This window comes from Zootoca vivipara, chromosome 3 (assembly GCF_965207765.1).
Source record: "Zootoca vivipara chromosome 3, rZooViv2.hap1.1, whole genome shotgun sequence".
Taxonomy (NCBI): domain Eukaryota; kingdom Metazoa; phylum Chordata; class Lepidosauria; order Squamata; family Lacertidae; genus Zootoca; species Zootoca vivipara.
In genome coordinates this window covers 112,147,676-112,211,650 of record NC_142586.1, presented here as the reverse complement: position 1 = coordinate 112,211,650, position 63,975 = coordinate 112,147,676, and the positions used below count along the sequence as shown (strand labels likewise).

The 63,975-nt window shown below is 44.8% G+C and overlaps 2 protein-coding genes and 2 long non-coding RNA genes across 4 annotated transcripts; 1 reads left to right on the top strand and 3 right to left on the bottom strand.

Moving 5' to 3' along the window:
• Positions 1 to 4,482: 4,482 nt before the first annotated feature.
• LOC148686414 (uncharacterized) lies at positions 4,483 to 10,641 on the bottom strand. Its single transcript, XR_015949397.1, has 4 exons — positions 10,507 to 10,641; positions 8,053 to 8,187; positions 5,824 to 5,952; positions 4,483 to 4,684 (listed from the first exon to the last, which is right to left on the bottom strand). It is a non-coding gene; the product is annotated as an uncharacterized LOC148686414 (long non-coding RNA).
• A 4,032-nt stretch (positions 10,642 to 14,673) lies between these two features.
• Positions 14,674 to 35,239, bottom strand: LOC118081484 (uncharacterized). The gene is made up of 10 exons (XM_060272251.2): positions 35,026 to 35,239; positions 34,030 to 34,155; positions 29,783 to 29,923; positions 28,793 to 28,918; positions 27,327 to 27,453; positions 26,242 to 26,269; positions 24,106 to 24,310; positions 23,767 to 23,898; positions 21,627 to 21,752; positions 14,674 to 14,684 (listed from the first exon to the last, which is right to left on the bottom strand). Exons 1-10 carry the CDS (start codon positions 35,237 to 35,239, stop codon positions 14,674 to 14,676), a joined length of 1,236 nt encoding a protein of 411 aa, XP_060128234.2.
• A 4,092-nt stretch (positions 35,240 to 39,331) lies between these two features.
• On the bottom strand, positions 39,332 to 52,345 carry LOC148686413 (uncharacterized). Its single transcript, XR_015949198.1, has 4 exons — positions 52,197 to 52,345; positions 48,612 to 48,737; positions 42,330 to 42,455; positions 39,332 to 39,472 (listed from the first exon to the last, which is right to left on the bottom strand). It is a non-coding gene; the product is annotated as an uncharacterized LOC148686413 (long non-coding RNA).
• Positions 52,346 to 54,504: 2,159 nt separating this feature from the next.
• LOC148686412 (uncharacterized) lies at positions 54,505 to 60,819 on the top strand. Its single transcript, XM_088665453.1, has 3 exons — positions 54,505 to 55,085; positions 59,059 to 59,665; positions 60,781 to 60,819. Exons 1-3 carry the CDS (start codon positions 54,505 to 54,507, stop codon positions 60,817 to 60,819), a joined length of 1,227 nt encoding a protein of 408 aa, XP_088521579.1.
• The last annotated feature ends 3,156 nt before the right edge of the window (positions 60,820 to 63,975 follow it).

Genomic DNA, 63,975 nt, shown 5'->3' with positions numbered 1-63,975 from the left:
GCATTTGAGACTTCTTTAGTTTAGAGAAAAGGTGAGTATAAAAAAGTAGATGGAGAAAATTATTCAGCCAACAAATGCCAACATAAACATGTTCAAACTATTGCAATTGTCTGTGCTGCTTATCAATCTGGTACAACTGTTGGATCTTGAACTTGCTGGGAGATGAAGCTTCTTGGGGTCATCTAATGAAGCTGAATGTTGGAAGATTCAGGACAGATAAAAGAAAATGCTTCTCTACATAGAACATAGTTAAACTATGGAACCTCCTCCCCCAGGAGGCAGTGATGGTGACCAACGTGGATGGCTTTAAAAGAGGATTGGACAAATTAATGGAAAGCCATGATGGCTATGTTGTACCTACACAGTTGGAGGCAGCAATGCTTTCAAATGCCACTTGCTGGAAACCACAAGATGGGAGAGTGCTCTTGTACTTGGGTCCAGGCTTCTGGTTGGCCACTGTGAGAACAGGATGCCAAACCAAATGGGCCATTGGCCTGAATCAGCAGGCTCTTCTCATGTTCTCATGTCCATTGATCCCATTCCAGTAAGAATTTTGTCCCCTTCAGTGAAGAAAATGCATGAACACGTCATTTTTAAGTAATTCATTATCTCGTCCTACATCACAATTCATGAATATGCCCACCCTCACCTTGAGAACCTTACTCAGAAATCCATCAATAATTCATGATTATCTGGTATCTATAACAAATACAAAATAATGTTACCCGGCGGTTTGCAACAAAGGCTATGGGGGGAAAAGAAACCATCTTCCAACTGGAGAGACGTACATATTCATTGTAGGCACACCTTTGCTTGCAAGTACCGCAGCATTTCTTAAATACATCCTGTGTGGATCCTGAGAACATTTTATAAAAGAAAGAATATGGCTGCATCAACAGATTTAAGCTTTTTCCATGCAGTTAAAAACAGTCCATTATATTTCCTGCTGAGAAAGCAAATTAATGATGGATACATGACACGGCACAAATGAATAAAATATTTCCAACATGCTAAAGTGAAGTTTGTTCAGATAACCAGACTGGGGAGGATGCTAGAATCAAGATGGTGTGTCCTTTTTGTGGAGCTGGCCAACTGTAGCAACACCATTTTATCTTGTGGATTAGTTGCTCACTTTAATTTGAAAGTGAGGCAATTCTTTAGGGGACAGAGGGTTGGGGTTTTGCTGCATTGCACATTCCAAGTATTGTTGTAAGAAGTCAGAGGTTTTGCTTGAAGAAGGCCTTTTGGCAGCTGGAAGGATTTTTCTAGAACCAAGGTGGGAATGTGCAACCCCTCCAGATGTTTCTGGACTACACCTCTCATCAGCCCCAGGCTGCCTGCCCCATGGACCGGGATGGCGGAAGTTGTAACCCATTAACATCTGGATGGCTGCAGCTTCCCCTTCACTTCTCCAAATGATTAACCTGAGCATCTGGTGAATCAGCACTTACAGACTTGCTGATTAAATTCTCTTTATTGCCCTGCCGTTGCATCTGACCTGTTTAATTCTGAAGACATCAATGACAAATTCTCCTAGTAAACCTTCAAGAATGGATAAAGCCTTCCAAACTGCAGTTATATATAAATCCAGAGTCTTTTGAGGTGAGCACATTGAAACTTCTAGGCTTGTGACAGAGCAGAAATGGGGCATATTCCCAGCATGTCACCCTGAGCTCCTTGAAGGAAAGGAAATAAACACTTCTCACTCGGTAAAGGCAACCTTTCCCTCTAGCTATTTCTTTAAGGACTCTTTTTTTTAAAGGACTCTGAGTGCAGGCATCTGACATAGCACAACTGGGGAGTCTTCCCAGCATGCCCAGAGATATTTAGGCAAGATACCCAAACTGGTTGATGGGAGTGGCCAAGATTGCTTAATCCAGTGGGTGCAGGGCCCTGCATATCTCACCTGGGAAACTCAACAATGCGAAAAAGAGAAGAAGGAAGAAGATCTTCATGGCTGAACACCAGAGTCATGTTCCCACTCAAAGATACGGTAGAAAGAGAACAAACAAAACTAAAAAACACCTTTATTTATACTTAATAGGGAAATGAAGGTGGACAAGGAACAAATAGGTCTCTGCAAGGGGACCTGTTGGCAATAGAAAGACTGAATGTTCCACCTCCAACAGCACAAACACTAACTGCTACTAACACCCCCTCTAAACAATGTGTTCGACACAGTGGGGGCATTGCTCTTAAATTTAGAGCTCAAAGGGCAAAGAAGGAAGCGCAGCGTCTGTAGATAAGAACTTAGAACTAAAGACCTATCAGCCCAGTTCTAGTCTTGAAATAGCATCCTCCCATCCTGCCCTTTCCAATGCAGTAAGTAAAGGTAAAGGGACCCCTGACCATTAGGGCCAGTCGCAGATGACTCTGGGGTTGCGGCGCTCATCTTTCATTATTGGCCGAGGGAGCCGGCGTACAGCTTCCAAGTCATGTGGCCAGCATGACTAAGCTGCTTCTGGCGAACCAGAGTAGCGCACGGAAACGCCATTTACCTTCCCGCTGTAGCAGTACCTATTTATCTACTTGCACTTTGACGTGCTTTCAAACTGCCTAGGTTGTCAGGAGCAGGGACTGAGCAATGGGAGCTCACCCCGTCACGGGGATTCGAACCGCCAGCCATCTGATCGGCAGGCCCTAGGCTCTGTGGTTTAACCCACGGCGCCACCTGCGTCCCTTCCAATGCAGTATCACTCTCAATAAATGCTAAACAATCTGCAAGGCAATAGAAGCAACTGAAGGAGGAGATTGTGAAAAGCACTTGACCTCCCACACCATTAGTGGGAATGCATTCTCTTTTTGCACAAAGGACTCGAGGGATGCAGGCTACGAAGCACAAAAACAGGTAGGAGAATGGTCACCAGAGAACTGCAATAAATTAAATGTGCATAGGCTTTGGGACTGGTGACTTCAGGGGCAGCCTTTTGTAGAGCCAAGCATAGACTGTGCCTCAGGTTGCGAACCTGGGAGAGAATTATGTCACTTCATTGGAGGCTGATTGGAAACTGCCGTGGGTGCAGCAGCAAACCCTGAAGGGATACATTGGGTGGTTATTTTGAGCTCATGGGAATGTTTAATGCTTTGACTGACTAAGCTGTTCTGGCACAGCAGCCACTGTTGCAGAGCACACTTATAATAATAATAATAATAATTTATTATTTATACCCCGCCCATCTGGCCGGGTTCCCCCAGCCACTCTGGGCGGCTTCCAACAAAACAGAAATTCTAAAATACAGAGATCCATCAAACATTAAAATTCAGAAATCCATCAAACATTAAAAGCTTCCCTAAACAGGGCTGCCTTGAGATGCCTTCTAAAGGTCTGGTAATTGTTGTTCTCTTTGACCTCTAGTGGGAGGGCACTTTGGGTGCTTATCCACACAGACCATTGGCTCCACTCTTTCTACAGGTCCATGTCCAAGCGCTCCACTTTTTGCTCCAGAGTTTCCCCTGCAAAAACCCACTCTTTAAAGCTGAAGCTCAGCAAACTGCAACTTGGGTTTTCCGTGGATTAACATCTGCTCTGATTCAGCTTTACAGAGTAGGTTTTCACTGGGAAAGCTCTGGAGCAAAGGAAGGAAGGAAGGAAGGAAGGAAGGAAGGAAGGAAGGAAGGAAGGAAGGAAGGAGGGAGGGAGGGAGGGAGGGCCTTTCTCAGTCCATAGAGGGGCTTTTCGGAAGGAGGGATGTTCATGAATCGTGTGTATGAGAGAGAGAGAGAGAGAGAGAGAGAGACAGAGAGAGAGAGAGAGAGAGAGAGAGAGAGAGAGAGAGAGAGAGAGCGCTCTGGCACACTGAGCAGGCCAGAGAGGAGCAGACAGCAGTGGCCCTCATTTTCCCAGATGGTGATGAGCAATACAGTGGTGCCTCGCAAGACTAATTTAATTCATTCCGCGAGTCAATTCGTTTTGCGAAAAATTCGTCTTGCAGGGCATTAGTCTTGCGAGGTACCACTGTATACCCATCAGAGCAGAAGACGAGGAGACAAGTCTCAGCAGACAGCTCAGTGGACAGCTGTCGTGGCTCCTTCATCTATTGTCCCTGCCAGCTGTCCCCAGCCTGCTGCCTGAGGGCTTTTCCTTGTGACCACAGTCATGGGTATGGAAAACTAGCACCTATTTTCTTGCAGCCCGTGGCAGCCATTTTGTGCCACAGGAATTTATCAATGTATGGCTACCGGCAGCTCAGGTTCCCTCCCCCCCCAAAAAAAGGACGAAGAAGCGCTGATTACACTCATGGCCAGCTCGTTCCTTCTGCAATAGGGATGAAGTGTTCCCCTTAGCGAAAGCTCCCTTGGAATAAGGAATCCCTCTTTGTGGAATCAAAAGCATGGTAGAAGCAGAAAGACCACCAAGCTGTGTTTCTATTCCATGCAGGTAAGGTTGGATTCCTTTCAGCTGCAGTCATAGAGCAAAATGGTAAGTGAGATGCACAATCCCCTCCCACTCGGAAGACATTAACATGAGATAGTAGGTATCTGTGCTATAGGTTTGTTTTATTAGGAGCAGAAAGACAAACCACAGCTATAGGCAAGAGAAAGGCTTTTCAGTAGATCAAAACCTTCTTCCAGGTGACAAAGTCGCATAGTAGGTGAATCAAGCTTAGCAACGAGGAAGGAATCCATGTTTTAAGGAGGGATTGGTGGCCATTAATGCCCTTGCAGGTTTTACCAGAGGCCATTCCTAAACAGAGAAGAAAAAAGGATGAATTCAATAGCATACCTTCCAACATTTCTCTGATGAAAACAGGGGTGTCCTATTCCCTAACAATACTAATTTTATTATTTATACCCCATCCATCTGACTGGGTTGCCCCAGCCACTCTGGGCAGCTTCCAACATATATAAAAACCGTAATAATACTTTAAACATTTAAAAACTTCTCTACACAGGGCTGCCTTTGCCTCTTCTAAAGATTGTATCTCCTTGATTCGGGGTTCCCATAACTCCATACCCTCCAATGAAAATAAGGACATCCTACCATACCCTCCAACATTTCTTCAATGAATATAGGGATGCCCTAAGGAAAAGCAGGACATTTCACGATTAAATCTGAAACTGAGACAGCTTCTGTAAATCTGGGACTAGAGGGTCTGCAATAGCATCAAATGAAAACTACCTATGCTTTGTGATGCAGTATTATGAGATATGAATCTTCACAATGATTGCTGAAAGTCCAAACATCCAGCAGGCTTCTGCTGCGTAGCTGAGTCTGCCCTCCCCTTCAGGGCTCCTCTCGGCGTAAATTGCAGAGTTTCCTTGCACAGCGGCGGCTGTGTCGACCACAGAGGGCAACACACAAATAAATCACAGAGGACAGCTTCTGTCTTCTAAGCTAAGTCCTTTTTTTACACAGCAATAAATCAGCAGCTCCCGGCCGGTGGAAAACGAAACCAAACACAACAATAATACAGAGAAGAAAGACAGATCCCTGTATGTACTCCTCCCCCAGTGGCCAGATGTCACAGCAGACTGCCTAACCCTTTAGCAGCTCTGATGCTCCTCACATGCTTTGTCTAAAAACTTTCTGAAATTTACCACAAATATTTTAAATATATTTAAAGAGAATCTTGTGAACTGATTACAAAAGCCAAAATAATGTAGACCTGGGAGGGGGTTTCTGACTAGAGCATTTGTAAAATAAATAAATAAAATGGCAGGATAATAGTTTGGTAAAATAAGTAAAGATGAGGAGAACATTCATTTTTAGAAATTATTGTTTGGTATTGATCAGCTTTTCATTAAAAACCTGTTTAGGTATTAACAACTATCACCATGCATCCCACACCGTTTAGCCATAATTTCTCTGCCACATAGCATTACCTCAAAGTCTGCAGCAATAGTGATAGCTAGCAGGACGACAGGAAAATTTTGAAGCCGAAACTTCGGTTCTTCGGCAAGATGCTCTACACTGACCACGACACCCAACGTCGTTAGGACTGACGTAGCCTCCTAGAAACATATTATATATTTTAAAACTAACTACTGTATAACAGATCCCATTTTAATAATGGGGTGGGACGAAACGAGTCCAGTCTCTCAAGACTATTGGTTCAATTCAAAAAGTTACAAAAGGCTGCCATTTACAAATGTAATAATAAATTATTTGGTGAAGGAAACTCAAGAATGAGTTGAAATGTAAAAATCCAAGAGCTTTTAAAAGCTGTTAATACATTCTCCCCTCCTGCTCTACAATACACAACTCTCCCCACCTCCCAGAATATCTTTCACAAAAATCCCAAATAAATCATCAGTGTTCTGGTGTGGAATGTATACAAAGGAATGTCCCCAAGCATCTTAGAACAGTCTGCAGCAAAGCCATGACTACAGGAGTTCCTACAGGGAACATGCCCCCTTAAGAACCACATTGCTTTGCATTTACTCTAACGTCTGCAAGGGAGTGGCAATTAAATCTGTAAAGACCACAGCTCCATTTTCAGTAAGTTGCCCAGGGAGCCCTGTTCATCCATTTTTTGATGAAACAAATCCTTGCATTTGTTCATCTCTGATATTCAGATGCTTTTAGAAGCCACTTATTCAGTGAGTCGTGCTGTTCAGTGAGTAGGATTCAACCAACATCAATGGAAGACTTCTGCTTGCGCAATGGGGTGTCCCTCCCATTACTAACCAAGCATGCCCTCATTCCCCCGAAATTGGTTCTGAGGGGTCAGGAGAAACCTCACAGGGCGGAGAGCAATTGTTCCACCTGGCAGGCCAAAATGCTTGTAATGGTGGAACAAACAGAAGTGAAAACAGCTCCAGGATCTTTTCCCTCTCCTTGTGCGCCTTACTTAGAGACACCACCAGTAAATTACAGAAGTTGTGGCTCATACAGAAATGGAAGAAATGTCACCTGGTACTAGGTTTGCCATGTGTCCAGGAAAAAACGGACATGTCCTCTTTTTCAGGCTTAAAATTAATGTCCAGGCACAATTTTTAAATGTCTGGGAGGTTTTGGCGAGCACTCGCCTGCCTGTTGTCACCTGCCCACCAGCATCCTCCAAGTTCCTTCCCCACCATCTTCCAAGTCCTTGGTCCATGAGTGCCCCCCACGCCCATCCCATCCCCGCCATCTTCCAAACCCCATTTGCACTCAGCGTTACGTGGCGGGGTATCGCCGCCGCCACCACCCCCGCGCCTCCAAAGCCGCACGCCTCCAGCTACAAACTCCAGGTAGAAAGCTTTTTACCTGGAGTTTGTAGCTGGAGGTGCACGGCTTTGGACGGGCGGGCGGGCGGCGATACCCCCGCCATGTAACGGCGCATGCGTCGTTACGTAACACGCATGTGCCGGGTACATGGCAATTTGCCACCCTGGGTGTCACGCCGCCTCGCTATGTCCCTGTTGCCTGGCACCTCCATTGTACACCTTTAGGCCCCAGGCAAAAACATTCCTTTTTAACCAGGCCTTTGGTTGATTTGGTTGACATCCTATGCCGTTTTAAAATGGGGGGGGTTGGGGGGTTATTGGGTTGTTGTTCTTTTTATTTTGATTATGTATTTTATGTGTTTATATCAGGCACCCCCAAACTTCGACCCTCCAGATGTTTTGGACTACAATCCCCATCATCCCTGACCACTGGTCCTCTTAGCTAGGGATCATGGGAGTTGTAGGCCAAAACATCTGGAGGGCCACAGTTTGGGGATGCCTGGTTTATATTTTGATTTTATTCTGTGAACTGCCCTGAGACCTGGGGGTATAGCGCAGTATAAAAATTCAATCAATCAATAAGCAAGCAAGCATCTTGGAAAAATTTGGGGTCCACGTCTGGATTTACATAGTCTGTTTTCTGTAAAGTGCTTTAAGCACAAGTGTATCTGTGGGAGATTGCAGGATGTAAATAGGCTGAGAGCAACTGCAGACTGCCAGTGTTTTGCAAAAAGGGTTTCAGGGATAAAGTTAAGAATATTGCTACTAGCAATATATCACAGCGTCTATAGCCTACATATAGTAGGGTTATTTAAAAGGAGAGTCATCATAGTGATTCACAGTTAAAAGAAAAAGATGGAAAATGTGTCCTCTTTTTTGCTCTTTAAAATATGACAACCCTACCTGTTACTTTGCAACACTGCACGGACTTCCCAGTACCACATCTTCTGCTAGAAGCTATATATTCATTACTGAGACAACGTGGCCTGCACTTCGCAGGGCATTTGGCATCACTAGTAGTCTCCTCTGCATCGTGTGCTGCAAGCATAGGACCAGAAAAAGAAATATGATCAGTAGAATCATGGAATTGTAGAGTTGGAAGTGACTCCAAGGGTCATCTAGTCCAACCCCAACTAAACCACAACTAAAGCCTTCCTAACAGATGGCCATCCAGCTTCTGCTTAAGAACTTCCAACAAAGTCCACCATCTCCCAACACAGTACATTCTAGTGTCAAACAGCTCTTACAATCAGAAAGTTCTTCCTAATGTTTAGCCAGAGTCTCCTTTCTTGTAACATGAATTCATTGGTTTGGATCCTAACCAGTGCTTTTTTTTTCCAGCCAGAGCACAGTTTTAGCACCTCTCAGGCGCAAGAGGACACCCCTATTTTCATTGGAGATGTGATGGAGGGCATGGTAGGATGTCCCTCTTTTCATTGTACGTTTCCGAGCACAATTCAAAGTGTTGGTGCTGACCTTTAAAGCCTTAAACGGCCTTGGTCCAGTATACCTGAAGGAGCGTCTCCACCCCCATCGTTCTGCCTGGACACTGAGATCCAGCGCCGAGGGTCTTCTGGTGGTTCCCTTGCTACGAGAAGCCAAGTTACAGGGAACCAGGCAGAGGGCCTTCTCGGTAGTGGCACCCACCCTGTGGAACGCCCTCCCACCAGAGGTCAAAGAGAACAACAATTACCAGACCTTTAGAAGGCATCTCAAGGCAGCCCTGTTTAGGGAAGCTTTTAATGTTTGGTGGATTTCTGTATTTCAATATTTTGTTGGAAGCCGCCCAGAGTGGCTGGGGGAACCCGGCCAGATGGACGGGGTATAAATAATAAATTATTTTTATTATTATATAGACTCCACCTAGCTCCTAGCAACTCCTAGCTGTGATTCGTCAAGCTACGGAACGGGGCCAATTCATATTTCCTTTTCTTCAATCCGTCTCCCATGCAGAGAAGGTGGGCTTTATGCTTTCCAGCCAGGCCTCCACCACTGCACATGTGCATGTTTGCGTGAGCGCCCTTCCGAGCCACCCTAGCCATTCGCCTGCATCTAAGAGAACAAGGGAGGTGGGGTGCATTTATTTGACTTGCACCAGAACCAGGGGCAAACCCCAAACCAGCTAGGGAGACAGCTTGCCATAGTTTTAGCACCTCCACAGGTGATGAATATGGCTGTTGTCAAGCCAGCATCTATTCAGGGCTTCCCAGAGTCACCTGGAGACCTACTGTAACTTCATGGTATCTGAAGAAGTGTGCATGCACACGAAAGCTCATACCAAAATAAAAAAAAACTTAGTTGGTCTTTAAGGTGCTGATGGAAGGAATTTTTTTTATTTTGTTTCAACTTCATGGTGAGTTCTAGCACCTATTTTTCATGAAAAATAAAGCACTGATCCTAACCTCTTGAACCGGAGAAAACAAGCTTGCTCCAGCCCTTCAGATATTTGAAGATGGCTATAATATCTCCTCTCAGTCTCCTCTCTTCCAGGCTAAACACACCCAACTCCCTCATAAGACTTGGTTTCCAGACCCTTTATTATCTTGGTCACCCTCCTCTGTTCACATTCCAGCATGTCAATAAATTGTGATGTCCAAAATGGGACACAGTACTGCAGGTGTGGTCTGACCAAGGCAAAATAGACGGGTACTTTACTTCCCTTAATGTGGACTCTAGACACCTGTTGATGCAGCTTAGAATTATATTAGCTTTTTAATTCTGCATCACACTGTTGACTCATGTTAAGCACGTATAGGTCTCTATTGAGACCTATACGTGCTTCTCACATGTATTGCTGTCAAACTATATGTCCCCCATCTTATATTTGTGCATCTGGTTATTCCTGCCTAAATGTAGAGCCTTACATTGACATTCCTTATGTTAGATTTGGCCCAATCCTCCAATCTGTTAAGCTCATCTGGAATCCTGATTCTATCTCCTGTGGCTTTAGCTACCCTTCAACTGCAGATTTGATCAACATCCCCTCGATTCCTTTGATCAACATCCCCTCGATTCTTTCATCCAAGTCATTTGTAGAGATTAGGAACGGCATTGGGCCCAAGACAGAAGCCTATGGCGCCTGACTTGTCGCTTTTTCTCCAAGATAATGAGTAAGATGAGAAGAGGCTAGTAATCGCTACATAATTCTCATTCAAAGAAGACAACACAGTACATTAATTCTGGGCCTCTGACATAGCACAACTGGGGAATATTTCCTGTATACCCCTGACAATGACCCAAACTGGTCAATGTGAGTTGCCAGAATTGTTCCACCCCACCCTCCATATGCACCTTGCCTAGAAACACCAGCAGTAAATCACAGAAGTTGTGGCCCATAATAAAATTTAGAGGTATTACCTTTCCCTTTACAACAGTAGACATGGCCTTGCTGAAAGCAGTTTTGGGTTACATCCTCATATTCATCAGTGGAACAAGATGCCTTGCATCCACCAGAACATTCATCTTCAGTCTCATCATAGACGAATCCTGCAACTATGTTGTCAGAAAAGAAATATTGCCAGTCCAAGAAGAAGAGATATTTCCATATGTGTGGTGTCGTGGTTCGAGTGTTGGACTAGATCCTGGAAGACCCAGGTTCAAGTCACCGCTCAGCCATGAAGCTCACTGGGTGACCTTGTGTCAATTACTGTCACTCAGCCTAACCCACATCACAGGTTTGTGGTGGGGATAACAGAGGGAAGGGGGGAAACTGTGCATGCCACCTTGAGATCATTGAAGGAACAGCCAGGTATAAATGTAATAATAATCAATAAACACACATTCCTCATTCTGTAAAGGCAACCTTTTCCTCTTAACATTTTTTTAAAGCGACTTTAAGTCTGGGCAACTGACATAGCACAACTGGGGGATCTTCCCAGCATGCATGCACATATCTAGGTATGATACCCAAGCTGGCAGATAGGAGTGGCCAAAATTGTTTGACAATTCAATCCTGTGGTTGCTGGGCCCTGTATATCTCACCTGGGAAACTCAACAGGTAGAATAAGAAGAGACAGAAGAAGATCTTCATGGCTGAATGTTGGCTCCACCAGAGTCTTGTTTCTACTCAAGGATATGTCAGAAAGCAAGCTAAGAGAACTCTTTATTTATACTTCATAAGGAAATTATGCAAAAAATGTTCTTGCATGGAGCCTATGGGCATTTGAAAGACTCTTCGTTCCATTAACGCTAGTACTAATGCAAACAGCTGTTAACATCTCCAACTAAACAATGTGTTCTTTACAGCAAGGGCAGTACTCTTGAAATTAGTTCTGCTTGGAACTAAATGACCTTATTATTGTTGTTGCTATAGATTTGGGAAAGAACCCTTCCTGAACCATAAAAATCAATAAGCAGTAAAATTTTGATTATCTGGAGCATTGAAGGAAAGACTGGAGACCAGTGGAAAAGTACAGGCTGAACTTCCTCCGAAGTCAGGGCCTCGCCTGGGATAGAAGCATTAACAAGACAAAAGGGGTTGGTGACTCATCTAGGAGAAATCTTGGGGCTGAGCGGACAGGGGTTGTGGTGGTTATTGGGTTGGTGTTTGAGTTTACAGGGAAATAGTCCTTTTTAGCAAGGTGTGCTGGGGGAAAGGGTGGGAGCAAAGACTGGGATCCATCTTGGCAGGCTGGCTGGAGGCAGGCTAGGGGAGGTGCCTTTGACTCCAGGGCTGCACTGCTGCTGTGAAGGGCAAGCCCCTCTTGAAATGACCATGTTGTAAGATCTAGACTCCCTCCATGCAGGTGTAAATAGGTGAATAAACCATATTTCTTGCAGCTACGACAATCTCTGCTGTGTCTCAATTCTCCAAAGGAACACAGACCCAAAATCTGATGACAGATTGAGCATGAGCAGCAGGATTGCAACACACACACACCGTGTCTATCCCCCCAAAATGGTCATTCATCAAGGTGACCAAGGTCAATTCAGTCCCAAACCTGGGCCTCAATCACCATGCAGTAGGATCGTGTGCTTTGACACTTGCTCAGTCATCTTGACAGTGTGACTTTCACCATTTGTATTCTAACTATTGTGTGGCCCATGGACTGCAAGAATATCAAACCTATCCATTCTAAAGGAAATCAGCCCTGAGTGCTCACTGGAAGGACAGATCCTGAAGCTTAGGCTCCAATACTTTGGCCATCTCATGAGAAGAGAAGACTCCCTGGAAAAGACCCTGATGTTGGGAAAGATTGAGGGCACTAGGAGAAGGAGATGACAGAGGACGAGATGGTTGGACAGTGTTCTCGAAGCTACGAACATGAGTTTGACCAAACTGCGGGAGGCAGTGCAAGACAGGAGTGCCTGGCGTGCTATGGTCCTTGGGGGTCATGAAGAGTCGGACACGACTAAACGACTAAACAACAACAACAAAAAATTGTGTGGCCCATTTCATAACACGGGGGTCTCTAACTAACATTCCAAGAAGCTGAACACGCTCTACAGCACAGTTTCCCAAACTTCGGTCACCGGCTGTTGTTGGGCTACAAATCCCATCATCCCTAGCTAGCAGGACTAGTGGTCAGGGATGATGGGAATTGTAGTCCAACAACAGATGGAGACCCATGTCTAGGAAACCCTGCGCTGCAGCATCAGGAGTGACTGTATGGATTGTTGTTGTTGTTTAGTCGTTTAGTCGTGTCCGACTCTTCGTGACCCCATGGACCATAGCACGCCAGGCACTCCTGTCTTGCACTGCCTCCCGCAGTTTGGTCAAACTCATGTTCATAGCTTCAAGAACACTGTCCAACCATCTTGTCCTCTGTCGTCCCCTTCTCCTAGTGCCCTCAATCTTTCCCAACATCAGGGTCTTTTCCAAGGATTCTTCTCTTCTCATGAGGTGGCCAAAGTATTGGAGCCTCAGCTTCACGATCTGTCCTTCCAGGGAGCACTCAGGGCTGATTTCCTTAAGAATGGATAGGTTTGATCTTCTAGCAGTCCATGGGACTCTCAAGAGTCTCCTCCAGCACCATATGGATAGCCCTCCACATCTCACTCCCACCCATCTTACAACAAGGTGAGGGCTTCAACAGGATCACCCGTTCTATCAAGTGGAGAATCCCCCAGAGCATGTGTAGTGCAAGAGGGATTCTGGAAATAGCTTAACTTTTGGTCCCTGTTCTGTTCAGCTTGGGGAGAGAAGCCAAAGTTGGTATTTTGGGAAGGTGCCTGGCTTTCGTGTCCGTCACTCCTTTAAGATAAGCTTTTCTCCTCTTCCCTTAATTGCCTTGGATCTGGGAAGGTAGGGAGTGACCCAAACTCCTCGGACTGTTGTTAATCAGCTGTTGCCCAGCTGCAGTGAATAGTTGACAAGTGATTTATGGTTTTGGTCTTTAATCATTGGTCCCCTGGGAGGGTTAAGGGAATCCTGATCAGATCATTAGCAGAATCCCACGAGGGGGGATTAGTTGGCATCTAAGATGCTGATTAGAGTCTGTTGGTGGACCAGAGGAACACTTTGCTGTCGTTGGGAAATCCATTGGTGTTCTGCTAAGGACTCAGTTATGCCTTGCAGGAGAGCAAGGATTTGAGATGAAGTGCTTTGATTTATATGGAGTCAAATTCTTTCTGTTGTGAGTATTAGAATCATAGAATCATAGAGTTGGAAGAGACCACAAGGGCCATCCAGTCCAACCCCCTGCCAAGCAGGAAACACCATCAAAGCATTCTTGACATATGCCTGTCAAGCCTCTGCTTAAAGACCTCCAAACAAGGAGACTCCACCACACTCCTTAGATATATTAAACCATGTTTTTATTTCCTTGTTTGCGACTATTTAAAGAATCGTGCACCTCTTTTAAGTGGTACTTTTATCCAATAAAATTTTGGTTTATTTTTCTGTGTGGTTAATTGCTCTTGGAAAGTGAAGCTGAGTTCACACACATTCCTTCTCTCCACAGCCCGCTTCTGCAGATTAGCTGCCACTATTTTCTCGTCCTCCTTGCTCATCATATTATCATAGCTGCCAAGTTATCCCTTTTTAAAAGGGATTTTCCCTTATGCTGAATAGGCTTCCTCGCGAGAAAAGGGAAAACTTGGCAGCTATGCATATTATCCATCCAATAACCAAGGAATGGTTTAAACCTGGTGTGCAGGCCCAATTTGAAGTGGAAGAGACCAAAGAAGAGTCAGAGGAGATTCTTAAAGCTCCCACACCTCAAAAAGAAGAAGAGGAGGAGGAGGAAGAAGCAGCCATAAAACCAGGTCTTCTCTGAATTTCTTGCAGCAGGCTGGGTTCCCTTCCATTGCAGCCAAGGAAACCAGGGAATGTTTTGATTCTGCCACACAGCAATGAAATAAACAAGTTTGCATGGGACTCCATCTGCACGACATGTCTGATTTTATTAGGAGCAGAAAGCAATAAGATCGTTACTCTCTGGAAGGCTTTTCAGTCAGCAAAAAGGAGCTTCTGAAAGGTTACTTGTATGTCAGATGTTTAAGAATGGCAAGAAGAAGGACTTCATCCTTTGTATAGGTTCTGATGCAATTTAGGAGTTTCTTGCTGCACCATTTTATGACCTGCTACTTTGCCCCTATGGAAAAGAAGAGAACAAGCTGTGTTAAATCCTATGCAATAAAGTCCCACTTGTGCATTCCTTTGCTGAACAATATCCACGAGAATGTGTCTGACACAATATCCCATCCCTTACTATAAGCACGTTGAAAATTTGGCCCTTCAGATCTTGATGATCCTTAACCTTTGGGCATGCTGGCTGAGGCTGATGGAAACCAGGAATCTAACAACATCTGGAGCACCACCCGTTTTCCATCTCTTCCTAACTATAATAATCTGCACACAATATTGGTAGGCCTCAAGTCGCTTCATCATGGCAAAAAAACAAACAAACACCTTCACCAGTTTTTGAACTACTTTATCTGTGCAGTCATTTTACGAAAGGTCTCATTTGTATACTTATTTCGATGATGACTTCTTGGGGAAATAGTTCCTGCCTGCTCTATATATTGACTCTAAAAACAGGATCACCTGGATCACCTGGAAGGGCTCCTATTTATATTCTGTTGTCCTTGGAAATCATGAAAAGATAATACAAAAGGTGATACAACTTTGCAATGTTGTGTATTATACTTTGAATTAAGTAATTTAATCTCTAGGACCTCTGAAAATGGAACATGCAAGTGAAAACTGGGGGTTATGTGTGACCAAAAATGGAGTGTTAGTTACAGGTAGGTAGCCGTGTTACAGGTAGGTAGCCGTGTTGGTCTGACGTAGTCGAAACAAAATAAAAAAATTCCTTCAGTAGCACCTTAAAGACCAACTAAGTTTTTATTTTGGTATGAGCTTTCGTGTATCTGAAGAAGTGTGCATGCACACGAAAGCTCATATCAATATAAAAACTTAGTTGGTAATTAAAGTAAAATGCATCTAAATACAAGTTTATTTTCAAACACTTTATTGAGTGCGAACATGCATTACACATTCTCCACATTTTCAGCAGGTCTATGAATACAAATCTACAAATGTAGTAACCTAGCATGGGCCATGCTATTATATGTTGTCTCACAACCATCGTAAACGACAAAAAATATCAAGAACAAAAACTAAACATCAAAATGGAACCATACCCTGGAGATGATCCAAGACTGGGATAGATGGAGCCAACTTCCTCAATCCTGTACCTCTAATTGTAATTCTTTAATAGAAGTGCAAGATATCAATCTGTATATACAGATCAATTTAAATTCACCTGCTTTTAATTAGCGCAAATTTTTCAACAACGGAATTGAAATCTACATTAAAGTCTATCTCAATGGACAGTATTGCTAGATTACTCAGTCTTTCTTGGCTCATTGTAGATCTCTGTTTTTTTTAAAAAAATAATATTTTTATTAATTTTCCAATTAAAGCCAATTATATCACATTCAATATTTCAAATTATACATATATATATATCAATCAAACCGAATGTTATGCCAAATCATCTAAAGAATTTTTTATTTGGGTTCCCATGCTTCAAGAAATTGGGAATTCCTCGCAACTGTCCACTGCCGTCTTTTTTCTAAAGTTCAAATCGTCCTCCAAGTTCATAATAATCCAGATCTTCCCCTTACAGTCACATAGATGTTTTCCACTTTCATCCGATTGTTTCCCAGCTGCTGAGATAAATATCAAACAAAGTTTCACAGATGTTCTTTCTCCTGTGTGAGTTAATCAGTCCAGCCTCCCCATAAATCTTCTTAATGGAGCTCCCTGTTGCGTCGAAGCAGTTCGAAGCAGCGCCATTTTAAAAAGCTCAAATCACTTTCGTTTTCTCTCATAGCCATGAAGATTTACGATCATTATAGAATTTACAGCTTTTCCAGGCAGGAGACCCAAACATCAAACCATAGACTCTTGGTAAATTAATGGATCTCCTTGCCCTATAGCTGAACTTAGCTTCAGGTCACTGCTCCAATTTAAAGTGCGTCACAGCTCATAAATCCTCCGAACGCGTCCAGAACTCCTTCCGTCCGACTAGGGGGGGGGCTTTTCTCATCGGCAACTCCACATCTTTAAAAAATATGCTCAGTAACAACAGTTATAAAGTTCAACTCACACAGTCTTTTGCTTCTCTTTCACTCCAAACAAGCCAGGACATCGCGTCCGGGAAGGTACGAGGCAACAATATGAAGAAAAAAAAATAAAAACTCACTTCCCTTATCGCTCCGTCCCCATCAATCCTTCTTCCAGATGCAGTACAATCTTTGACTCCTCTCCCTCAGCAGCATAAATTTCTCAGCAGTAAACAGCGCTTCTTCCCCTCCTTCTGAAGTATGTCCATAGATTTAAGCCTAATTATCTTCTTTAACCATGGAAATCCCCGCCATGCAGATTAGCGTCCGGGAGTCCTGGCCCTTGTAAGTGCTCAGCCCAAGCTCCCCCCACTCCAAAAACAGTCGGAGTGGGTCTGGGGGCATCGCGGGCCAGCGGCCCCTCTCCGTAACCCCCGGAGAGGGTAGGGGGTTGCCATTTACTCCCCTAGCAACCGCCAAATTCCTTACGAAGGTCAGAGAGATGGAAAACAGGTCCGCCATTCCTGCAGGCGGAAACCGGAACCCCGGCTCATTGTAGATCTCTGATATGTTTTAATTAGTTTAAGTTTTGAGAAACTTCTTTCACAACTCACTGTAGAAACAGTGATAGTAAGAAAGATTCTTAATGTGACAACAAAGTTAGTTAAACTTTCTAGCAGCTTCCACTTATATACCCAGCGAAGCAAAACTAAAGCTGACCAGTTTGCAACCTGTTCATCAGGATTGATCTCCTTATGCAAGATAATGTGGTGCCGAAGTCGAGGTATTTCGGTGAGCATAGATGCAGCATTCAATTCTGTGTACTGAGCACACGTGTGCTGAATTTGTTTCTTAATAAAATCATCTTTTCCAGTATCCAACAATGTTGAAGTTTCAGGGCCCCTAACCCCAGAAGGGGCCCAGTCACAAGCAACTTTATCCCACATTGCTTTTTTAAAAAATTGCTTTAAAAAGTGCATTATGCATGTATATGACATTTCTCTAATTTTCATTACAGAATAGTCTGAAGGGACCACAAGGATAATCAAATATTTCACCCCACATGGCACTTGAACCCATGACCCTGAGATTAAGAGTCTCTTGCGCTGCCAACCAAGCTATAACTCAAAAACTATAGGGCATTGGAAATGTTCATTCACGCCAGTGACTTTCCAGTACTGTACAGAAATTTTAAGTAAAATCTAAGATGTAGTAGCTATTTTTAAATAAATAAATAAATAAATAAATGTGATCTTTCTTGGAGCAAACCCGCTTAAGAAGGTAACAGTGGTTTACAGGTCTTTGGTAGAGAGGGAGGCAGGGAAGGCAGCAGAAATGAAAGGAGAAATTGGGCACACACTCTTTCTTAGGGGCCAAACCCAAAGCGCCCGCCTCGCGGGCGCACTTACTCCTGAAAGGCCCACGCTTGGTCCTGCGCCTCCAAGGCCGGTTCCTCAGCAGGCAGCGACAGTTCAAGCGCGGAGGGAGCTCCATGGCCATGAGAGGCTGCAGCTCGAAATGACGCGGGCCCAGCAGGAAGCGAGGACACCCAATTTCCTCTCTGGCCGGTGGTGTGTGTGGCCACCAGCAGCAGCAACGGCGGTGGAAGTCCGGCGGAAGCCCGGCGATGCGTGGCAAGTGGCTCTGCTGGGTGCCCGCCGCCTCCCCCTCCTCCCACGCCATGTTTTATGCATAAGGGCATGTGGGCGCTACTGAGGGGAAGGAAGGCGCGCACCTCGCTTTGCGCATCTGGCTTGTGTGAGCAGCTGCAGCGAAGCAGCCCCTCAAATTGGCGCAGAGGCTCTCAGGCGCGTTGGCAGTGGCCGGCTGGCTTGCTAGAGAGCACTGAAGCCTTGCCCCCACTGGGCTCATGGCGCTCGGCTGGCCGGTGCCGTTGCTGATGCGCTGAGCGCACACGCACTCAAGTTCCCCCGCCTCCCCGTCGTGCGGCGCGGCCCTGTGCCCCCTGCAGGGCATTGCAGGGAAGCGCCTCAGCAGCAAGGGAAACAGGAGGGAAAGCGGCGGGCGGCGGCCAGGCTGGCAGCGCCCCCTCCATGACAGCGCTCTAGGCGGTTGCCTAGCTCGCCTTTGTGGACGCTCCGGCCCTGCAGGCAGGGGCAGAGAGCTGCGAGTGCAAGCGCCCCCCCCCCCCAGATGTTGCAGCCGGTGCGGACGGCCCCCCCTGCACCCCCCATGCTACGCCACTGTACTGAAGGAATTTTTTTATTTTGTTTCAAAAATGGAGTGCTAAGTGTTGCAATTTTTCAATTCAAAATGATTCAAATAAAATTGCTTTTCAAAAGCCACTTCCTCGTTCTTTTATTCTGCTACCCAGTGATGGTATCTTCTCACCCTCTGAGCACCTAACCCAGATATCACTCCAGTCATAGAGCTGTAGAATTGGGATCCCAACCCTCTGCAATGCAGGAATTCCAGCTAAAGAATCGCTGATAGGAGGCTATCCAACCTCTGTTTAAAAACCTCCAATGAAGCAAAATCTGAGGTAGTCCATTCCACTGTGGAACAGCTCTTAGCATCAGAAAGTTCTTCCTTGCATTAGGTCAGAATCTCCTTTATTGTAATAGGAATCCATTGGTTCGTGTCCTGACCACTGGAGCAGCAGAAAAGCTTGTCCCATCTTCCTTTCAGATATTGAAGATGACCTCTCAGTCTTCTCTTCTCTGGGCTAAACATACCCAACTCACTCAACTGTTCCTCCCAAGGTGTGTTTTCCATACTCTTGAGCATCTTGGTCACTCTCCTTAGCTGACGTTTGAACTTTGTCAATATCATTCCTGAACTGTGGTACCCAGAGCTGCACATAGTACTAAAGGTGGGGTCTGACCAAGGGAGAATAGAGTGGTACTGTTATTTCCCTTGCTGTGGGGACTGAACATCTAGCATTGCATTAACTCTTTTTGCTGCTGCATCACAGTGTTGATTCAAATTAAATTTGTGGTCTACTAAAAAGAAAGAAAAAAAAGACCCCCTAGATCCTTTGTCCTCCATTCTATATTTATGCATCTGGCAATTCCTGCTTTAGTGCAGAACCTGACATTTGTCCCTATTGAAATTCATTTTGTTAGTTTTGTCCCAGGTCTCCAATCTATAAAGGTCATCTAAAATCCCAATTCTATTTCTGAGATATTAGCTACCCCTCCTGATTTGGTGTCATCTGCAGATTTGTTGAGGAACCCCTCTGTTCCCTTCAACTAAGTCATTTATAAAGATGTTGAACAACACTGGGCCCAGGACAGAACCTTGTGGTAACCCACTTGTCACTTTTTTCCAGGATGACAAGAGAACCATGAAGGAGTTTGACAAAAGCCTTACAGCAATCAAGATAAGCTACAGTCACAGCATTCCCCTTATCCTTGCCATACTGTTGAAAAGGGGGGGGGGGTGGAGTTTCATCTGCTATGCATAGCTGCCAAGTTTTCCCTTTTCTCGCGAGGAAGCCTATTCAGCATAAGGGAAAATCCCTTTAAAAAAGGGATAACTTGGCAGCTATGCTGCTATGGCTTGTCTTTGAGAAACCCATACTGGCTCTTAGTAGCCACAGAACACTTTAATAAGTGTTCACAGACCCACACTATAAATATCTTTCCTAGAACCTTTCCTAGTATTGAAGTCAAGCTGACCAACCAGTAGATGCATGGGTCTTCTTTTGTCCCTTTTTGAAGATGGTGACAATGTTTGCCCATCTGCAGGGATTTTCAAGGATTCCCAAATATTATAAAACAGCCTCTGAGATTATATCTGCAAATTCATATATATATATAGTTCCTTTGAATCATAGAATCATAGAGTTGGAAGAGACCACAAGGGCCATCCAGTCCAACCCCCTGCCAAGCAGGAAACACCATCAAAGCATTCCTGACAGATGGCTGTCAAGCCTCTGCTTAAAGACCTCCAAAGAAGGAGACTCCACCACACTCCTTGGCAGCAAATTCCACTGCCGAACAGCTCTTACTGTCAGGAAGTTCTTCCTAATGTTTAGGTGGAATTTTCTTTCTTGTAGTTTGAATCCGTTGCTCCGTGTCCGCTTCTCTGGAGCAGCAGAAAACAACCTTTCTCCCTCCTCTATATGACATCCTTTTATATATTTGAACATGGTTATCATATCACCCCTTAACCTTCTCTTCTCCAGGCTAGACATACCCAGCTCCCTAAGCCGTTCCTCATAAGGCATCGTTTCCAGGCCTTTGACCATTTTGGTTGCCCTCTTCTGGACACGTTCCAGCTTGTCACTATCCTTCTTGAACTGTGGTGCCCAGAACTGGACACAGTACTCCAGGTGAGGTCTGACCAGAGCAGAATACAGTGGTACTATTACTTCCCTTGATCTAGATGCTATACTCCTATTGATGCAGCCCAGAATTGCATTGGCTTTTTTAGCTGCTGCATCACACTGCTGACTCATGTCAAGTTTGTGGTCTACCAAGACTCCTAGATCCTTTTCACATGTACTGCTCTCAAGCCAGGTGTCTCCCATCCTGTATTTGTGCCTTTCATTTTTTTTGCCCAAGTGTAGTACTTTACATTTCTCCTTGTTAAAATTCATCTTGTTTGCTTTGGCCCAGTTGTCTAATCTGTTAAGGTCATTCTGAAGTGTGATCCTGTCCTTTGGGTGCAGTTCATTAGACCCTGAAGATTCGAATTCATTCAGAGTAGCTAGGTATTCCCTTTCTATCTCTTTTCCTCTCTTGAGCCACAGCTCCCTCTCTCCATCTTTTATTCTAGTATCATCAAACTGTACACTGTTTTCCTTTGGGAAGAAGACAGAGGCAGAGTTGGTGATGAGCAGTTCACTATTTTCTCTGTCACCCAGTAGCATTTTTCCACCTTCTCCATGCTTGTTCTTCCTCTTCTTTCAAGCATAGCTAAACAACCCTGTTTATCTTCTTTACCTACTTTTCCAAATCATAATAGTTGTGGCCCATAACAAAAATTTAGCATGTTACCTGTCTTTGAGCAGCAGTAGACATGATCAGCGCGGTGACAGGAGCTTGTTGAAGCGACATACTCTCCACCTGAACAACGTGCTTTGCAGCGACCTATACATTTTTTATTTCGGGTGAGAGTGGGTCCTGGAAAAATTTAAGTCTGTTTTAAATGCAGTATACAACGTGACACTAGATGGCAATGGTGAGCCTTATGGAAAATGCAATGTATTTTTTAATGCTTTTTAAAAAGCATTTTCAGAAGGGTTTTTATATGTGTGTAGATTCCACCCTTATTTGCAAAGACACTCTGTTCTGAGAATTGGAAGGCGTCCTTTTGATACAGTTCTTTATATTTTAAATAAGAATCTCATTTTTATAATGAGAATCTCAACAGCTGCAGCCAAAAGAGAACCAGAGGAGCAATGGTATTTGCTGCTGAATGTTGCAGCCACCGGGGTTGCCTCCTGCCTCAGATTTATTACACAAAGAGAATGAAAACTATCCTCTATTTGTGCTTCCTAAGGGAATGACTGTATGTCCAGGGGCAGGAAAAAGAAACACTTTCAGGGGGAAGGAAAGGACTGTGTGTTCCAGACATTCTATTAAGGATATTCATTCAGGCTTTTAGTAATCACAGCATACCACAGAGACAGACCCACATTTTCATTATATTTTCTACAACCTTTTCTAGTTTCAATGTTATGCTGCCCAGCTGGTAATTGCCAGGGTGGTCTGCTTCCCTCTTTCTTACGTTGACAACAATGTTTCCCACCTCCAGTCTGTGGGGACCTCACCTGTTCTCCAACAGTTCCCAAATATTATAAACAAAGACTCTGAGATAACATCTGCAAACTCCTTTTGTACCCTTGGATGCAGCTCATCAGACCCTGGAGGTTTGAATTCCTTTAAGGGCCTCACTGCGAGAAGCCAAGTTGCAGGGAACCAGGCAGAGGGCCTTCTCGATAGTGGCACCCGCCCTGTGGAATGCCCTCCCACCAGATGTCAAAAAGATGAATAACTACCAGACTTTTAGAGGGCATCTGAAGGCAGCCCTGTTTAGGGAAGCTTTTAATCTTTAAGAAATTAGTGTATTTAAATATTTCTGTTGGAAGCCACCCAGAGTGGCTGGGGAATAAATAATAAATTATTATTGTTTTATTATTATTATTATTATTATTATTATTATTATTATTATTATTATTTAAAGTAAAGGTAAAGGGACCCCCTGACTTTTAGGTCCAGTCGCGAACGACTCTGGGGTTGCGGCACTCATCTCGCTTTACTGGCCGAGGGAGCTGGCATACAGCTTCCAGGTCATGTGGCCAGCATGACAAAGCTGCTTCTGGCGAACCAGAGTAGCACACAGAAATGCCATTTACCTTCCCATTGTAGTGGTACCTATTTATCTACTTGCACTTTGACGTGCTTTCGAACTGCTAGGTTGGCAGGAGCTGGGACCAAGCAATGGGAGCTCACCCCGTCGTGGGGATTCGAACCGTCGACCTAGGCTCTGTGGTTTAGTAACTAGGTGTTAGTTTCTGCCTGTACACTGAGGTCCAGCGCCAAGGGCCTTCTGGCAGTTCCTTCAATGCGAGGTTACAGGGAACCAGGCAGAGGGCCTTCTCAGTAGTGGCGCCCACCCTGTGGAACGCCCTCCTATCAGATGTCAAAGAAATAAACAACTATCAGACTTTTAGAAGACATCTGAAGGCAGCCCTGTTTAGAGAAGCTTTTAATATTTGAAGAATCATTGTATTTTAATATTCTGCTGGAAGCTGCCCAGAGTGGCTGGGGAAACCTAGCCAGATGGGTGGGGTATAAATAATATGTTGTTGTTGTTGTTGTTGTTACCACTACCTCTTTTCTTTTTTTGGGCTGCAGCTCCCTCCCTGCATTCTTAATTGTAATATCATCACATTGCAGACTATTTTCCTTTTTAAAAAGTCATAGACAAAGTAGGTGTTGATTAGCTTCATTTCCACCCCCACCCCCCCGTCACCTAATAGCACCTCTCCATTATCTCCACGCAGAACACCTGCTCCTTGTTTATTCTTTGTCTTGCTTCAAACATAGCAAAAAACAACAACCTCAAACCTGATTATTTTATTTTCCGAATCATATAATAGTTGCAGTCCTTAGGAAAAGATTGACATGTTACCTGTCTTTTCACAGCAGTAGACATGATCGGGATAATGGCAGGAGGTTGATGAAGTCAAATATTCTCTACCTGAGCAACTTGGTTTGCAGAGACCTCTACCGGTACAAATTTTATTCAGTGTGGGGATGGGTCCTGGAGAAATATTAACAAGATAGAAATCAGTCCCCCAGAAGAGAAGAAATCACCAACATCTTTAAGCATCTCCTATTCAGTGAAAGCAGTCTAACAAGAAGAAGAAGAAGAAGAAGAAGAAGAAGAAGAAGAAGAAGAAGAAGAAGAAGAAGAAGAAGAAGAACAACAACAACAACAACAACAACAACAACAACAACAACAACTTACTATTTATACCCCTAAACAGGGCTGCCTTCAGATGTCTTCTAAAAGTCAGTTGGTTGTTTATTTCCTTGACATCTGAAGGGAGGGCGTTCCACAGGGCTGGCGCCACAACCGAGAAGGCCCTCTGCCCGGTTCCCTGTAACCTCACTTCTCGCAGGGAGGGAACCGCCAGAAGGCCCTCAGAGCTGGACCTGAGTGTCCAGGCAGAACGATGGGGGTTCTCCCTTTTTTAAAAGGAAATTCCTTTATGCTGAATAGGCTTCCTCGCGAGAAAAGGGAAAACTTGGCAGCTATGGGTGGAGATGCTCCTTCAGGTATACTTTCATCTTGAGCAAATGACATAGAATCAAAGGAGCTAATACTTCAAGCATGACCCAGCAGCAAAGCTAGTTAGACAAGTCTTCTTTTACCACAGTCCAGTGGTTGAATGGTTCTTTATATTTTACCTGGGAAGCTAAGCAGCATAAAAAAGATAACCAGTGGGGCAGAGGTCTTCATGGCTGAATGCTAGTGCCACCAGAGTCATCTTCTGGCTCAAAGATATTGCAGAGAGAGAATGGATAGCATCTTCTATTTGTACTTTCTAAGGGAATGAAGTCATGCACAGAGGCAGGAGGAAGAGAAACTTTCAGGGTGAAGGAAGGACTGTATGTTCTTCCTAACCTCCTTCTAAGGTTATTCATGGCTATTAATTTTGGATAATTACTTCCTGCTCTTTCTATTGAAAAATGTCATGAAGGTCAACGTGGACAAAAACAATGTGCACAAACTGGGAGGGGTGGCTAATACCTCAGAAGGTAGAATCAGGATTCCAGATGACCTTAACAGATTGGAGACCAGGGCCAAAAAAAACCACAACAACACACAAAACGATTTTCAGTAAGGACAAATGTCACATTCTGCATTTAAGCAGGAACAACCTCATGCAAGGAAATAATCAGATCAGGACAAATGAATGGAAGTTCCTGCTGGACGAGTGTCTCGGGTTCCAAGACCTGTTTAGGATGGGATTGTACACCCCTCTGAAAAGTCAAGTTTGCAGTTTTGTTACTGACTGTACTGATGGACATCACAGAAGGGGACGGAGAACTGTGAGTCAATCTGTAACCTGCTACCTGCATGTGAAGTGCCTTTGACAGCCGAAGGAGAGTCGGAGGAAGTGACTTGGGTCCCATCACCAAGAAGGTACCACCATCTGTGCTAGCACAAAAAGAGCTGTGCTACCCAGAGAAGCTCACATTTGCAAGTTGCCCTCATCCAATGCAAAATTGACCCCTAGACGTTGGCTTAGAACTTCCATTGGCTCTCTGAGATTATTTTATTGATTCAATTTATATCCCACCCTTCCTCACATAGGAACCTGAGGCATGAAACAAGTGATAAAACAATAAAAACAGAGCTTTGGACTTCTTTGTTTAGAGAAAAGGTGAGTAAGAAGTGACATGATAGAAGTTTATATAGTGTTATAGATTTGGGGGGGTACGACCCCTAAATCCTAGATGTTTGGGCAAAACAGCATATTTTTTGCAGGGCAATATTCCCTAATAGGATGCATTTCTGTATGTCATATTTTTGCACATTTCCCCCAGCTATATGTCTTTCCTTTCTATATGATCTATAGTTGGAGACTATGCTAATTTTGAAGGCTAGATGTGTTTCAGTTGACATCTCTTTTCAGAAAGCAATAGTAAGGTTGTTTTACTTTTAAATGTGAACTGAATAAAATTTCTTCTCCTTCCCATTTTTGCTCGTTCTTTCTTCTCATTGCAACTCAGTCCTTTCACAGGACTGTGTTTTTTGGGGGGGATCTTCTCCCTTTTAGTCTTTTTTTAAAAAAAAAAACCACCACTTTCTGTTCTTCTACACAACCATGCCTGCTGACACCTCCTTCTCGTGAGTGTAATGTAGCATTTTAGCTTCCTAAGCAGTGGCGCCCATGCTTGAACATCAGAAACAGAGTAAATTGCTTTTTAAAATTCACTTTTATTGCAATGGAGAAGCTCATATAATCATGGAGTATGTTGCAAGCACTTCTTCTTTTGATCTGAATGCTTTGGTGAAGAAGCTGAAGGAGACTCTAGCTAGGGTTGAAGCAGGATCCAGTGGCTCTCCAAGTGATGGAACAGCCCCCAATATTCAATCTTCGTATTCATCTTCGTAGTGTTTACTTAAAAACAAAAGAAAATTATATGAAAGTTTTCCTTATGTTTCACCCAGAATAAATAGTCAAGCTAATGTGTGTAAATGAAAGGTGGAGCACTCAGTAGTGCTTGTTTTTCCTTAATAGACTGTCCTCCCCATTTTGTAACTTTTCTTTCCTGTGGGATTGGGGGCGCCTAGAGCTGGCTGCCTCAGCAGCAGCTGGCAGCTCGTCGCATAGCCGCCCAGGCTCACTCGCAGCTTTACCAAACAGGAGCAAGTAGCAGCAGCGTATGTCTATGCCGGAGCATAGACATCAGCTGTTCTGTGCCCCTGCTGCGACAGCACCGTGGCGCAATGCGCCACTGAGCTAAGCCATAAAGACGGGCCTGAACCTATCCATTCTTAAGGAATTCAGCCCTGAGTGCTCACTGGAAGGACAGATCCTGAAGCTTAGGCTCCAATACTTTGGCCACCTAATGAGAAGAGAAGACTCCCTGGAAAAGACCCTGATGTTGGGAAAGATGGAGGGCACAAGGAGAAGGGGATGACAGAGGACGAGATGGCTGGACAGTGTTCTCGAAGCTACCAACATGAGTCTGACCAAACTGCGGGAGGCAGTGGAAGACAGGAGTACCTGGCGTGCTCTGGTCCATGGGGTCACGAAGAGTCGGAAATGACGAAACGACTAAACGACAACAACAAGCGAAGACCTGCAGACCAGCTAATTTGTTTGCAGGAACAGTCTGCCCCTGGCCCCGAACACAATGACCCAATATACCATAGCGAAATCCTTCGGGCAGGACACATATAGACTGGGTTGGGGGTGAATCCCATGATGGTCTCCAAAGCGGGGACATCCTGGGTGTGGCCTTCAATTCATAGCACTGCAGCTCCGCCCCCGCCACCCCCTGATTGGCCCACATGGCCATAAGAGAAGGCACTGAGCGCCCTACCCCATTCCACATGGGAAGGAACAACGGCCCCTCGAACTGGGCAGTGGCCATGCAATGGTAAGTGTGAGAGAGCTGCTGCATGTCCCTGGTGGCTTGTTTGATCTCTCTTCTTTGGGGAGCTGCGCTTACCTTATGCAACATTTCATAATTCTGGAACATTTTCCAATCTTGATGTGCTCCTCGGGACAATAATCCTTAACACAAACACCATCCATTTTATAGCATTCGTTCTTATTCTTTGGTCTGATCTTAAATTCTGTGCAAAGGGAGAAATATATATATATATATATATATATATATATATATATATATATATATATATATATTAGGGTCCATTGGGGAGAGCAAAGTAAATTCCGAATAGGAAGGAAGGGAAGCTCCAAGTTCAAAGACTTTCAAAGAAGGGAATAGAGGGAATAGAACAATAGAACAATTCCTTGCTGATATATTCAACAAAGTCCCACCAGACTTGAGTGTGGCTTTGCTTTCCCATTCAAAAGTTTGACGCGCCAGGTAAGCTTTTCCTGAAGAGCTAAATTCCACACCTGTGGATTGGATGAGCAGCCCCTCGGTTTCCTTCATCTAAGCCATCTATAAAAATGTTGAACAACGCTGGGCACAAGACAGAATCCTGTGGTAACCCACTTGTGATTTCTTTTTCCAGAATAACAAGCAACCATGGGGGAGTTTGTCAAAAGCCTTACTGCAATCAATACATTCACAGCATTCCCCTTATCCACCAAGCTTGCCACTCTGGGTTGTTGTTGGTTTTTTTAACTTAGATTCATCAGCTATGCCTTGTTTTTGAGAAAACAATGCCATGACGAGGTGGGGTGGGGCATGTGCTCCAGTGCCGTGACAGCAACTGGACCAGGGCCTGCACCTCTGCTGCGCTGGGCTGCGGAGGAAGTGGGAGGCTGCAGCCGCAGCAGGAGGCCACAGCAGGAGGCAGTACCAGGCACCCATGGGACACCCAAAATGAAAATTTGTTGGTGCTCGGGCCCCCAGGGTCCTCTGGAGGTGGCATGCCTGCTAACTGCTCATTGACTTATTGTCATTTTGAGGACCCTTCCTAGTATCCTAGCCAAGCTGACCAACCAGTTATGTTCCCAGGTCCTCTTTCTTTTGCTTTTTGAAGATGGCAACGAAGTTCGCCCACTTCCAGTGTGCAGGGACACCACCTTTTCTCCAAGGATTCCCAAATATTCTATACAGAGGCTGTGAGATTACACCTGCAAGTTCCTTTAGTACATTTAGGTGCCGTTCTAAGGCCCTGAAGATTAGAATTCATTCAGAGTAGCTTGCTGTTCCCCTACCAACTCTCTTCCTCTCTTGCGCTGAAGCCCCCTCTCTGTATCGTTTATTCTATTATCATCAAATTGTACACTTTTTGGACAGAGGCAAAGTAGGTGTCGAGGAGTCCACCTTCTCTCTGTCACCCAAAAGCATTTCTCCATCCACTCCGCGCAAAAAAAAAACCTACTCCTTGTTTGTTCTTTGTCTTCCTTCAAGCATAGCCAAACAACCCTGTTCATTATCTTCACCTTCTTTTCCAACTCATGAGTGCTGCCCATAACAAAAAAATAGCATGTTACCTTTTTTTGTGCAGCAGTAGACATGATCAGGATTATGGCATACGGTTTTTGAAGCCACATACTCTTTAGGTGAACAACATGATTTGCAGCGACCGATACACTTTATATTCTTGAAGGGAATCAAGTCTGGAGAAATATTATGAAGATAGAAATCCATCCTTCAGATGAGAAGAAATCACCAACATCTCTAAGCATCTCAGTGAAAGCGGTCCATTACATTTTCCACTAAATAAAACTATGCACAATTGGCATAGTTTCAAATGAGCTAATGTTTTGAGCAAGGTAGAGTAGCAAAAGACACCAAAATGGGCTAGTTAGACTTCTTCTTTTCTTTTTTTACTACAGTCCTGTGGTAGAACAGACCTTTATTTTTTACCCAGGAAACTATAGCAAAATCGAATGTAGGAGTCACAAAATTCGCCTTCTGGCTCAAAGAAATTGCAGGAAGAGAGCCACTCTTTCTTTAACTTTCAGTATCAAAGTCAGGCAGTCAGGATATCCAGCTCACCAGCTTGTAGTTACCTGGGTTGGCTTTTTAACCCATTTTGAAGATGGGGACAACAATTGCCCACCTCCAGTTCTCCAGGAATTCTCACAGATTATAGACAAAGGCTCTGAAATTACATCTGCAAACTCCTTTTGTACCTTTGGATGCAGCTCATCAGGCCTTGGAGATTTGAATTTCTTTAAAGTAACTACGGGTTCTCTTACAACCTCTTTTCCTTTCCTGGGCTGCAGCTCCCTCCCTGCATTATTAATTGTAATATCAACACATTGCACACTGTTTTCCTTTTGAAAAAGACAGAGGCAAAGTAGGTGTTGATCAGCTCCATTTCCCCCCCAGTCACCTAATAGCACCTCTCCATCCGATTCCTTTTTTGTTCTTTCTCTTGCTTCAAACATAGAAAGAAAGAAAAAACACCACTGCTCACCCCCCTCCCCCCGAATCAAATAATAGTTGCAGTCCTTAGGAAAAGATTGATATGTTACCTGGAAGATCACAGCAGTAGACATAACCAGGATCTTGGCAGTGAGTTCTTGAATCCAAATATTCTCTCTCTGAACACCTTCGTTTACAACCTTCACAAATTTCCTTCGGTGGGTTGGTGGGTGGTGGAGAAATATAATTCCCTGTGTGGAGAAATATTAACAAGATAGAAATCAATCCCTCAGAAGAGAAATTGCTCCTCTTTATCCTCGGCATCATTTATTCTATAATCACCACATTGCAGTGTTTCCTTTTACGAGAAGACAGAGGTATAGTAGTTGTTGAGCAGTCCCACCTTCTGTCTACCTCCCAAACTTCTCAATGCATGGGACTTTCTTGTCATTGACAGGATGGATGCAAAGGAGTGGTGAGAGGTCCCAGCTGGGCAATCCCCAGGAAATCCTCAAAGAAAGAAGGGTCAGAGTCAGGGGTTTGGTGGTGGGGCAAGGATGAGTGGTCTGGGGGGAAAGGGGGAGCAGACTGAGAGAAGGAGGTCTTGGAAGCTGAAGAGGGAACAGGATTTAGTGAGCAGGAAGAGGAGGTGACAGAGAGCAGTCCAGAATCAGATAGAAGTGGAGGGTGGAGAAGAGGAGGGAGGCAGGAGGCAGAGATGAGGCAGGTTGCTGAAGTATCCAGGGAGTCTCCCCCTCCTGCTGCAACCAGTATCCTCTCCCCTGGTCTCCCAGAACACACAAAGAGGAATGAAAAGAGCAGAGCACAGCAGAGATTAGCAATGAGAGACTAGATCACTGATGGCGAACCTATGACACGCGTGTCACCACTGACACGCATACCCATTTTAGGTGACACGCAGCCGCGTGCCGAGGTGAAACAGGTATAGGGCAAGTGAGGGCAACTTAAATGCAGCGCAGCTTCAGCCACTGCCAGCAAGCATGCTCGGCAGCTCTGTGCCGCTCCTCTCTTTCCTCCCAGCACTGAGAAGGGCGGCGCGTGCATTGGGCGCGTCAGCAACCTCGCCTAGCCAATCCCCCTCTGCGTTTCTCAAGGCGGCGGCTGGATTGGTTGATCCGACCACTTCGCATGGGCGCTGGGGATTGGCCGCCCAAGAGCAGGCTGCAGAAGGTGGCACCGCCAAGCGCTTCGCGGAGGGAGAGATCGGACTTTGGCGCACATGCCCCTGCTGCTGCTGGCCACGCTGTGGGGCAGGGAAGCGCTCCCAGCTCCGGGGGTCCTGAGGCCGCTGCCGCTGCCATCCTCGCCGGCAGCGGCGCTGATGCCGTCCTCTGCCTCCGCTGTGCCCGGCAAAGTAAATTCCGAATAGGAAGGAAGGGACGCTCCAAGTTCACAGACTTTCAAAGAAGGGAATCTAAACTTTTGTGACTTAAGCCAACTAGATCTCACTTGTCCTCTGGCCTGGAAAACTCCTTTTATTTGTATTTTATTACAGTGGAACCTTGGATCTCAAACGGCTGAACGCCGCAAACTCTGAAGTGTTCCGGTTTGTGAACTTTTTTCAGGAGCCAAACATCTGGCTATTGCTTCCTGGGCGCCTGTGCAAATCACGCCCAGGTTTTCGAACATTTTGGAAGTTGAACAGACTTCCGGAACGTTTGAGAACCAAGGTACCACTATACTAGTGTTCTTATTATTTTTTAATAATACGAATAATTCTTATTGCTCTTCAGTGCTACAACTAATATAACATGAAATCAGAATATATATATATAAATAAAAAAATAGTCCAGTAGCAACTTAGTAGCACCTTTTTCTTGGTATAAGCTTTCGTGTGCCAACCTAGCAGTTCGAAAGCATGTCAAAGTGCAAGTAGATAAATAGGTACTGCTCCAGCAGGAAGGTAAATGGCGTTTCTGTGTGCTGTTCTGGTTCGCCAAAGGCGGCTTAGTCATCCTGGCCACATGACCCGGAAGCTGTACACCGGCTCCCTCGGCCAGTAAAGCGAGATGAGCGCCACAACCCCAGAGTCGTCCGTGACTGGACCTAACGGTCAGGGGTCCCTTTACCTTTACCTAAGGTGCTACTGGACTTGTTTTTATATTTATATATATTTCGACTGCGTCGGACCAACACGGCTACCTACCTGAATCATGAAATCAGAAAAGAAGGAAACTAGACTAAGAACGGTAAATAAGATAAAGCACAATATCAAGCAGGAGAGAGCAAGAGCATTACTATGTAGAGTTACATAATGAGCACTCACATTTACACTGTGGGTACCCTTTGCGGGATCATATGCGGTGCCTTGGACCCCAGGGGAGTTACTGTTTTGTATGGGCTGGCCTGCCTCTCAGTGTTATTCTTTGGGGGCTCACGGCCAGCCTCAGTTAGTTAATTTACACTGCTGGGAGGTGGAGCCAGTCGCCTAAATAGGGGGTGGAGCCGGCAGCAGCCAGGCCGTCGGCTCAGGAGCTTCACCCACCCAACCTTCCCTTTGTTTAATGTTTCTTGTTTGCAGGTTAACCTTTTTTCTTCCTGTTTAGCGGGTGCTGCTACGGTCTTTTGACTGGTTGCTGTTGAAGAGCCGGGAAGAAATTTTCCAGCATTGGCAGGTTTTGTCTTCCCTGTAGCAATTCATCACAACTTTGGCAGTTTAAGGCCTTGGGCGTAATCCTTTAGTCTTTTCTTACCTGAAATAGGGGGGGGCGGCAATTCCAGGGTCCCCTCTTAAAGGGGTTGCAATATGGGTGCCACTGGCCATACACTGAAAGGTCGTCAGTGAAGTACCCTGCTTGCGGGGATATGGGGTGGGCTGCCTGTGTACACATGTGTCTTGCAGAGCACCCCCATATCCCATTGACCCTGAGATGCCCCACTACCCCAGGCTGGGGGGCTGGGAGGGATATACGCCCAATGCCTAAGCCAAGGTCTTCCTACATTTGAAAGTTTAATAAAGTTGTGGACAAATTTTAATTCCATAACACGTTGTCAGAGCCATTATTCCTTTCTGGTGCTTCCTCGGGGCTGGAGACTGCCGCCTGGTCATGCAATGGGTGGCACTGCAATATACAGTAAAGTATAACTTATAATAAACAGAAGGCGTTGGATTTAATTTTTCCCTAATGTATTGGGATACCAGGGTAGGGTTGGGGGAGAGAACAATAGAACAATTCCTTGCTGATATATTCAACAAAGTCCCACCAGACTTGGGTGTGGCTTTGCTTTCCCATTCAAAAGTTTGACGCGCCAGGTAAGCTTTTCCTGAAGAGCTAAATTCCACACCTGTAGATTGGATGAGCAGCCCCTCGGTTTCCTTCATCTAAGCCGTCTATAAAAATGTTGAACAACGCTGGGCACAAGACAGAATCCTGTGGTAACCCACTTGTGATTTCTTTTTCCAGAATAACAAGCAACCATGGGGGAGTTTGTCAAAAGCCTTACTGCAATCAATACATTCACAGCATTCCCCTTATCCACCAAGCTTGCCACTCTGGGTTGTTGTTGGTTTTTTTAACTTAGATTCATCAGCTATGCCTTGTTTTTGAGAAAACAATGCCATGACGAGGTGGGGTGGGGCATGTGCTCCAGTGCCGTGACAGCAACTGGACCAGGGCCTGCACCTCTGCTGCGCTGGGCTGCGGAGGAAGTGGGAGGCTGCAGCCGCAGCAGGAGGCCACAGCAGGAGGCAGTACCAGGCACCCATGGGACACCCAAAATGAAAATTTGTTGGTGCTCGGGCCCCCAGGGTCCTCTGGAGGTGGCATGCCTGCTAACTGCTCATTGACTTATTGTCATTTTGAGGACCCTTCCTAGTATCCTAGCCAAGCTGACCAACCAGTTATGTTCCCAGGTCCTCTTTCTTTTGCTTTTTGAAGATGGCAACGAAGTTCGCTCACTTCCAGTGTGCAGGGACACCACCTTTTCTCCAAGGATTCCCAAATATTCTATACAGAGGCTGTGAGATTACACCTGCAAGTTCCTTTAGTACATTTAGGTGCCGTTCTAAGGCCCTGAAGATTAGAATTCATTCAGAGTAGCTTGCTGTTCCCCTACGAACTCTCTTCCTCTCTTGCGCTGAAGCACCCTCTCTGTATCGTTTATTTTATTATCATCAAATTGTACACTTTTTGGACAGAGGCAAAGTAGGTGTCAAGGAGTCCACCTTCTCTCTGTCACCCAAAAGCATTTCTCCATCCACTCCGCGCAAAAAAAAAACCCTACTCCTTGTTTGTTCTTTGTCTTCCTTCAAGCATAGCCAAACAACCCTGTTCATTATCTTCACCTTCTTTTCCAACTCATGAGTGCTGCCCATAACAAAAAAATAGCATGTTACCTTTTTTTGTGCAGCAGTAGACAAGATCAGGATTAAGGCATACGATTTTTGAAGCCACATACTCTTTAGGTGAACAAGATGATTTGCAGCGACCTTTACACTTTAATTTCTTGAAGGGAAGCAAGTCTGGAGAAATATTATGAAGATAGAAATCCATCCTTCAGATGAGAAGAAATCACCAACATCGCTAAGCATCTCAGTGAAAGCGGTCCATTACATTTTCCACTAAATAAAACTATGCACAATTGGCATAGTTTCAAATGAGCTAATGTTTTGAGCAAGGTAGAGTAGCAAAAGACACCAAAATGGGCTAGTTAGACTTCTTCTTTTTTTTTTTACTACACTCCTGTGGTAGAACAGACCTTTATTTTTTATCCAGGAAACTATAGCAAAATCGAATGTAGGAGTCACAAAATTCACCTTCTGGCTCAAAGAAATTGCAGGAAGAGAGCCACTCTTTCTTTAACTTTCAGTATCAAAGTCAGGCAGTCAGGATATCCAGCTCACCAGCTTGAAGTTACCTGTGTTGGCTTTTTAACCCATTTTGAAGATGGGGACAACAATTGCCCACCTCCAGTTCTCCAGGAATTCTCACAGATTATAGACAAAGGCTCTGAAATTACACCTGCAAACTCCTTTTGTACCTTTGGATGCAGCTCATCAGGCCTTGGAGATTTGAATTTCTTTAAAGTAACTACGGGTAGGTGTTCTCTTACAACCTCTTTTTCTTTCCTGGGCTGCAGCTCCCTCCCTGCATTATTAATTGTAATATCAACACATTGCACACTGTTTTCCTTTTGAAAAAGACAGAGGCAAAGTAGGTGTTGATCAGCTCCATTTTCCCCCCAGTCACCTAATAGCACCTCTCCATCCGATTCCTTTTTTGTTCTTTCTCTTGCTTCAAACATAGAAAGAAAGAAAAAACACCACTGCTCACCCCCCTCCCCCCCGAATCAAATAATAGTTGCAGTCCTTAGGAAAAGATTGATATGTTACCTGGATGATTACAGCAGTAGAAATAATCAGGATCTTGGCAGTGAGTTCTTAAATCCACAAATTCTGTCTTTGAACACCTTCGTTTACAACCTTCACAAATTTCCTTCGGTGGGTTGTTGGGTGGTGGAGAAATATTATTCCCTGTGTGGAGAAATATTAACAAGATAGAAATCAATCCCTCAGAAGAGAATTTGCTCCTCTTTATCCTCGGCATCATTTATTCTATAATCACCACATTGCAGTGTTTCCTTTTACGAGAAGACAGAGGTATAGTAGTTGTTGACCAGTTCCACCTTCTGTCTAGCTCCCAAACTTCTCCATGCATGGGACTTTCTTGTCATTGACAGGATGGATGCAAAGGAGTGGTGAGAGGTCCCAGCTGGGCAATCCCCAGGAAATCCTCAAAGAAAGAAGGGTCAGAGTCAGGGGTTTGGTGGTGGGGCAAGGATGAGTGGTCTGGGGGGAAAGAGGGAGCAGACTGAGAGAAGGAGGTCTTGGAAGCTGAAGAGGGAACAGGATTTAGTGAGCAGGAAGAGGGGGTGACAGAGAGCAGTCCAGAATCAGATAGAAGTGGAGGGTGGAGAAGAGGAGGGAGGCAGGAGACAGAGATGAGGCAGGTTGCTGAAGTATCCAGGGAGTCTCCCCCTCCTGCTGCAACCAGTATCCTCTCCCCTGGTCTCCCAGAACACACAAAGAGGAATGAAAAGAGCAGAGCACAGCAGAGATTAGCAATGAGAGACTAGATCACTGATGGCGAACCTATGACACCTATGACACCACTGACACGCATACCCATTTTAGGTGAGAAGCAGCCGCGTGCCGAGGTGAAACAGGTATAGGGCAAGTGAGGGCAACTTAAATGCAGCGCAGCTTCAGCCACTGCCAGCAAGCATGCTCGGCAGCTCCGTGCCGCTCCTCTCTTTCCTCCCAGCACTGAGAAGGGCGGCGCGTGCGTTGGGCGCGTCAGCAACCTCGCCTAGCCAATCCCCCTCTGCGTTTCTCAAGGCGGCGGCTGGATTGGTTGATCCGACCGCTTCGCATGGGCGCTGGGGATTGGCCGCCCAAGAGCAGGCTGCAGAAGGCGGCACCGCCAAGCGCTTCGCGGAGGGAGAGATCGGACTTTGGCGCACATGCCCCTGCTGCTGCTGGCCGCGCTGTGGGGCAGGGAAGCGCTCCCAGCTCAGGGGGTCCTGAGGCCGCTGCCATCCTCGCCGGCAGCGGCGCTGATGCCGTCCTCTGCCTCCGCTGTGCCCGGCAAAGTAAATTCCGAATAGGAAGGAAGGGACGCTCCAAGTTCACAGACTTTCAAAGAAGGGAATCTAAACTTTTGTGACTTAAGCCAACTAGATCTCACTTGTCCTCTGGCCTGGAAAACTCCTTTTATTTGTATTTTATTACAGTGGAACCTTAGAACTCAAACGGCTGAACGCCGCAAACTCTGAAGTGTTCCGGTTTGTGAACTTTTTTCAGAAGCCAAACATCTGGCTATTGCTTCCTTGGAGCCTGTGCAAATCACGCCCAGGTTTTCGAACATTTTGGAAGTTGAACAGACTTCCGGAACGTTTGAGAACCAAGGTACCACTATACTAGTGTTCTTATTATTTTTTAATAATACGAATAATTCTTATTGCTCTTCAATGCTACAACTAATCTAACATGAAATCAGAATTGTTGTTGTTTAGTCGTTTAGTCGTGTTCGACTCTTCGTGACCCCATGGACCATAGCACGCCAGGCACTCCTGTCTTGCACTGCCTCCCGCAGTTTGGTCAAACTCATGTTCGTAGCTTCGAGAACACTGTCCAACCATCTTGTCCTCTGTCGTCCCCTTCTCCTAGTGCCCTCAATCTTTCCCAACATCAGGCTCTTTTCCAAGGATTCTTCTCTTCTCATGAGGTGGCCAAAGTATTGGAGCCTCAGCTTCACGATCTGTCCTTCCAGGGAGCACTCAGGGCTGATTTCCCTAAGAATGGATAGGTTTGATCTTCTTGCAGTCCATGGGACTCTCAAGAGTCTCCTCCAGCACCATAATTCAAAAGCATCAATTCTTCGGCGATCAGCCTTCTTTATGGTCCAGCTCTCACTTCCATACATCACTACTGGAAAAACCATAGCTTTAACTATACGGACCTTTGTCGGCAAGGTGATGTCTCTGCTTTTTAAGATGCTGTCTAGGTTTGTCATTGCTTTTCTCCCAAGAAGCAGGCGTCTTTTAATTTCGTGACTGCTGTCACCATCTGCAGTGATCAAGGAGCCCAAGAAAGTAAAATCTCTCACTGCCTCCATTTCTTCCCCTTCTATTTGCCAGGAGGTGATGGGACCACTGGCCATGATCTTGGTTTTTTTGATGTTGCGCTTCAGACCATATTTTGCGCTCTCCTCTTTCACCCTCATTAAAAGGTTCTTTAATTCCTCCTCGCTTTCTGCCATCAAGGTTGTGTCATCTGCATATCTGAGGTTGTTGATATTTCTTCCGGCAATCTTAATTCCAGCTTGGGATTCATCTAGTCCAGCCTTTCGCATGATGAATTCTGCATATAAGTTAAATAAGCAGGGAGACAATATACAACCTTGTCGTACTCCTTTCCCAATTTTGAACCAATCAGTTGTTCCATATCCAGTTCCAACTGTAGCTTCTTGTCCCACATAGAGATTTCTCAGGAGACAGATGAGGTGATCAGGCACTCCCATTTCTTTAAGAACTTGCCATAGTTTGCTGTGGTCGACACAGTCAAAGGCTTTTGCATAGTCAATGAAGCAGAAGTAGACGTTTTTCTGGAACTCTCTAGCTTTCTCCATAATCCAGCGCATGTTTGCTATTTGGTCTCTGGTTCCTCTGCCCTTTCTATATCCAGCTTGCACTTCTGGGAGTTCTCGGTCCACATACTGCCTAAGCCTGCCACATACTGCCTAAGGATTCCCAAATATTCTATACAGAGGCTGTGAGATTACACCTGCAAGTTCCTTTAGTACATTTAGGTGCCGTTCTAAGGCCCTGAAGATTAGAATTCATTCAAAGTAGCTTGGTGTTCCCCTACCAACTCTCTTCCTCTCTTGCGCTGAAGCCCCCTCTCTGTATCGTTTATTCTATTATCATCAAATTGTACACTTTTTGGACAGAGGCAAAGTAGGTGTCGAGGAGTCCACCTTCTCTCTGTCACCCAAAAGCATTTCTCCATCCACTCCGCGCAAAAAAAAACCTACTCCTTGTTTGTTCTTTGTCTTCCTTCAAGCATAGCCAAACAACCCTGTTCATTATCTTCACCTTCTTTTCCAACTCATGAGTGCTGCCCATAACAAAAAAATAGCATGTTACCTTTTTTTGTGCAGCAGTAGACATGATCAGGATTATGGCATAAGGTTATTGAAGCCACATACTCTTTAGGTGAACAAGATGATTTGCAGCGACCGTTACACTTTATTTTCTCGGTGGGAGTGAAGTCTGGAGAAATATTATGAAGATAGAAATCCATCCTTCAGATGAGAAGAAATCACCAACATCTCTAAGCATCTCAGTGAAAGCGGTCCATTACATTTTCCACTAAATAAAACTATGCACAATTGGCATAGTTTCAAATGAGCTAATGTTTTGAGCAAGGTAGAGTAGCATAAGACACCAAAATGGGCTAGTTAGACTTCTTCTTTTCTTTTTTTTACTACAGTCCTGTGGTAGAACAGACCTTTATTTTTTACCCAGGAAACTATAGCAAAATCGAATGTAGGAGTCACAAAATTCACCTTCTGGCTCAAAGAAATTGCAGGAAGAGAGCCACTCTTTCTTTAACTTTCAGTATCAAAGTCAGGCAGTCAGGATATCCAGCTCACCAGCTTGTAGTTACCTGGGTTGGCTTTTTAACCCATTTTGAAGATGGGGACAACAATTGCCCACCTCCAGTTCTCCAGGAATTCTCACAGATTATAGACAAAGGCTCTGAAATTACATCTGCAAACTCCTTTTGTACCTTTGGATGCAGCTCAACAGGCCTTGGAGATTTGAATTTCTTTAAAGTAACTAGGTGTTCTCTTACAACCTCTTTTCCTTTCCTGGGCTGCAGCTCCCTCCCTGCATTATTAATTGTAATATCAACACATTGCACACTGTTTTCCTTTTGAAAAAGACAGAGGCAAAGTGGGTGTTGATCAGCTCTATTTCCCCCCAGTCACCTAATAGCACCTCTCCACCCGATTGCTTCTTTGCTCTTTCTCTTGCTTCAAACATAGAAAGAAAGAAAAAACACCACTGCTCACCCCCCTCCCCCCCCGAATCAAATAATAGTTGCAGTCCTTAGGAAAAGATTGATATGTTACCTGGAATATCACAGCAGTAGACATAATCAGGATCTTGGCAGTGAGTTCTTGAATCCACAAATTCTCTATCTGAACAACTTCGTTTACAACCTTTACAAATTTCCTTCGGTGGGTTGGTGGGTGGTGGAGAAATATTATTCCCTGTGTGGAGAAATATTAACAAGATAGAAATCAATCCCTCAGAAGAGAATTTGCTCCTCTTTATCCTCGGCATCATTTATTCTATAATCACCACATTGCAGTGTTTCCTTTTACGAGAAGACAGAGGTATAGTAGTTGTTGAGCAGTTCCACCTTCTGTCTAGCTCCCAAACTTCTCAATGCATGGGACTTTCTTGTCATTGACAGGATGGATGCAGAGGAGTGGTGAGAGGTCCCAGCTGGGCAATCCCCAGGAAATCCTCAAAGAAAGAAGGGTCAGAGTCAGGGGTTTGGTGGTGGGGCAAGGATGAGTGGTCTGGGGGGAAAGGGGGAGCAGACTGAGAGAAGGAGGTCTTGGAAGATGAAGAGGGAACAGGATTTAGTGAGCAGGAAGAGGAGGTGACAGAGAGCAGTCCAGAATCAGAGGCAGAAGTGGAGGGTTTGAGAAGAGGAGGGAGGCAGGAGGCAGAGATGAGGCAGGTTGCTGAAGTATCCAGGGAGTCTCCCCCTCCTGCTGCAACCAGTATCCTCTCCCCTGGTCTTCCAGAACACACAATGAGGAATGAAAAGAGCAGAGCACAGCAGAGATTAGCAATGAGAGACTAGAGATGAAGGAGCCAGAGATTCATGGAAAGGGCCCTGAGGGGTTCTAAAAGCCTTGGAAAGGTGGGAACTTTTAGCCCTCGCAACTGCCTCTTTGGGGCAACACCTACTGAGAAGAGGTGCTGCAACCACTAGGCATGCACTCTTTTGGTTCCTTTGAAAAAAAAGAGACTGTTTAGTTGCTGACCTACGTCTGACTCCAGCTCCAATGGATTTGTTACTGGCTGGCTAACCCAACCCAAAGGGTGCTCATCAACGGCTCCTCCTCATCCTGGAGAGTAGTGATTAGTGGGGTGCCACAGGGTTCTGTCTTGGGCCCAGTCTTATTCAACATCTTTATCAATGACTTGGATGATGGGCTTGAGGGCATCCTGAGCACGTTTGCAGGTGACACCAAATTGGGAGGGGTGGCTAATACCCCAGAGGACAGGATCACACTTCAAAATGACCGTAACAGATTAGAGAACTGGGCCAAAGCAAACAATATGAATTTTAACAGGGAGAAATGTAGAGTACTACACTTGGGCAAAAAATAAATAAATGAAAGGCACAAATACAGGATGGGTGACACCAGGCTTGAGAGCAGTACATGTGAATAGGATCTAGGAGTCTTGGTAGACCACAAACTTGACATGAGTCAACAGTGTGATGTAGAAAGAGCTTGGGATATTCAGGAGGACAGAACAGCCCATCTTCCACACTACACTGTGGCTTAACTATGTGAGTGGTTTTAAACTCTGGTGGGAGCTCTCTTGTGCTAGAGAGTTTGCAAAGCCCGCATTTTGAATCTAAGCACTCAGCCAATTGTTTTGTTAATTGCCCACAGATGGGCAGGATCCAATAATAATAATAATAATAATAATAATAATAATAATAATAATAATATTTTATTCATACCCCGCCCATCTGGCTGGGTTTCCCCAGCCACTCTTGGCGGCTTCCAACCGAATGTTAAAAACAGCACAGCATCAAACATTAAAAACTTCCCTAAACAGGGCCGCCTTCAGTTGTCTTCGAAATGTAAAATAGTTGTTTATTGCCTTGACATCTGCTGGGAGGGCGTTCCACAGGGCGGGTGCCACTATTGAGAAGGCCCTCTGTCTGGTTCCCTGTAACCTCACTTCTCGCAATGAGGGAACCGCCAGAAGGCCCTTGGTGCTGGATCTCAGTGTCCGGGCTATCTTTCACCTCCACAATTAATGTGCATAAGTTCTAGTGTTGGGTTCTGTCTGTTGGGAGATTCATTCCCCGTCTGCAGTCATAGGATTGTTGTGTATCATATGACTGTATGTATTTTCATTCCACAGAGTGGAAGTGACGTAGACAGGATGTTGTTCCTTTGTTCACTCTCTTTACTGCCTGTGATGCTAGAGAGAGGGAGCCATAATGAAGAGCTCCGAGTCTGTTTATATGTAAATAAACTAGCTTAGCCAGAATGCTGTGCTGCTGAGTCTGTCACGCAACTGCGCAAACCTCTGCGGATCCTTAAGTGGGCTGGTGCTTCACTTCACCAGTCACTGTGATGTTCGGGCTGAAGAACGCTCAAGAAGCTCCCAAACGATCTCCCAGGAGGGAGGGAACATGCCAGTTGGGTATGTGTCTCTGCAATGGCCTTACTCACGAGTAGGCACGCTCCTGGACATGCTGACACTGTCAGGGTATTGAGCTATCTGTGTCCGAGTTAGTCTAGGGAAGTAACACAGACTCAAACTCATACCTTGAATTGCTGAAACAAAAGAAGTACTTGTTACTTGTATGGATTTGTATCTACAAAGCCTACATGATGTGTGTATATATATCAATGTGCAGAAATGTATTACTGAAGCCTTATCCTTTGCAGTGGTAAGCTATTTTGGATGTTAAACTGCCTGTTTGGTGACTGGATCTGGGGACAACTTCCAAAAAGTGGCTATCTCATTTCAGATTTCCAATCATTACCTGTCCTTTCGCATCAGTAGACATAATCAGGATGATGGAAGCAGTTTGTTGAACCCCCATATTCTCTACCACATATGCTCTATTATTATCACATTGTGTAATGTTTTCCTTTTGGAGGAAGACAAAGGCAAAGTAGGTGTTGAGCAGTCCACCTTCTCTCTGTCACCCAGAAGCATTTCTCCATCTTCTCCATGCAGAAAACCTACTCCTGGTTTGTTCCTCCTCTTCCTTCAAGCATAGCCAAGCAACCCTGTTTATCATCTTTCCCTTCTTTCCAAATCATGATTGTGGCCCTTAACAAAAATTTAGCATGTTACCTTCCTTTCGGCAGCAGTAGACATGATCAGGATCTTTGCAGGAGGTTGTTGAAGCCACATATTCTCTACGTGAACATCTTGATATGCAGCGACCTTTACAATCATCATTCGGGGTGGGAGTGGTTCCTGGAGAAATGTTATGAAGAGAGAAATCAGTTCCTCAGATGAGAAGAGACTACAAACATCTCTAAGCAAGACAGAACCCTGTGGCATCCCACTTTATTAAATCATTTATAAAGATGTTGCACAACAGCAGGCCTAGGAAAGAACCTTGTGGTGACCCACTTTTCACTTTTTCCAGGAAGACATGGAATCATGGGGGAGTTTGTCAAAAGCCTTACTGAAATCAAGACATACTCTATTCACAGAATTCATATGATCTACCAAGCTTCCCACTGTATCAAAAACAGAAATAAGATTCATCTGCCAGGACTCTCTGCCTTCTCCACACAGAGGCCCTGCTCCTTATTTGCTCTTCCGCTTCCTTTGAACAGTCACAGAAACCCCTGCTTCTTATCTTTTAACCTTTCCCCCCCAAATCATGATGATTGCAGCCCATAAAATCAATTTAGCACATTACCAAACTTTTTACAACCGAAGACATGACCAAATTCCCTGCAGGGGTCTAATGGAGACTCTCATTCTCTAGTTCATTCTCAGTGGTAGTGGGTCCTGGGAAATATTATGAAGATACAAATCTATCCCTCCGGCAAAAAGAGATTACCAATATTTCTATGAATTTCCTCTTGCCAGTAGTACATCTGAAAACCTCCAAGCTTTGCATGTGTCAGCAGTGTGATGCAGCAGCAAAAAGAAAAGCTTATGCTATTGTAGGCTGCATCAACAGAAGTATATACATTGCAGGACGTTGGGCTAGATACTGCCCTTCCAGCTCTACAATGCTACAATTCTATTCAGCAAAAGCAGCCCATTCCATTTCCCACTTAATTAGGAAATAGAACTTCAATCTTACGTAGATAACATAGTATCAACTGGGCTAATCTTTCAACCAGTGCAAATCAGCCAATGGGCTAGTTAGGCAGGTCTTCTTGGAATTCTGTGGATGGACAGCCCTTTAGATTTTACCTGTGACCGACAGCAGCACCAAAAGGAGAACTAGAGAGGCAGAGGTCTTCATGGCTGAATTCTGGAGCCACCAGAGTTGCCTTCTACCTCAAAGATTTTGCAGAGAGAGAAAGGTTCCTCTATTTGTACTTCCTAAGGGAATGGTGAGAAGAAGCTTTCGGGGGGAGGAAAGGACTGTGTGTTCCAAACATTCTGCTAATGATATTCATAGCTACCATTCACCCTTTCAGTTTTGGATAATTAATTCTTGCTCCCTCTCTCTAAAATAGATGGCTTTAAGAGGAATTGACAAATTCATGGAAGAGAAGACTAGCTTGGATGACTAAGCTGCTTCCACAGCTGGAGGCAGTGATGCTTGTGAATGGCAGTTGCTGAAGGGCTGACTGCTCTTGTGCTCCTCATCTGATTAGCCAAAGCGAGAACAGGATGCTGGACTTGATGGGCCATTGATTCCTCTTATGTTCCTCATATAATCATGGAGTTGGAAGGGACCCCATGGGCCATCAAGTCCAACCCCCTGCAATGCAGGAATCTCAGCTAAAGCACCCAGGACAGCATCCTGGGCATTCTGAAACCCAAATATCCCAAACTGACCAGTTGGGTCTTCTACAGCCAACTGCAGTGCTGAGAATAGCTGGCCCTCCCTTGGCAAATGTAGCAGTATGAAGAAGGAAACAAAGAATGGAATAGGATAAGACCGCTGTGGTTGAACACTCGTTCTGCTCCAATCTCAAGAAGACTCACAGATATAATCAAAAGTTTCCCCTTATTCATGGATCATTGCTGAAGGATGTCGTGGCACCCACAAGGAAAGGAACAAACAGGCTACTTGTTCTCAACAGCCCATCTCAATGGCTAGACAATATGTACCTTTCTGGTGGCTTGCTCTTTCCCTGAAAAGCAGCCATCAGAAAAATCAATATCTGTGTCCTCTTTGGATGAAAGACTGACCGAGATGGCCAGCTGGAGTCTCTCCTTTATTGATCACCCAAGATCCTGAAAAGGGAAGTATTTTATCATTTGCATGGTTAGTTATTTTGTTTAAGGACTGTCACTGTTTTTTGTGCCCAATTTAAGCATGCTATTTCATGCTTTCCTCCACATGCATGCTGTGCACCCAGGGATGGGGTGATCCCCTGAGGGATAGCAGCCAGGGAGGCCCACAAGCCCCACATCCCCTTCCTCCGCCAATGTCCAACTGTGCTGTGGTTCCCCTGACTCCCAAATGACTCTTGCATTTGGCAAAATACCAGCCATCTGGTGAGTGGTTGGGAGCATGTCTTTCTCAATCAAATTGCAGGTAGGTAGCCGTGTTGGCCTGACGTAGTTGAAACACGAATGCACACGAAAGCTGATACCAATGACAAACTTAGTTGGTCTCTAAGATGCTGCTGGAAGGAATTTTTTTGTATTTTGTTTCTCAATCAAAGTAAAGCTTAAAGCTCCCAGTTGTTCTTTGAAGTTCCATCTTGACCCACATGTTATCATGTACGACAGCATGAGACTGTAGAGCTTTTTAATGGGGAAATCTGGAAGGACTTGTTTGCTCTACAGGGCTGAGTTTCACCCCCCCATAGTGCCATAGTGGAATCAAACCTTTGTCAAAAGTATAGCTAGACTCAGGGCCGTCTCTAGGCCCAGGTGTGGTGTTGCGTGGCACCAGGGCGCCAGGCCACCAGGGGTGCCGCTGCGCTCGCTGAGAGGCGTGACGGATGCAGCCCCAGGCGCGCCTCTCAACTGTTCAGCTGCTTCAGGCCACACTCCAGAGGCGCGCGCAGGGGCGTCACAACAGGGGGTGGGCAGCGCCCGGCTGGCATGTGCTCCGCCTCCTGGGTGATCGTTCGGGAGCTTCTTAAGCATTCTCCAGCCCGAACATCACAGCAACTGGTGCCAGAAGACACCAGAAGAGGTTGCGCAGTTGCGTAACAGACCTCAGTAGCACAGCATCTTGGCTAAACTAGTTTATTTACATATAAACACACACGGGGCTCTTCATCATGGCTCCCTCTCTCTCTAGCATCAGACAGATAAGAGAAAGAGCAAAGGAACAACAGTTGCACTTAGGAACACAGTAAGACAAACATCCTGTCTATATCACTTCCCACTCTGTGGAATCAAAACACATACCCAGTCATGTGATAGACAACAAACCCATGACGGACTGCACACGGGGAATGAATCTCCCAACAATAATACCGTCCTTTTTATTCTGTTCTAGGCCACATTGTGTTAGAGACAATACGTCTGGTACCTAGTTCATATTCAGCATCATTGAATTGTTTGAATATTAGCCATTTTAAAATGTTGCTTTGAAAATTTGGCTATGACTTCCCCCATCTAGTAAACACATTGATGTGGAATCATCATAGGGTGCCATTTTGTCCTTTACCTCTGACAAAGAAATGCCTCAGGCCAGCTCGTATATTATATGTTGTTTCTATTGTCTTGATTCATGAAACACGTTGTTCCTTTAAAACCCCTTTTGAGTTTATTTTGTGCATTTTGGATTGTGTTATGGTTATGGTTTTATTGCCAGCTTAACATGTGGTGTTATAATATTTGCAGCATGTCAAGATATTATGAGAGGAAGGGGTCATCGCTCACTGTGGTACACACGATTAAATCCCTGAGGCCTAAAATCTGCAGCTGAAAGGATCAGAGAGCAGAGGAGTTGAAAAACTGAGCTGTAAGGGAGCACTTCAGAGTCACAGTCAGGAATACTGCACCAGAACAAGGCGGTTTCCTAAATGATTGCACAGAAAGAACAATCTCCTTATTGCTGCTTGCATTTAAGGAGCATCTGCACCTCTGCAGGGAAAACAGTTTGGATTCAAAGCTGTTCCTCAGGTGCTTTGCAGACACCTTAATCTCTCCAGATCCTGTCAGCTGCCCTTGGGATTCCCCGATGGAGAACCTCTGGAGCAGCTGGTCCCAGACTGCTCTTTGAAGCTGAGCACCTGTGCTTTGAGAGGTACCTGCACTGCACTTTGCATCCCTGACAATTAGCTGAGAATCAGTGCCATGCCAAACCCAGAAACAACATTGCATATCATCAAGTGTAGGACATACAGAGTATCCCTGTAAGAGGGGGGGGAAACCCAGGAAAATCTTAAAAGAAACCAGCTATTTTCTTCCTTCTTGCTTGCTCAATTCCCCCCCCCAAAAAAACCCCACCATGTTCTGAAAGTCAATGTGCAAAAAACAAAGAAAGCACCAACAGAGAAAAACATAAGGAAAACATATGAAACATCAAAAAACCTCATTGGGCCCAAAGGAGCAGAAGAGGCCTCCTTTGCTTGAAAAAACATTGTCCATCCGCTTCCCATTACATCCATAAACAACCAACAGGAAACTGCTTATTCAACTTCCTGTTTGGCTGCCATGGCGAACGGCTGTGTCCATTACATCTGAGCCTTTTTATGTGGAAATCGAGGAAAATATGGGAGTAATTACCCTCCCAACCAGGGCTGTGGGGGCAGCTCCACCCGCAGATCGTCCGATACCTGCTGCCCATCTGGAAGGAACGAGAGGGCAGGGGGAGCCGGGTGCAATGCACTCTGAGTTTTTGGCAACTCTCCAAAGTTGTCGCCATGAGCAGAGGACACCTGGTTTTTAAGATGAAATTCGGACTTAATAAACAGGTATGCTCTGGTCTACAGGAGATAAAGTATTCTGCTAACTGATTCAGCCACCGGGTGCCAAAGATTTGACGTGGAGGAGGACTATTATTGCAATTGTATTGGTATGTTGGAACGGAGGAGAGGGGATGACCCTTTCTCTTTGATATATTTTGCATTTGCTGTTTTCTCATCCAAAGCTCCCCCAAAAGACTGACTCCCTGTCTTTTCAAAATACAAAAGCGGGATTGAAGGAATATTTAACTATCATCATGATTATGGTTTAACTATAGCTGGTGGTGTGAAATTGGACTACGATTTTCGCAATCACTTTCAATGGAAAGATAAAAAGAATTTACCAGAGGAGTAATGGTGTTCTTGCTGAAACATCGGTTTATTAGCAATCCCCAGGAAACCCTCAAAGGAAGAAGGCTCAGAGCCAGGGGATTGGTGTTGGGGCAAGGATGAGTGGTCTGGGGGGAAAGAGGGAGCAGACTGAGAGAAGGAGGTCTTGGAAGCTGAAGAGGGAACAGGATTTAGTGAGCAGGAAGAGGAAGTGACAGAGAGCAGTCCAGAATCAGAGGCAGAAGTTAGGGTGGAGAAGAGGAAGGGGCAGGAGACAGAGAAGAGGCAGGCTGCTGAAGTATCCAGGGAGTTTCCCCCTCCTGCTGCAATTCTCTCCCCTGGCCTCCCAGAACACAAAGAGGAATGAAAAGAGCAGAGCAGAGATAAGCAATGAGAGACTAGATGAAGGAGCCTGAGATTGCTTGGGAAGGGCCCCTGAGGGAGAAGAAGATCTAAAAGCAGTGGGAAGGTGGGAACTTTAAGCTCTCACAACTGCCTCATTGGGGCAACCCCTACTGAGAAGAGGTGCTGCAACCACTAGGCCTGCACTGTTTTGGTTCCTTTGAAAAAAAGAGACTGTTTAGTTGCTGACCTATGTCTCGCTCCAGCTCCAATGGATTTGTAACTGGCTGGCTGACCGAACCCAAAGGGTGCTCATCAATGGCTCCTCTTCATCCTGGAGAGAAGTGACTAGTGGGGTGCCACAGGGTTCTGTCTTGGGCCCAGTCTTATTCAACATCTTTATCAATGACTTGGATGATGGGCTTGAGGGCATCCTGAGCACGTTTGTAGATGACACCAAATTGGGAGGGCTGGCTAATACCCCAGAGGACAGGATCACACTTCAAAATGACCATAACAGATTAGAGAACTGGGCCAAAGCAAACAAGATGAATTTTAACAGGGAGAAATGTAAAGTACTGCACTTGGGCAAAAAATAAAATAAAAAAATGAAAGGCACAAATACAAGATGGGTGACACCTGGCTTGAGAGCAGTACATGTGAAAAGGATCTAGGAGTCTTGGTAGACCACAAACTTGAGATGAGTCAACAGTGTGATGTAGCAGTTTTAAAACCCATTGCAATTCTGGGCTGCATCAATAGGAGTATAGCATCTAGATCAAGGGAAGTTGTTCCTCCTCTTCCTTCAAGCATAGCCAAGCAACCCTGTTTATCATCTTTCCCTTCTTTCCAAATCATGATTGTGGCCCATAACAAAAATTAAGCATGTTACCTTTATTTCGGCAGCAGTAGACATGATCAGGATGATCGCAGGAGGTTGTTGAATCCACATATTCTCTACGTGAACATTTTGCTTTGCAGCGACCTCTACAGTCATCATTCAGGGTGGGAGTGGATCCTGGAGAAGTATTTTGAAGAGAGAAATCAATTCTACACATGAGAAGAGACCACCAACATCTCTAAGCATTTCTTAATCAGTGAAAGCAAAGTGGTACCTCGGGTTAAGAACTTTATTCGTTCTGGAGGTCTGTCCTTAACCTGCAATTGTTCTTAACCTGAGGTACCACTTTAGCTAATGGGTCCTCCTGCTGCCGCCGCTGCGTAATTTCTGTTCTCATCCTGATGCAAAGTTCTTAACCCGAGGTACTATTTCTGGGTTTGCGGTGTCTGTAACCTGAAGCGTCTGTAACCTGAAGCATCTGTATTCCGAGGAACCGAGGAACCACTGTACATTAATTTTGCACATATGACATGGTATCCAATGGGCTACGATTCCTAGCATGCCAGAGCACTAAAAGACACTTCATTGACCAAGGGATGCCTGGCTTAAGATGAGCAGTAGCTGACCAATGAGACTCAATGACCTTACGCTAATCAGGTTGAGCTTATAACTCAAGTAAGCATGCTGCCGCTCATGCCATAAGCAAGTGTGGATTGATTTGTGCCTGCAACATTGGGGCAGCAAGCTTCCTCATTAAACACCCTTGGCAAAGGGGGCAAAAGGGGGCAACCTCAGCAGATGCCTGCCTCTTTCCCTCTTACTGCACCAGCCTGGAGGAAGCCGGAATAGAATGGTACTATAATTTCTTGTTATCTGGACACTGGACCTCTGTTAATGCAACCTAGAATTGCATTAGCTTTTTTTGGTGCAGCATAACAGTCTTGATTTGTGTTGTTGTCTAATAAAATTTTTAAAAGTCCCCTAGATCCTTTATACATGTGCTACCGTCAAGCCATGTGTACCCAATCCTATATTTCTGCATCTGATTCTTCCTGCCTATCACATTTCATAGTGACACAGCAGGGCGAAAAGCTAATGCTATTCTAACAGAAATAGATGGCCAAATAACAATTAAAAAATACGATGAAGTAAGGAGCTACTTCTCAACATGGTTGGAATATTACCAAACCTATGATATATTTACGAAAGATTAAAAAAAAACCATCAAAAATTAGAAACCGATTTAATAAATAACAACACAAAAATTATATCTAAAATGTACAAGCTCCTGTTAGAATACCAGGTAATGGAAGACGGGGTGAAAGACAACATGATAAGATGGGCACAGGACATTGGGCGACCCATCATGATGGCTGACTGGGAACAGCTTTGGAAGGTCAACATGAATTTCACTGCAAGTTATAGCATTAGAGAAAATATGCTTAAGATTCAGCACCGATGGTACTTAACCCCCTCCAGACTTTCAACAATTTATAAAAATTCAACAAATATTTGCTGGAGGTGTGGGAGAAGTAAAGGCGACCTATTCCATATGTGGTGGACTTGCCAAAAGATTAAAACATTCTGGAACCAAATTTATGATAAAAAAAAAAGTTAGGAACAACTTTCCTTAAAAAAACCAGAGGCTTTTCTTTTAAGCATTGTTGGAAAAGAGATACCATCTTCCATGAAAGAATTATTTTTGTACGCGACCGCAGCGGCCAGATTATTAATTGCTAAGGGATGGAAGGACACCGAGGCACCCACATTAGTTGATTGGCAAAGCAAAATGCAAGAATTGGCAGAAATGGCACTATTAACAAATAACCTAAAGGGCAAATCGCAACAAAACATTTCAGAAAAATGGGTAAAATATAAACTATACGTTCAAAAATACACCAAGGGTGCGCTGACTTTGGTAACTTTTGACTGAACTGGAAGAGTGGGAAAAATTTAAAAAATCAAATAAGGAGCTTTGATGCATCAAGAGGAAAGAATGTATCAGACAAGTGTTTTAGAGATCTATACTGGGTTTTGTACGTTCGTTTAAGTCTAAAAAAATACATCAGGAACTGGCAGGAAGTCCGATAAGAAAAGAAACAAGTATAGGAAAAATTAGATAGACTCTCTTTCTGTTTCATCATTTTCTGCTTTATTGGCCCTTATCCCTCTCCCTCTATTTTCAATTTTTTCTGTATCTAATATATAGTATAATTAAAATGAAAGGAATGGACGGGGTGGAGGAGGGGAAAAGTGGGTGGGAATGGTGGGAAAGAAGAGGGTGGGATGGGGGGAGGAGAGGGGGGAGAAAATCTTTTCTTTGGAGGGGAGGGGGGTTGATGTATTTCGGACTTTTTTTCTTGTACTGAATGTGTGCGAGTTTTATTTTTATGTTTTGTTTTCTGTATTTCCACACGTATCGAAATAAAAATTTACTTTAAAAAAAAAAGGAAGACGGAGCAAGTTTGTTTTCTCCTGCTCTTGAGGACAAGACCCAAACCAATGGCTTCAAGTTACAAGAAAGGAGATTACAACTAAACATCAGAAATAACTTTCTGAAAGTAAGAGATGTTTGACAGTGGAATGGACTCCCTCAGGAGGTTGTGGGCTCTCCTTCCTTGGAAATTTTTCAGCAGAGGTTGGATGGTCATCTGTCAGGGATGTTTAGTTAAGATTCCTGTATTGCAGCGGGTTGGACTAGATGACCCATGGGCAGTGGCGGAGCTTCATGCTCCGGCACCGGGGGGCAGAGAGCAGGCACGGGTGGGGCTGGGGCACATTCCGGGGGCATGGCGCGCCACCCGAATGGGGCATGACGTGCATCCTGGCGGCGTGGCACACGTCCTTGGGGTGGGGCATCCAGCACGGGCAGGGGGCAGCTGCGATGGCACCCCACCAAGAATGCGCTGTTGGGGGCGGTGCACTCCCCCCACACTCCTCTTCCTCCGCCAGTGCCCTTGGGATCCCTTCCAACTCTACAATTATTTAAATCAAGGATTCTGTTTTCAGCAATCCTGGATTCTATATTCTGATGTATTAGCTACTCCTACCAATTTGGTGACATCTACAGATTTGCTGCACACGCCCTCTGTGCCTTCATCGAAGTCATTTATAAAGATGTTGCACAACAGCAGGCCTAGGAAAGAACCTTGTGGTGACCCACTTTTCACTTTTTCCAGGAAGACAAGGAATCATGGGGGAGTTTGTCAAAAGCCTTACTGAAATCAAGACATACTCTATTCACAGAATTCATATGATCTACCAGGCTTCCCACTGCATCAAACAAAGAAATAAGATTCATCTGCCATGACTCTCTGCCTTCTCCACACAGAGGCCCTGCTCCTTATTTGCTCTTCCGCTTCCTTTGAACAGTCACAGAAAACCCTGCTTCTTATCTTTTAACCTTTTCCCCCAAAAGCATGATGATTGCAGCCCGTAAAATCAATTTAGCACATTACCAAACTTTTTACAACCAAAGACATGACCAGATTCCCTGCAGGGGTCTAATGGAGACTCATATTCTCCAGCTGTACAACGTCCTTTGCAGACGCCATTACACAGTTCATTCTCACTGGTAGTGGGTCCTGGGAAATATTATGAAGATATAAATCTATCCCTCAGGTAAAAAGAGATTACCCATATTTCTATGAATTTCCTCTTGCCAGTAGTACATGTGAAAACCTCCAAGCTTTGCATGTGTCAGCAGTGTCATGCAGCAGCAAAAAGAAAAGCTTGTGCCCCTTGTCAGGGTTGTTAAGTGAATCTCCTCCCTCTTCTCCTCCTCCTCAATTCCGGTGTCGGGGGGGGGGGAGGGTCTGTGGTCTCCCTTATTCCTCTCCTCTCTCTCCCTCTCTTCCTGCCTGTGGAGCAGGGGCTCTTGGATGTTGCCAGAGCCTGGGCACTCCCTTTCCGTCTCCTGACTTTCCTCCTCTGCCCTTTCGCTTTCCTGACTGCTTGGAGATGGGCTGCTTCGGCAAATACAGTGGTGCCTTGCTAGACGAAATTAATTCGTTCCAGGACTCAATTCGTCCTAGGAAAATTTCTTCTAGCGAGGCACCGTTTCCCATAGGAATGCATTAAAAGTCAATTAATGCGTTCCTATGGGCTCGGGGAAAACTGGTGGCGCTTCCCCGAGCCAAGAGAGCAAGCGCAGCTGCTGCCAACGACAGAGCCGGATCGGACGAAGCTTCAGAGCCGGATCGGACGAAGCCGCCGCGTCTTGCCTGCCTCCCCCGACATGGAGCGCGGCTTAGGACACCTCCGAAAACGCGCTCCATCCCGGCTGTGCGCAGCAAGATGTGGTGACGGGGGAAGACATTCCGGTGCGCTTTGGCTCTGCGGGGGGGGGGGTGTTTTGCCGGCTGCCTTCCCCTTGACTTGGGGAAGGCAGCCAGTGAAAACGCCTGACAGATTTCCTCCCTCCCCCCGCCCGACAGAAGTGCGGCGATGTGGGGGTGTTTTGCCGCCTGCCTTCTCCAAGCCAAGGGGAAGGCAGGCAGCAAAAAGCCCTGGCAATTTTTCGCTGCACACTGGACTTTGCAGTCAGAGGCTTGTTTCTCTATGGCCACTGTGGCGTTTCACCTCTAGAGGGCCTAGAAGGGGTTAAGTTACCAGGGAGGGAGATGGCCAATGGGAGCTCTCCAGCCAGAAGCAGGGTGTATATAGGGAGAAGCAGGCAGGCAGGAGAGGGGAGTGAGTTAGATGAGAGGAGTTGGTGTGAAGATAAGAGCTGGTTATTATTGTGGTGGCTGTTAAATAGTGAGATAGACAGGATACAGTGTTATGAGTTTAGTGATAATTATTATTAGTTATATTTAGAGGTAATAGGCCGGTAATTCATATTTAGAGGTAATAGGCCGGTATAGGAACCATCTGTGATTTGAAACCGTTTAAGCTTTGTACAGTAACCAATACGCATAAGAACATTCAATAAACCATCTTGTTTTATTTTACGATATCCTGGTCTGAGGTGTGTGAGTGATTGAAAGTATTTGTTTGTCGTTGGCACATCACCAATAGACCGTCAAACGTCCGGGGGTGATGTGCAGGTCAGAGTGACCGCGACATAAACTGGTGGCAGCGTCGGGATACGATTTATCACGCTACAAAAGTGACAGCATCGGGTTCGAATTAGAACGCTAGTACCAATAGGGACAACATTACACCTGGAGGGGAGGATAATCTGAGGATTAATTATCTAACCTGGGGGTGTGAGTGTGTGGTTCTGAGGTACTGAGAAGAAGCTGTAACAACAAGAGAAGAGAACTCAAAAGCTGTTCTGGTTGTGGGTTAGATTCAGAGTCAGGTGAAGTTAGCTAAAGGGTGAGAGAGAAAACCCCTAGCTGAACTTTGTGACAGGAATCTTGAAGAGCCTAGCCAGAGGAACAGAAACTGAGAGGAAATTTCTCTAGAGTTGTTAAGCTTAATAGAGATTCTCACACAATATGCCAGCTAAGAAAAGTAAACCAGCTATGAGGGAAACCTCTGTTGAAAGAACACAGGAGGAAAATGGGTCTTTACAAATTGAAGAGCCTAGAGTTGAAACAGTTAGTGAAACCCCATCTGAGGGGAGGGTTCCACAAATGTCTGAGGAATTTGAGAGATGGAAATTAGAGAAAGAATATCAGTTAAGAGAAAAAGAAATGACTTTTGAGAGGGAAAGAGAGAAAAGACAACTGAGAGAGAAAGAGATGATGTTAACAATTGAGAGGGAAAGAGAGGAAAGAGAACTGAGAGAGAAAGAAATGCAATTTCAAATTGAAATGAAAAAATTAGATTAACAGCTCAGGAAAACCAAAATAATAGCAATAACACTAATTCCCAAACACAAGGGAAAATAGATTTGAAACGTTTCCCTGAATTTAAGGAGAAAGATAACCCAGAAGCTTTTCTAATATCATTTGAGAGAGCCTGTAAAGATTTTCAAGTAAAAGATGAGGAGAAAATGATCATTTTAAGGGCTAGAATTAGCGGAAAGTTAGCTGAAATTTATGCTAATATGACAGAAGAGCAAGCAAACGATTTTGAATTATTTAAACAAATAACTTTTACCCATTTCGGAATTACCTCAGAACAGCTAAGAAAGAGGTTCCGAAGTGTGACGAAAGGGAAGGAGGAAACATATGCTCAACTGGGCACCAAGATTTCAAATTACCTCACCAAGTGGCTAGACACAGAGAAAGCCAGTACCACATCACAAATAAAAGAAGTGTTTGCTTTAGAACAATTTTATGAAACTATACACGGCCAATTAAGATATCTAATAAAAGAGAGACACCCTAGAACCCTTCAAGAAGCTGCTAATTTAGCTGATCAGATAAATGAAATACGGGACCATAGATTTGATGACCCAAGTTTTGGCGGGAAACTGTGGGGGTCCCCCAAAAGCAAATCCCAGGCAGTGAAGGGAAACCTTTCCTCAGAGACTGAGAAAGGAAACAGAACCCAAGGCAGCACTAGTACAAATGAAGAGAAGGGGAGGAAAAATAATTACACTAATCCTAAAGAACCCCTTCATGGATCAATGCCTTGTCGTGGCGAAGGGGCTTGAATAACTCAGAGAAGCTATGAGCTATGCCATGCAGGGCCACCCAAGATGGACAGGTCATAGTGGAGAGTTTTGACTAAACGTGATCCACCTGGAGAAGGAACTGGCAAGCCACTCCAGTATCCCTGCCAAGAAAACTCCATGGACAAAGACAACAGGCATATAAAAGTTATGACGCTGGAAGATGAGCCCCTCAGGTCGGAAGGCGTCCAACATGCTACTGAGGAAGAGCGGAGGACAAGTACAAGTAGATTCAGAGCTGATGAAGCGGCTGGGCCAAAGCAGTGAAGGGAAACCTTTCCTCAGAGACTGAGAAAGGAAACAGAACCCAAGGCAGCACTAGTACAAATGAAGAGAAGGGGAGGAAAAATAATTACACTAATCCTAAAGAACCCCTTCATGGATCAATGCCTTGTCGTGGCGAAGGGGCTTGAATAACTCAGAGAAGCTATGAGCTATGCCATGCAGGGCCACCCAAGATGGACAGGTCATAGTGGAGAGTTTTGACTAAACGTGATCCACCTGGAGAAGGAACTGGCAAGCCACTCCAGTATCCCTGCCAAGAAAACTCCATGGACAAAGACAACAGGCATATAAAAGTTATGACGCTGGAAGATGAGCCCCTCAGGTCGGAAGGCGTCCAACATGCTACTGAGGAAGAGCGGAGGACAAGTACAAGTAGATTCAGAGCTGATGAAGCGGCTGGGCCAAAGCCGAAAGGACGCTCAGTTGCGGATATGCCTGGAAGCGAAAGGAAAGTCCGATGCTGTAAAGAAAAATATTGCATAGGAACCTGGAATATAAGAACCATGAGTGGAGGTAAGCTGGATGTGGTCAAAAATGAGATGACAAGAATAAATATAGACATCCTGGGCATCAGTGAACTAAAATGGAAGGGAATGGGCGAATTCAGTTCGGGTGACTATCGTATCTACTACTGTGGGCAGGAATCCTGTAGTAGAAATGGAGTGGCCCTCATAGTCAACAAAAGAGTGGCAAAAGCTGTAATGGGATGCAATCTCAAAAATGACAGAATGATCTCGATACGAATCCAAGGCAGACCTTTTAACATCACAGTAATCCAAGTTTATGCACCAACTACCGGAGCTGAAGAAAGTGAAATTGACCAATTCTATGAAGACCTACAACACCTTCTAGAAATGACACCAAAGAAGGATGTTCTTCTCATTACAGGGGATTGGAATGCTAAAGTAGGGAATCAAGAGATAAAAGGAACAACTGGCAAGTTTGGCCTTGGAGTTCAAAATGAAGCAGGGCAAAGGTTCTGTCAAGAGAACAAGCTGGTCATCACAAACACTCTCTTCCAACAACACAAGAGACGACTCTACACATGGATATCACCAAATGGGCAGCATCGAAATCAGATTGATTATATTCTCTGCAGCCAAAGATGGAGAAGCTCTATACAATCAGCAAAAACAAGACCTGGAGCTGACTGTAACTCAGATCATCAGCTTCTTATAGCAAAATTCCAGCTTAAACTTAAGAAAGTAGGAAAAACCACTGGGCCAGTAAGATACAATCTGAATCAAATCCCTTATGAATACACAGTGGAAGTGAGGAACAGGATTAAGGATTTAGATTTGGTGGACAGAGTGCCTGAAGAACTATGGATGGAGGCTCGTAACATTATACAGGAGGCAGCAACGAAAACCATCCCAAGGAAAAGGAAATGCAAGAAAGCAAAATGGCTGTCCAACGAGGCCTTACAAATAGCGGAGGAGAGGAGGCAAGCAAAATGCAAGGGAGATAGGGAAAGATACAGGAAACTGAATGCAGATTTCCAAAAAACAGCAAGGAGAGACAAGAGGGTCTTCTTAAATGAGCAATGCAAAGAAATAGAGGAAAACAATAGAATGGGGAAAACCAGAGATCTGTTCAAGAATATTGGAGATATGAAAGGAACATTTCGTACAAAGATTACCATAATCAAGGACAAAAGTGGTAAGGACCTAACAGAAGCAGAAGACATCAAGAAGAGGTGGCAAGAATACACAGAGGAATTATACCAGAAAGACATGGAGGTTTCGTACACCCCAGGTAGTGTGGTTGCTGACCTTGAGCCAGACATCTTGGAGAGTGAAGTCAAATGGGCCTTAGAAAGCACTGCTAATAACAAGGCCAGTGGAAGTGATGATATTCCAGCTGAACTATTTAAAATTTTAAAAGATGATGCTGTTAAGGTGCTACACCCAATATGCCAGCAAGTTTGGAAAACTCAGCAATGGCCAGAGGATTGGAGAAGATCAGTCTACATCCCAATTCCAAAGAAGGGCAGTGCCAAAGAATGCTCCAACTACCGCACAATTGCGCTCATTTCACACGCTAGCAAGGTTATGCTTAAAATTCTACAAGGCAGGCTTAGGCAGTATGTGGACCGAGAACTCCCAGAAGTGCAAGCTGGATTTCGAAAGGGCAGAGGAACCAGAGACCAAATAGCAAACATGCGCTGGATTATGGAGAAAGCTAGAGAGTTCCAGAAAAACGTCTACTTCTGCTTCATTGACTATGCAAAAGCCTTTGACTGTGTCGACCACAGCAAACTATGGCAAGTTCTTAAAGAAATGGGAGTGCCTGATCACCTCATCTGTCTCCTGAGAAATCTCTATGTGGGACAAGAAGCTACAGTTAGAACTGGATATGGAACAACTGAGTGGTTCAAAATTGGGAAAGGAGTACGACAAGGTTGTATATTGTCTCCCTGCTTATTTAACTTATATGCAGAATTCATCATGCGAAAGGCTGGACTAGATGAATCCCAAGCCGGAATTAAGATTGCCGGAAGAAATATCAACAACCTCAGATATGCAGATGACACAACCTTGATGGCAGAAAGCGAGGAGGAATTAAAGAACCTTTTAATGAGGGTGAAAGAGGAGAGCGCAAAATATGGTCTGAAGCTCAACATCAAAAAAACCAAGATCATGGCCACTGGTCCCATCACCTCCTGGCAAATAGAAGGGGAAGAAATGGAGGCAGTGAGAGATTTTACCTTCTTGGGCTCCTTGATCACTGCAGATGGTGACAGCAGTCACGAAATTAAAAGACGCCTGCTTCTTGGGAGAAAAGCAATGACAAACCTAGACAGCATCTTAAAAAGCAGAGACATCACCTTGCCGACAAAGGTCCGTATAGTTAAAGCTATGGTTTTCCCAGTAGTGATGTATGGAAGTGAGAGTTGGACCATAAAGAAGGCTGATCGCCGAAGAATTGATGCTTTTGAATTATGGTGCTGGAGGAGACTCTTGAGAGTCCCATGGACTGCAAGAAGATCAAACCTATCCATTCTTAAGGAAATCAGCCCTGAGTGCTCCCTGGAAGGACAGATCGTGAAGCTGAGGCTCCAATACTTTGGCCACCTCATGAGAAGAGAAGAATCCTTGGAAAAGACCCTGATGTTGGGAAAGATTGAGGGCACTAGGAGAAGGGGACGTCAGAGGACGAGATGGTTGGACAGTGTTCTCGAAGCTACCAACATGAGTTTGACCAAACTGCGGGAGGCAGTGGAAGACAGGAGTGCCTGGCGTGCTATGGTCCATGGGGTCACGAAGAGTCGGACACGACTAAACGACTAAACAACAACAACAATCCTAAAGAAATCAAATGTTGGGTGTGCAATCAATTCTGCCATAAAAGTTTTCACTGTAAAAATAAGCAAGATAAAGCTCCAAGTGTTAGCCCTCAGAAGCAAGCTTATTGTATCCAGTCAGCTGAGGCAAGTCAAGCTAGCCCAATCACCACGACGACAGCAGCTCCACTCAGGCCTCATGCTGTGGCAGTTGAAGACACAGTAGCTCATTGCTATACCATTAAATATGAAAATCAGTTGTTGAAGAAAGCTGGGGAATTTATTGGGATTGAGGGGAGGCAATTTCTTGCGATTCGTGATACAGGATCCCAGGTGACTCTGGTGCACACAAATTTTGTTAGTCCCTCTAAAATAATCCCTGGAAAAGTGAGGAGAGTAAAAGGAATTTCTAAACAGCCAGAGGTGCTGAAGGTCGCACGGCTTCAAATTCAGTACCAGAATTGGTCAGGAGAATGGGAAGTGGCAATATCTGAAGAGATTCCCTCTGCTGTGTTAATAGGATGGGATCTCATAGAGCACGTACAGAGTTCTTTTGTATTAACACGTACTAAAGTGAGTCAGCGCTCACCTCATGCTGAGGAGATTGCTACTGTTGCCCATGAAGCTAGAGCTGAGGAACTAAACTGTGAGGGGGAAAATGAAGCCCTGTTGGTTCCTATTATAAGAAAACAAAAACCTAGCTTTGCTCAGAAACAACAAGAAGATTCTGAGTTGTTAAATTGTTTTGAGGCAGCCAATCCTTTAACACCTGGAAGCCCTGAAAAGTTTTGCTTGAGCAAGAGACTTTTAGAAAAGGAAGTCCAAGCTACACAAGCCAGGGAAGGAAAAGAAATGTTTATAGAACCTGTGATGGCGAACCAAACCCTTAGTTTGGCTAAAAAGCAAAACGAAGACACTGAGAGGCTGCCACATGATTTATTGTTAATGCAAATTACTCAGAACCCAGAAGTAATAATTAGCCCGCCAAGTTCTTTAGGGAATACCTTTACTAACACCAGTGATGCAAAGGAAAACAATTTGCTTTATCAAGGCTGGGGGAAAGTAGATAAAACTAGTCTGAGTCAAGTTGCAGTAAAAGGGCATGAAGAAGTTAAAGTGGGGGGAGAAAAAGATTCCAAGTTAGAGAGTGATCCTTGTCTCTCAGGACCCACACAAGAGCTTCCTAATGCCGCACAATCTCACAAGAGTTGTATGGATAGGAAAAACTTATCATACCATGTTCCTGGTTCAGCGAAAATATTACATATGAATGAGAGCAGTTCGAACACTTCTGACAAACCCAGACGGGTACAGTTTAACCGTGCTCCAGGAAAACTCAATAGGTCAAGATCCATGCCTAGAGATTGTTTCACTTCAGTAACTGACACGATTACTCTTTCAAAAACAAGTCTGAATGATACTGATACTCAGTGGCAGAAGGACCTGTGGCATGTAAGCAAAGTCCAAAATAGCTGCAATATTACTCAAGTGCCAGCTGAGAAAGCAGAGTATGTGATCAGGAAGTCTATTAGTTCCAAAGAAACCAAAGAGACCAAACCTATAGTTTTTAAGGAAACTACTGAAGAACTTAACTTAAGTAATACAGAAGGAAATGACCAAATTGGTGCCAAAAAGAGAAAGCTGACTGTGCATTGTGGGTCAGTTAAGCGAAATAGAATATCTGTTGCAGATGAAGTAAAAGTAACAGAATTAGAAATCTCGAAAAGTGAGAATTTGTCAGAACAACTTAGGGAAGATATTGAGAAATCAGATGATGCAGCTATCCCTAAGATGTTTAGAAGAGGGAGGAAGCGAAAGGCTGGAAAACAAGCCATAGTTAAAGAAATAGCAGAGACAACCACCATGGCAGTGCCTGTCAATCCAAAGACAAGTCCTAACCGAGGAATGCCAGTTGCGTCTGCAGCAAAGATGCCAAGACCCAGAGGCAGACTAAAAGTATGCCCACCTGAGAGGAATGCTATTCGCGAGGGAGACAAGCATGAAAGAGACGTCGGTTGTGAGCATCCACGAGCTTAAGTCAGAGAAGAGATCCCAGTTGACACCCACAGAAAGTCATCTCATAGATCAAGAGCGTCATCAACGTCTGGATCCGACAAGAGTGACAGCGGTACCTCTGATATCCGAAATTTGGACTGACAATCTACCCAGGACACCGGAGGAAGAAGACCAAGTGGACATTTTTTTAAAAAAGTTTGTTTTATGCATTTAGAAGTGGTATGTATATGTGTATATTTGGAATGGGAGGAGGAAAAGGTAAAAGTATAAATGTTGTATTTTGAACTATTGTTGTTTGAACAGGAGAGTAACTGTGAGAAGTTAACACTCCTGTTTCAAACTTATTAAGGGGGGAGGTATGTGGCGTTTCACCTCTAGAGGGCCTAGAAGGGGTTAAGTTACCAGGGAGGGAGATGGCCAATGGGAGCTCTCCAGCCAGAAGCAGGGTGTATATAGGGAGAAGCAGGCAGGCAGGAGAGGGGAGTGAGTTAGATGAGAGGAGTTGGTGTGAAGATTGTTGTTGTTTAGTCGTTTAGTCGTGTCCGACTCTTCGTGACCCCATGGACCATAGCACGCCAGGCACTCCTGTCTTGCACTGCCTCCCGTAGTTTGGTCAAACTCATGTTCGTAGCTTCGAGAACACTGTCCAACCATCTTGTCCTCTGTCGTCCCCTTCTCCTAGTGCCCTCAATCTTTCCCAACATCAGGGTCTTTTCCAAGGATTCTTCTCTTCTCATGAGGTGGCCAAAGTATTGGAGCCTCAGCTTCACGATCTGTCCTTCCAGGGAGCACTCAGGGCTGATTTCCTTAAGAATTGATAGGTTTGATCTTCTAGCAGTCCATGGGACTCTCAAGAGTCTCCTCCAGCACCATAATTCAAAAGCATCAATTCTTCGGCGATCAGCCTTCTTTATGGTCCAGCTCTCACTTCCATACATCACTACTGGGAAAACCATAGCTTTAACTATACGGACCTTTGTCGGCAAGGTGATGTCTCTGCTTTTTAAGATGCTGTCTAGGTTTGTCATTGCTTTTCTCCCAAGAAGCAGGCATCTTTTAATTTCGTGACTGCTGTCACCATCTGCAGTGATCAAGGAGCCCAAGAAAGTAAAATCTCTCACTGCCTCCATTTCTTCCCCTTCTATTTGCCAGGAGGTGATGGGACCAGTGGCCATGATCTTGGTTTTTTTGATGTTGAGCTTCAGACCATATTTTGCGCTCTCCTCTTTCACCCTCATTAAAAGGTTCTTTAATTCCTCCTCACTTTCTGCCATCAAGGTTGTGTCATCTGCATATCTGAGGTTGTTGATATTTCTTCCGGCAATCTTAATTCCTGCTTGGGATTCATCTAGTCCAGCCTTTCGCATGATGAATTCTGCATATAAGTTAAATAAGCAGGGAGACAATATACAACCTTGTCGTACTCCTTTCCCAATTTTGAACCAATCAGTTGTTCCATATCCAGTTCTAACTGTAGCTTCTTGTCCCACATAGAGATTTCTCAGGAGACAGATGAGGTGATCAGGCACTCCCATTTCTTTAAGAACTTGCCATAGTTTGCTGTGGTGTGAAGATAAGAGCTGGTTATTATTGTGGTGGCTGTTAAATAGTGAGATAGACAGGATACAGTGTTATGAGTTTAGTGATGATTATTATTAGTTATATTTAGAGGTAATAGGCCAGTAATTCATATTTAGAGGTAATAGGCCGGTATAGGAACCATCTGTGATTTGAAACCGTTTAAGCTTTGTACAGTAACCAATACGCATAAGAACATTCAATAAACCATCTTGTTTTATTTTACGATATCCTGGTCTGAGGTGTGTGAGTGATTGAAAGCATTTGTTTGTCGTTGGCACATCACCAATAGACCGTCAAACGTCCGGGGGTGATGTGCAGATCAGAGTGACCGCGACAGCCACGCTTCGCAAGGCGAAGCAGGGGCCATAGAAAAACTCATCGTCTTGCGAGGCAACCTCCGATCGCAAAATCCATTCGTCTAGCAAAAAATTCCTCTTACAGAGCATTCGTTAAGTGAGGCACCACTGTATCCAAAACTGACCAGTTGGGTCTTCTACAGCCAACTGCAGTGCTGAGAATAGCTGGCCCTCCCTTGGCAAATGTAGCAGTATGAAGAAGGAAACAAAGATGGAATAGGATAAGACCGCTGTGGTTGAACACTCGTTCTGCTCCAATCTCAAGAAGACTCACAGATATAATCAAAAGTTTCCCCTTATTTATGGATCATTGCTGAAGGATGTTGTGGCACCCACAAGGAAAGGAACAAAGAGGTTACTTGTTCTCAACAGCCCATCTCAATGGCTAGACAATATGTACCTTTCTGGTGGCTTGCTTTTTCCCTGAAAAGCAGCCATCAAGAAAATCAATATCTGTGTCCTCTTTGGATGGAGGACTGACCGAGATGGCCAGCTGGAGTCTCTCCTTTATTGATCACCCAAGATCCTGAAAGGGGAACTATTTTATAATTTGCATGGTTAGTTATTTTGTTTAAGGACTGTCACTGTTTTTTGTGCCCAATTTAAGCATGCTATTTCATGCTTTCCTCCACATGCATGCTGTGCACCCAGGGATGGGGTGATCCCCTGAGGGATAGCACCCAGGGAGGCCCACAAGCCCCGCATCCCCTTCCTCCGCCAATGTAGAATTGTGCTGTGGTTCCCCTGACTCCCCAATGACTCTTGCATTTGGCAAAATACCAGCCATCTGGTGACTGGTTGGGAGCATGTGTTTCTCAATCAAATCGCAGGTAGGTAACCGTGTTGGCCTGACGTAGTTGAAACACGAATGCACACGAAAGCTGATAGCAATGACAAACTTAGTTGGTCTCTAAGATGCTGCTGGAAGGAATTTTTTTTTGTATTTTGTTTCTCAATCCAAGTAAAGCTTAAAGCTCCCAGTTGTTCTTTGAAGTTCCATCCTGAGCCACATGTTATCATGTATGACAGCATGAGACTGTGGGGCTTTTTAATGGGGAAATCTGGAAGGACTTGTTTCAACCCCCCCCCCCCCGCCATAGTGGAATCAAACCTTTGTCAAAAGTATAGCTAGACTCAGGGCTGTCTCTAGGCCGAGGCCTGGTGGTGTATCGTGGCACCAGGGCGCCAGGCCACCAGGGGCGCCGCTGCTCTCACTGAGAGGCGTGGCCGAGGCCGCCCCAGGGGCGGCGGATGCAGCCCCAGGCGCGCCTCTCAGCTGTTCAGCGGCTTCAGGCCGCTCTCCTGAGGCGCGCACGATCCTGGGGC

Coding starts and splice junctions, on each gene's coding strand:
- LOC118081484 (XM_060272251.2), bottom strand. CDS start 35,239: ATGCCGAGGATAAAGAGGAGCAAATTCTCTTCTGAGGGATTGATTTCT. Junction 24,311..26,241: donor ACGAAGATGAATACGAAGAT/TGAATATTGGGG, acceptor AACCCCCATCGT/TCTGCCTGGACACTCAGGTC. Junction 23,899..24,105: donor CCTGTTTAGGGGTATAAATA/GTAAGTTGTTGT, acceptor ATATTTCTCCAG/GACCCATCCCCACACTGAAT.
- LOC148686412 (XM_088665453.1), top strand. CDS start 54,505: ATGATCATTTTAAGGGCTAGAATTAGCGGAAAGTTAGCTGAAATTTAT. Junction 55,086..59,058: donor GAACCCCTTCATGGATCAAT/GCCTTGTCGTGG, acceptor AAATTTTGTTAG/TCCCTCTAAAATAATCCCTG. Junction 59,666..60,780: donor AAATTACTCAGAACCCAGAA/GTAATAATTAGC, acceptor GTCATCTCATAG/ATCAAGAGCGTCATCAACGT.